Genomic DNA, 60,948 nt, shown 5'->3' on the forward strand with positions numbered 1-60,948 from the left:
ATGGTTCCCATCATTAGATCTCAAAGCACTTTCCAAAGGCTATCAGGAGCATAAGAGAACAAATATAAGGCAAAATGTTTCAACATTATCCAAGTGAAATGTTTCAACAGCATTATCAAAATGAAACAAGAAAGTTGAAACCATTCATTTTCACTATTTTCCTGTCAAAAATTTAGTCAAATTCAATGTGCTCTCACAACATGTTTCTATTTCAATGAAAATGTATTTTCCGACAGAAAACTGTTCCATCAAAAAAAATGTGACCGGCTCCATTGAAAATTAAATGTTCTTTAATATATGGTAGTATAATTAATACAATCCAATCATGGAAAATTACATTGCTGTTAGTACAGTAGTAGTAATAAAGTGGAGATTTTATCTAATGAAAGAAAAGAATTGAAAACGATCATTAAAAGTAGGTTCAGGTTTTTCGGAGGAAAAACAGCATAGTTGGCTTTAACCTAGAAATGGGAAGTGGCAGCTCATCAGCCCAGTCAAGTCAGGCCCAGACTAACCAAGAATTCCCCAAAACTACAAAATAAATTTTTCATGTTCTTTTTATTTAACCGATAAATATATACTGATTAAGATACAAATTGTGATTTGATTTACATGTCACGGCTCATTCTCTCCGGTAGGGAAATGCAACCCCAAAAAGTTTGAAAAATGTGCTGTGCGAGGCTCAAATCTTGATATAGCTAATAGTGCCTTGTTACCCTGGCAATTTACCACACCTTGTTACCCTCGCAATTTACCACACCCTGGAGTCAAATTATAAAGCTGTTGCTGTGGTAAGCACTGACTGGTGAGGCCACAGCAGTTAAGCCTAAACTGCAAAAGGTTTGCAGGGGGCAGGGATGGGCCTGCTCCCTGTGACTTCCCAGTCCCCTCCCACACAGGAGGAGCCCACACTGGTAGCCCCAGCTCTCAGGTCTGCCTGCTGCTTCTTCACTATAAATAACATGCTTTTAATAGCTATTACATTTCACACTGGGCAGTGGTGGAAATAACTATTTTGTGATTTGTGCCTCGCCTGTCAAAAAAGTCAACAGCCACCTGCACCATATGGGTAACGTTTTACTGGGTAAACCAAGAAATTGGACCAGCCCATGGTATTGTCTGTTTCTTACTGGCAGGAAACCGGAAACATTCTCAGAAAATAGGATAATAGGAATTTGTTTGGCAGCACTGAATGTAAAGATGCAAGATTAACAGCATAACAACCGATGCTCTAAGTGCCTTTCTTAGATAAGATTGAGATTCCAGGTTCCCTCTATTAATATGGAAAGAGTGTAAAGTGACTACACAAGAAAAATGCAAGTTGTAGAAAATTACTTCAGAAAAATCTTATAGATGGTAGTGGACTATGGAAAGATAATGTGTCCTCCACTTTGATTATTCAAATGGACTATGAACAAGAGAATCTGCCACCCTTACTCAAGTTTAGTATTGCTTAAATAAATGTTTTTAATAATAATAGTTGTTATAATAACAACTTATTATTATATAGTAATAATCAAGAACCTGACAGCCACTCATGTTTAGAGCTACTTTACTCCACTAACAGTCCCATTGACTATATGGTGCTATAGAGATGCTACAGATGCTGCCATCCCTACCTCCTCCAACTGCATTCTATGGTACTGCATTGGAAGGACTAGAATATGCCAGTTCCTTCTCTCCTCCCTATCCACGCACCTGCTGTTCTATCATGCTGCTGGAGAGAGAGGTGAAGAACAAGGCATGCCACAAAGGGAATTTGCTTGTTTAAAGAAATAAAGGAGAGGTCACTTAATAGATGGGGTTTAGCCCCATTTGCCCCTCAAATGCCTCTTGAAAGGAAAGATGGTCCAGAGGTTTGGTCATTAACATAGGACTTGAGAAACTTGGGTTCAATTTGCTGCTCTGCCACAGACTTCTTGTGTGACTACGGGGAAGTCACAGTCTCCCCGTGCCTCAGTTTCTCACATGTAAAATTGGAATAATCATAGTACTTCCCTATCTCATGGGATTTTTGTGAGGTAAAATTGACAATTGTGAGGTGATCATATGCTATTGTAATGGAAGGGCCATATACATATCTAAGATAGATAGTTCCTTCTCTTTGTGTATGGTCTTTGCTCAAGATACTATGTCTTGACACAGACAATCTGGCTAATTATTGACTAGTTTTGAAACTTCCCTTTTTGGATACAGTTATTGAGAAGGTTGTGGTTAGATAAATCTCACAATATCTAGACACCTGAGCTACAAATAGCAGAGGTGCTTGATCTGGAGGCCCCATGGTTTACTGGAGAATGAGCTTCTGACAGCTTTTGTCTCTTGCTTTTTAATTCATTCCCAATGTTGGTTCAAAGTTACCTGAATAAGTTCACTTTCAGGCCATGCTGAAAAGCTCAACTATTTTCTCTGGCATTTGTGGATGGTTAAGTGTTCCAAATTGTTTAGATGTTTTGGGAGGGATGTCCCTGTGAAGAGGATGAAATAGTCTTTGAGTTATTGGCTGGTTTATTGTTACAGGCCTGAGTTACTTGCTGAAGTCACATTTTCCTTGTATTTATTGATTGACTGGGCTTTTTAAGAGAATGTTGGTATGGAACTATATAAAGCAATAAATAATATTAATATATAAAGTACATTTAATAGCACTGCCATTACAGAGGCCATTTTACATACCTTTAACCAGAACCCTCTCTGTGGCTTCAAAAAAACTTAATTTCCTACTCATCCTGTCATAACTTCCTGCCATCTCTCAATCCTTATTATCCTGTAACTTCTCACTGGTGATGTGACTTGAAGAAGTCCTTCATTCCCCAGAATTTAAGTTTAAACATTTTGCTTTCTGATAAACAGCTGTGTCCACAGGATGACACTTAAACAGATTGATCAGAGAAGTAAATGCCACTGCATGTTTTTGTATTTTACATCTCACGGTAAGACTAGTTGGTCTTCGAAAACAAACTCAAGGCTGGATAATCTCAGAAATTAATATATGAACTCCTATGCTGAAGCACGTGCTGCTTTAGGTCTGCATTTATTTTTGAGGGTAGTTTGATGGAATTAAGTGATGTAATATCAATATCCACACGGGTAAATTTGTACTCTTTAAATCTACTGCTGTTTAGCATTAGTAAGGGGGAAAAAATTGGAATCAATGGAGTTACACCAGGAATGAATTTCTCACTGTATGTCTGTTGTGGTGATGGGAATCTTTGTTTAAATATTTCAGAATGATCAGTCTATAAATTAAAAGACAGTACAGTTGCTCCAATTCCAAAGATTAAAGGGACTGGATGTTGTTCAAAGTTGATTTTTATTACAAAGGCTCCACAGTTAAGATTCATTTGAGATTTGAAATTGAAGCAGGGACTAAATCTCTTTGCTGTGTCTGATAATATAGTATATCCACACCAAAATTACAGCACTTACTCTTTGAGTACTGAATGCATTTTTCTGAGAATTTACAAGTAAATCTGCTAATTAGTTATGAGTTATAAATATTTTAAAGGATCCCTTTTATGAAAGCATTTTAACATTTCTCACCTCTTTTCAGGCCTCGCCATAAAACAGATTCTTGATTACCAAGCAATGAAAATAGGCTACTTTTTCCTGTAGGTTAAGTCATCAATTGGAAGCTAACAGAGAAAATATTCTTCATCAGTAGGACTGCTTTACAGCTCAGGCATTGAAGTGGTACTATGTAACTATATGGCACTGTAGAACTACATAGCACTCTGAGGTTAATTGGGATTATACAGCTACGTGTCACTATGCATCTTCCACTACTTGATGTCAAGTCAAAATGTAAAGATCACAGCGTCATTCACCTAACTGAACTGACCTTATTACAATGAGGCAACACTGTGCTCCCTAAAGCTTCTCTTTCTCAATCTTTCTTTCTCTCTGCTTCATTGTAAAATTTCCACCTACCATCTTCCCCAGCCTTTTCCTGCCAGATGTCCTGTTATAGATATAAAGAAACAATATATCTGTTGTCACACGCAGCACTTTGAAATTTGACAGCACCACGCAACTATCGAGTGTCACGGGGGAAATGGCCCCTTTAAGGGGAATCAGGGCACCGTCTGCCCACAGCTGCCTTCTGAAGGCCCACCTGGAGGTAACTGACCAGGTGGCTGCTTAATGGTAAATTAGTAAATGAGCACCTGGAGCTAGTAAAAAGATTGGCCAAGATCCCTTAGAGAAGGCACTCACAAGGAGACAGGAAGCTCTGAAGGAGAGCTGACCAGAAAGAGCAGGGTGTTGGACTAGATGACCTCCTGAGGTCCCTTCCAACCCTGATATTCTATGATTCTATGATTCTATGAATAGGGAGCTTGGAAGGTATGCTCCTGGAACAGTGAGCCTAGAGCGTGTCCTTTAAGAGACAGGTAACCCTTCAGAAAGCCCACCAGAGCATGGAGTCTAGGAGTTTCTCCTAGAGAGAGGAGATTCCTAACAGGAAAGCTGAAGAAGCCAAGCATCCAGGAAGGCCTGGTCTCAGCAAAAGGATCTTCCGAACAGTGGCAGGAAGCCCAGCGTGTTAGGAATTTTGTACCACCCTGGGAATATGCTGCAGTTGACAGATCTCTTCAGAACCCTGGCTCCAAAGAAGTATTCTACTTCCAAATAGTGGAAAGAGACCTAACTCCAGGGGAAAGGACTTGAGTTGAGAAAAACATTGTTGGTAAAGGGCCTGGACAGAGACAAACAGTGGACTCAGGAGGGACAGATAAACTAAGACTGGCTCTGTCTCCCAGCTAAGATGCTGGGATGAAGGTTTCCATTATATTTTTTGTTGCCTTTTTTTTCTTTGGCACCTGAAGGTCTGTCTGGACTTGTTTATATGTGGGTGAGGGAAATCAAGGTAGCGCTCACGGGCAGTGCCACTCCTGACCAGAAAGTGATGTTCCAGGACAGCCTTCCCTATAACACATGGTTTATGCAACTACTGTCATAAGAGGTACAATTGGGGACATAATTCAAAACTTCTAATATCAAATACTTACATCAAATAATAAAAAGTTATATCCTAAAATGTGTGCATCATAGTGAAACTGGCATATCTCACAGTGCAATATGTAAATTACTAGCGCATGTGAGAACATATTGAATTTTTTCATTGAAATATGCTGTTCCATCGAAGCCAAAGTGTTTCATGGTAACACATTGATTTTCATGAAGTTTTCCCCTGTTTATCCTTAGTATTTGACTATGGCAAAGTCCATAATGTTGGCCAGATGTGTTTTCTTAAGCATTTACTAGGCAATAAGAAAAGGAGTACTTGTGGCACCTTAGAAACTAACAAATTTATTAGAGCATAAGCTTTCGTGAGCTACAGCTCACTTCATCGGATGCATTTGGTGTTTTTTTTCCACCAGATGCATCCGATGAAGTGAGCTGTAGCTCACGAAAGCTTATGCTCTAATAAATTTGTTAGTCTCTAAGGTTCCACAAGTACTCCTTTTCTTTTTGCGAAAACAGACTAACACGGCTGCTACTCTGAAACCTGGTACTAGGCAATGTTTTTATTCTGCTTGCACAGATATATCATGTAGGCAGCAGCTCTGTACCTATGAAATTATTCAATATGAGACTCAAAGCGGGGGCGGGGGGGGGGAAGGGAACGAAGTTTGTAATGCCACAGTATCTAAGAAAGGCACCACAACTAAAAGTAAACATGTATCTAAGATCTCACTGCTTATATGTTCAGTTAACTAGTCCTTATAGAGTGTCTGTAATATCAAAATGATCTGCTAATTCTCAAGAATATTAAACTAGGCTGAAATAAACCACTATCCACCCAAAAGACAAAGTTTTGACAAAATTATAACCATCAAAAAATTCCTTTTTAGAAATTAAACACCAGTGCTACCTTAAGTATTGACTCTGGCCATAATTTTTCTAAACATTCATTTCAAGAAAATGCCAGCATTTAAAGAGTTAACTAACTTATTTTCCTTTAGAAGACTGTGCCTTTCTACCCAAAACACATAGTTGCTCCTATACCAGATTCCCCCTCATCGGTTCATTCTAGATAATGAATATAGACTGGATATATGCTTGTGCAACAGATACTTTTCATAAGAGTGCTGAAGCAATGAACTGTGTCCTTTGACTTTAAGGCTCTGTAACAAAGTTTGATTTAAATAACTGATTTCTTTATCTGAAACACTGATCTGAGCTAGTAGTGGCTATCTGTCCTCTAGCAGAACTCAGTAGTAAAAATAATATGCTGGTATAAAGATAATGGGGCTCAGGAAAAGGAATGTGCAAACACAAGTTTGTAGTTTTATTGAGATTTCAGTGAGTAGAAGAGTATTTAGAAATCACAATCTGTTTTCAGTCATAAATGTCTTGTAAAAGTGGAACAAATGCATGTTAACCACATGCATATGCGGTTGATGATTCTCTGGTGGTGCTCTCTCCACGAAAGAATGGAAAACAAACCTGAAGAAGCTAAAATAAGAGATAGTGAAACATGTCACTGGGGGAAAAAATAGCACTACAGCATGGCTAGGCTTAATTTGTCAATTATGCCGAGCAGCTGCTTTTCAGTAGCTTTGTCTATCTGATTACATCTGAGAATTTTAAGGAGGATGGATATTTATTATGAAAACACATTTAAAAAAGTCTTCCTTGGGAATATAAAGCTTCATGTTACAAAAAATGTCTTCACTCTACTGTGTTTAAAATGTTGCTTTAACATGTGGGGTATCTTTTGAACTAAAAGTGCCCAGACCCCAAGAATGCTGATTACAGTATATATTGTACAGCCTTGTTAGCAACATTCTCATATGAGTAACTCTGGCCTAATGTGATATTTACTGCAAAGCAACATTTCATTTCTGCTGTCCATGCAGGAAATAAATAATAAGGTCCCTGATTCATACATGTGACACAAGGGGTAGAGAAAATGGAAGGACACCTTGGGCCTGATCCAGTGCCCACTGAAGTCTATGCGAACTTTTCCAGTAACAGTAGTGGATCAAGCTCCTTGAGGGCCCCATGCAAGGGAATGGTAGGGCCTGTGCCACACACCCTATGTGTACTGAGGAGCTTGGAGAGGGATTTTGTCATCTGGAAGCACAATCCATGCCCAAGCCTCCCCAAGAACTGTGCTACTCCACCACCTGCTCAGAGCTGTGGCTACATGACACAGTCTAGACCTAGTAATACAGGGCCAGAACTTCACCTGATATAAATCGACATGGCTTCACTGAAAACAATGGAACTATGTCAATCTCCATTAGCTGAGGATCTGACTCGTAATTTATTTTTATGACACAGAAAGTCTAGAGGGTTCTGAGCAGTAAAAAAGGGTTATGAACAAAATCAAAGAGATCTAAATCCAGAGAGCTGTCTGGAAAAAATATTTCAATAGCTGTTTAACCACTGATCTCAGTTTGTGTCTGTACAAAAAAAAATCTCCTGTCTTTCTGTCTACCCATCCATATAATCATGCATCAGCAGTTCTAAAGAAAACAACTGTACCTGAAATATCTAGACACTCAGCACTCCAGCTGAAGTTCAGTGGTGATAGTATAATGGCATTTTAATGAGCTCCTAAAATATTTGTAAAATATATAATTAAGCTAATTCATTTATGCATTTCTGTGCACATTCCTAGCACTTGGGGCTTGACCCTATGTTCACTGAAGCCAATTGCAAAGCTCCTATTAACTTTAAATGGTTCAGGATCTGGTGATCATGTTGCTAAGCAGACTAGGTCATATAGTACAAAGAGTGATTAGCAATCATTTTCACAATTGAATATGCAAGTTCTCAGGGCATTTCCTGAGGATTAAGTACTAGCTGGAAGGAGCTGATACCATAAACTGCAGCATATTCTTCATCCATTTACCTCAAGAGGTCATAATACCCAGGAAATGCCCCATGCTGGCATCATTATTGATAATATGAACTGAACACACATGTAAATACAGATACAAGTGTTTTGTTGATGTTGTTTATGTCATTGCTGTTGGTCTACAGAAGGATTTCGGGGGAGCAGGGAACACACTGTAGATATGCCAGCAAGTCTTCTTGGGTCATCTGGCAATAATTCATTTAGTTTCTATGTACAATATTACAACGGGGGGAGGGAGGAGTGGATAGCAGATTTTAGAGCAGCTCAGAAAGGAAAAGCCAGCAGCAGCCACGCCTTGGTACCCTAAGCAACACAAACAACAACAATTGATGAAACTAAGCTAAGCAGTATTTGGATTGTCCAGTGCACAGTCCTGATGTTATTTTTGCAAAACAGACTTAAATACACAAGCAGCAGAAAGGTACTCAAGCAGCATGGGGAAAAAGAGTAGTAACCACTGCTGGTAACCTAAGGGATAAAGAGAATTCCTCCTCCCAGGGTGAGGGCTTCAGCTCACCACACCCAACATCAAGTGTATTGAAACCAACAACAAAAGTCATAAACAACAAAAGAGAACAGTAATAATAAAATAAGAATAGTTTGGCAACTTTCACTTAGATTCTATACACCACATAACCATGTCAAGCAAACACAATTGTTAAAGTAACTGGTGACAAGAAGTGAGCAAATAACTCCCAATACAGCACTTACCTGATTAATGTAGCCCCTTTTTTCTGCTGGTGGCATTTCCAACAGAAGATCACAGCTTCACCATTTTTTTTTAACTGTTTGAATTGTTTCTATTTTTGTATTATATTATTCTAGGAATCAACATACTTGCAATCCAAGCCATGTTGTTCAGCCATCACTGGGCAGATCAGATACGTGGTATATTTCAGTTTCCTAACTGGACCGATACACAAGTACTTCCATTGCAGTTAATTGCACATGCAAATAATGTAAAGTTTGCCTGCCACGCATATTCACCCGTGCAACTTTGGAATATTCTTTTGTCAGTATTTGTGGCCATAAGAACCAGTTGCTTAGATATTCACAGCAAGCTATCACAAAAGAGATGCAAGGATTGATTGAAAAATTCAAGTGACTGTGGCCTCCGCTCAACAGAGTACTTAATTATGTCTTCAGCTTTAATCACATGCTTAAATATTTTGCTGAATAGGGATGGGACTACTCATATTCTTAAAGTCAAGGACATGACTATGTGCTGGCTGAATTGAAGCCTATTTTCAAGAACATATTTTGCATTATTCACCCACATCTACTTATTACAGTTACAATTTCTGTATACTCAGATTTTTATTTTATTTTATTTTATTTTTTGGTTTGGTGTAAAGTAAGTGACAGCCCATACAAGAGTTCTTTTGTTTAAAAAAGCTCTCAGCAGTTACTAGATTACAGTGTCCTGCCTTCATGATCAGGCAATGAGCATTTGTTCTGATGTGATGTGATGTTTGTGATTTCCTGTCCTGCTCTGGCACTTCAGTGAGAGAAGGAATATTTTGGAACTAAGATGAACTGGAATTTTGCCTCACGTACTCATGCAATTTCAGGTCCAGTGAGTTGATTTAATCTCTCACTCTTAATAAAAAACAGTTGGTATTTTCTGATTCTCCTTTGGATTTTTAGGCCACATCTACAGTGGTGTAACAACCAACTTTTAAAAGCTATGCTAAAATATAGTTGAAAGTCCATCAGGGACAAGTGGGTTTCTAATGTTGTTTGGCCTGCAAAACATAAAAATAATTTTGAAATCTTATTTCTTATCTATTCAAGGCCTTATGTATTATTTCAGCATACAACATACAACTACAAATATCTCACAATATAAATGCATTATTTACTGAATAATCAGTACATTATATTAGAGGAGAGTTAGAAATATGTAACAGATTGCTCTTTCAAAATAGCAAATGCTAACAAAACAAATTGGCAACCGGCAGCACTCTAGAGGGTCTGATTCTAGGGTGCCAGCTACAAAAGCCCCCTTTCAATATTAGCAAAACTTTTTTTTAATGAATACTGTAGTAAATTTTTAGTCACACCAGCTGAAGCAAAAAAGATCAAGAGAGAATAAAATTAGTAGCAGCAGGCTTAGTGCCTGCATCTAGACCAGACTGCATAAAATGGATGATGCAATGATGAAAGGCAAATCCTCATTCCATTTCTAAGCCTACAGGAGAAATGAGCAATGTCATCAATATCATCACTATATTCTCCCTCCACAACAGCTGCACTAGCACCGCTGCTAATCACTGGATTGTACCAGGCTGACTTAGGAGAGGTACACTATGAGAAAAGGGAGCCCTGTGGCTCTGAGCCTAGAGTCGCTTGCCAAAACTCAAGCTGTTAATGTAGGGTTTCAGTGCAATTACAAATACTTGTAATGCATTGTGGGGGCATATGATACTATTACTGCACCTGTCCCTGCATCAAATATTCTCTCTTTGGTATCTGTCCCTTTCTCACCTCCTTGGTGTGTTTATAGGCCGGTTTGTTCGTGGAATTTTTGCTTCTTTTGTTTGGTTTGTTTCTTCCCTAAACCTTGTAAACCTTATAAATGCTAAAAAGAAGAAGAAATAATGCTCTGAGACCAAGATGACTGTAGTCACGTTGAATAGTACCTCACACCACGAAAGCCCCAATGAGGTAAATGATTGTTGCGGAATAAGGCACTGTTCAACATGAGTAAGACAATCTGACTAGATAAAATAAAATTATTATTAATAATAATAATTAATATAAGATGTAGGTTGAATTTGTAAGTAATATGATCATTATCCAACCTAGATTTTGATGCACTAAACCCTCCCATGACACTACTCATGCCAGGACTGTCTGTGGAAATAAAATTACAGTATCAACCAACTGGCATTTTGTAAATCCCTGTTGTCACAGCTGACGGTTCTGGGAGGTTCCACTTGGCCCTTTACATCGGGATCCCTAGGCTTTTCCTGACCTTGTCTGTTACACCTTTACCCTCTCCTCTTTCAAATCTTTCCTAAAAACACATTTGTCTCCACCAGCCCTTTTAAACTTTTGCTCTCATCCCTTGACCAAATGTTGTTCATAATAGGAAGGAAATAGGGAAGAATACATCAATCTATCAAAAAATTGTGTATCTAACAGGACATACACTATTATGCATCACTGCTTTTTATTGTAGTCTGTCTTCTTTCTTTGTCTGCCTGTGTTTCATTCAGGCCATAGGTTCTACTGGGACCCTTTTTTCTTACTTCCTCTATAGCTCCTAGCAGGCTTTGGGCACTACATAAATAATAATAATTGTACTATTGTCATCATTATTATAACATTCCTATTATTGTACAGGACACTACTGCATGCAGGGGGTGACCTACTAGGTCTTTTGTTGCTAACGTTTACAGTTTGCCCAACAATAGTGAGCATCCTTCCTCTTTGTGCATCTCTGTAGAGCTATCCACATGGAAAGCAACCTAACATTCTACCTCTATTTTCAATAATCATATCAATAATCACAAATCAGGTGGTCAAATTCTCAACCAGTGGAACTCCACTGGCTTCAACAGAATGATGCTAAGTCGAGAATTTGGCCCAGTATATTTTGAAATGATATCTATAACTTAAGGATTGCAACAATGTGATAATAAATTCTGGGGTAACCCTGCAAATGTAACTAAAGGCAGCTAAAGATCCTAGTTTTAGTCTGTACATTTAAACTAGCTGTGTCTTTGATAACTGAATGATTTAAACATTTAAGTGAAACATCAATTTTATATTAATATTATGAACAATTGTTTGCCTGCTTGTGTTACTCAAATTCTGTCTAAGCAATGCTTTAAGCAATCTAAATCTGTTGTTAGAGACTTGGCACCAAATAAGCTTTACCAATGAATACAGCATTAATCATAAACTATACATATCAAATTGTTTCCATAGCATTTTACAAAACCCTCAGGAGTAATCACAGCATACAGTTCTAGTCAGCCTATAGGAGGAAAATCTTAAACACAAAGGTCCAGTAACAAGCAGCATACCTCCTTTTCATCCTTTTAATGAAGATTTAAAAGGCTTTTTATGTTATTGCTATAACAATTGCTAGAAAAACAATTTCAAGAACAGATGTACAGCTTTAACTTAACATATATCAATACTTCTGACCCTAATACAGGTCAATTTAAAGTTTCTTTCTTGAAAAAAAATTAAAAATGCATTGATGAGTATAAAGCATATGCAGACTAGTGCTTGTTATATGAGGTTATCTCACTAGGTGACTTTAATGTTGTTTTAGATGTACTGTGCATTAAAATATTATAAAGAAAAAGAATTATAATCAAATAATTCAGTGCAGCCATCTCATTTTGTTAAATTTATCATCCATGCCCCCTTTTTCCTTATGTCTCTCCTGCCAGTCTGCATGTCTTAAAAGTCCATTTGCTTCAGAACTTAACTGATAACAAAAAAGAATACTTATCTCTTAATTAGGTGTTGGAAATTCAGAACTACATATCCCTTGAGCCAGATACTGCCACCCATACTCAGGATCAGCATAACCTTATTCCAGGACTAGTATCACTGATTTCAATGGAACAACTTGTGGAGTAAGATATTATTCAACCCCAGTACAGGTGGCAGAGTCTGGCTTTTATATAGCTTCAGTATATAATATATATCACTTTTTCATATACACTTAGCTGCTAATGGAAAAGATTTTATCTTTCCCCCTATGGTTTGAAGGGCAGCCTAATATTTAAGTTTTTCATGAAAAAAACAATGAAATTGCAATTAAGGTCCTTTCTCCCTGAGCCTCAAGGTCAGCTTTACACTCTGAATAGTTAAATCATCCTTGGCAATAGGCTGAACTTGGCAGAGGTTCTATAATGAGAAATCCAGATTACTAGTATAATTTGTAATGTGAGTGCCCAGCACTTAATCTAGTACCGTTTGTTTTTGTATTGAATAGCAACGCCTTAAAAGCGGTCAGTAGGGATGCCTATGCTTTTAACTGCTTTGACACTAGATACTTTCCTAATCTTTAATTGCACCTTTTAATAATCTGTTCAGTTCAATAAACAAGCAATTACAGAGTCTTCCCACTTCAGTTCTGTTTGTTGTATTAATGGGAGGGATACAGTTAAACTGGCTTCTTATATTGGTCAGTAAAAATGCATCTGTTTTCCCTTAAGGCCTTAAAACACATTTCATTGAAGAAAACAGAAACACAAGAGCAAGGCCTCTCCCCTCTCGCTCTCATTCTCCTTTAGATTTGCAGTGGTTGCCTAATGCAGACATTCAAAAATACAAGTCAGATTCTGATATTCTTATTCTGGTTTAATAAAACCTTACTCTGCAAATAACTTTGGTGACCTCAATGGAACAAATTGTGGAGTAAGGTACTGATGAATGTAAGGGCATCAGAATTTGGCTCTACATCTTTGGGGCCAGATTCTGATTCCCTTACTTGCAGTTTTTTCCCTTACTCCACCTGTTGTCCCATTAAAATTAATGGACTCTAGCATGTTTTTCCACAAACTGTTTTTGTCCCAGCGCACAATAGATTCACAGATTCCAAGACCAGAAAGGACCATTGTGATCATCTAGTTTGACCTCCTATATAACACAGTCCAGAGAACTTTCCCCAAATCGTTCCTAGAGTATATCTTTTAGAAAAATACTCAAACTTGATTTAAAAATTGCCAGTGATGGAGAATCCACTGCAACTAATGGTAAATTGATCCAATGGTTAATTACCCTCACTGTAAAAAATATACACCTTATATCCAGGCTAAATTTGTTTAGCTGCAACTTCCAATCATTGAATACTTTTATACCTTTCTCTGCTAGATTGAAGAGCCTGTTATCAAATATTTGTTCCCCATCTGGGTACTTACAGACTGTAATCAAGTCACGCCTTAGCCTTCTCTTTGTTAAGCTAAATAGATGAAGCTCTTTATTTACCTCTGTATTTGGCACTGGTACAACCACTGGTGGAATACTGTGTCCTAGTCTGGTGCCCACAATTCAAGAAGGATGTTGATAACTTGGAGAGGGCTGAGAGAAGAGTCATGGGGGTAATTAAAGGATTAGAAAACATGTCTTCTAATCCTTTAATCAGCCCCAAGGCTCTTCTCGGAACCCTCTCCAAGTTATCAACATCCTTCTTGAATTGTGGGCACCAGACTAGGACACAGTATTACAGCAGTAGTGGTACCAGTGCCAAATACAGAGGTAAAATAACATCCCTACTCATACCTGAGATTGGCATTAGCCCTTTTGGCCACAGCATCACAGTGGGAGCTCATGTTCAGCTGATTATCCACAACAACCCCCACATCTTTTTCAGAGTCACTGCTTGCCAGGTTAGAGTATCCTATGCGATAAATGCCATATTAAAACATCTGTTGTTTGCTTGTGCCCAGCTTACCAAGTGACCCAAATTGCTCTGAATCAGTGATTGGCAGGGGTGAAAGTGGGCCGGTATGGTGTACTGGTAAGAAGCCTGTACGCAGAAACATGTTAAAGCGCCACCATGGCGCTTTAATGTTGCTGCCCCTTCCCCTACCCTACCGGCAAGGCCGCTGACAGGGGAGCCAACGCTTTAACATCATTGCCCCTTTTGCCGCCTTCCCTCCCAGGCCACTGACAGCGGAGGGCAAAAGGGGCAGCTGCCCAGGGGCTGCGATTTAAAAGGGCCATGGGCTCCCGGCCCCACCACCGATGCAGTGACCGGAGCCCCAGACCCTTTTAAATCGCCACTGGAGCCCCGGGCGGTGGGGGCCAGGCAGCACGGATGGGCTGGCTGGGGGAGGCTGACCCCCCCTGGCCCCACCTCTTTGTCTGAAGCCTGGCCCCCGTATCAGTAAGAATTTAATATTACTTTCACCCCTGGTGACTGGTCCTCTTCATTATTTACAAAAACCCCAGTTTCAAGTGCTAGGGGCTGTGTGTTGGAGCAGTCCAAGAGGAAGAAATATTCCAGTCTCCCTTCCAAGCCCCATACTACTCTGGGAAAGGCAAATGCTTTGCCAGGTCTATAACTGTCACACATGTCTTCTATGAGGAAGCATAATTACAACACCAGGAATGTTGTTGGGGGCAAAGCCTTGGCTCTACCCGTTCCCTGCTCTTCTTACCAACCTGTGTGTGGACACAACAAAGCGGCTTTGCCAAGCCTATATTACCTGTCATGCTGTGGTTAGCTGGTGCAGCGGTGTGCATAGGCATGAGAACTAGGGGTGCAGGTGGTGCTGAAGCTCTCCCGGCCCGTGACCGGGGCTCCGCTCCTGGCCCCACACCCAGGATCCTGGCTGCTGTCCTCGTGCGTGGGGCTCTGCTCCCAAACCTGTGCCCAGGTGTGGCCCCAGCCTCGCCCCCCTTCCTCTGTCCGTGTCCTCTCCTCCCAGAGCCACGGCTTTGGGGGGGGAGGGGAGACATGGACGGGGCAAGGGGGGAGGGCGCAAGTTTGGGGACCACTGCTTTACAGTTTCCTTAGCTGGCTTTCAGCACCCCCACTATAAAAAGTGTTCCATCGCCACTGGGGGTGTGTGGGGCTGCCTGCTCCCTCTTCCAACTCTGCATTACTGTGACACCTGGGCCAAAATTCATCCCAAGGGGGGACTAGTCATGTAAAATACTATTTAGCATGAGGAGGAGGAGGAGAGTCTGTTACTTTAGAAGTGCCACTCAGGTGAAATAACATAGAGCCAATCCTTGCAAATCCTTCCCACCTCCTGCAAATTACTGAGCAGCGGTACATCTTCCAGAATGGAGCCCTTAATCTAGACAAGTCTCTGCTCTGCACAGTACTTTCCCATTGCCATTTGCTGACAATGGGTGACATGTCTGTCTCATTAGATAGAAAACATCTTGAAAGACCTGATGCTGCATCACCATGTGCTGTGGTGTCTGTGATTCCCTTTTATATTAAATGTAAAAAATTGCTTTTAATGCTACATACTGTGGTTAGACAAGGGGAGGAAATGAAAAAGTGAAGGGTCACTTAGAACCATTAACTCACCTACATCACAGACAGATAATAGTTTGATGTATCTTGCTGTTATCTGTTTATCTTTATCTGGGTATCATGCACCACCGCCATATTGTTAGTGCTTAAAAGCTAAAATAATTATGTCTAATTAATATTTTGATAATAACAACAGACTGTTAACATATGTCTAAAATGTGTAGCAGATGCATTTCCCTCACATCTTTGTGCCTTGCACATTCTTAGCACACTACCAGAGCCTAACAAATGAATTCATGAGTAATGCACTGTTAAGTATTTGTCTCAAATGTGATGTCCCTGCAATGTGGATTCCCTAGGAATTGCATGTGCTTGTGGCTTAGTATAGAACCACTACAGTAGAATCCTCCCTCCTGTGTGGCCTTGGGCATGTCACATCATCTCTCTGGGCCTCAGTTTCCTATCTGTAAAATGCGGATAATACTTCCTGTCTCCCATTCCATGTGAGTCTTGTCTCTTTAGATTGTAAGCTTTTCCGAACACATACCACCTCTTAGAATGTGTCTGTAGAATGTCTAGCACAATGGGGTCCCAATCCCAGTTTGGGCCTCTAGATATAACACTTAATAAATAACTTAATGATGGAGAGATAGTGCCACTGCTAAAGCCCTTCAAGGACTCCAATGATTGTGGAGCAGAAAGTAATGTTCATGAGGACAGAATATAAGGTGGAACAGCCAATTCAGAGGACCCAGGGTGGTGGCCTTCAGACCCCACAGCTCATGCTGCTTACTGTACATTAAAGAAGAAATGGATCATGAGGACTATAAGCTAACAAGAGAGATAGAAAGGGCAGCATGCTCCCTGTATTTTAATGGTATGTCTACACTGCAACTAGACACCCCTGGCTAGCCAGTGCCAGCTGACTCAGGCTCACAGGGCTTGCACTAAGGGGCCATTTAGTTGTGGTATAGACATTCAGGCTCAGGCTTGAGCCTGAGTTCTGGGACCCTCTCCCCTTGCAGGGTCCCAAAGCCCTGGCTCCAACACAAGCACAAATGTCTATACTGCAGTTAAACAGCCCCACAGCCCAAGCACTGTGAGCCTGAGTTAGCTGGCACAGGCCAGCCCATGGATTTTTAATTGCAGTGTAGACATACCCTAAGACTCACTGCTGAATGACAGGGTGCATTAAGGTCACTGTGCCATCCATTCTAGGGAACAGTAAAAACACAAGAGAACTGAGAAGGACTCGGTAGTAACAACACCACAGAATGAGAAGCGGAAAAGGAAAACATTTAAGAATTCAAGACTAGTGCCGAGAGAAATTTTTTTGATGAAATTTCTTTTTGTTGAAAAAGGCAGATTCAGGTTGACTGAAACATTGAACAAATTTGTGTCAAATTCACCAAATTCTTTCCGTCAAAAAAAAATCCAGAAAAAAAGAAAATGTGTCATTTTGATATTTTCTAACATCTTGATGTTTTTTTATTCAAAATTATGTTTTGTTTCCAATTTTACTTCAATTTTATTTTTTAGACCAGGAAAAAGAATTCAACATGAAACGTTATACTGTATTTTGGGTTAAAGGAAATGTTTTGTTCAACCGAAAATGAAATTATAATTTTTTTGAGTTTTATTGGTTAGGGCACAAAACTGAATAATCAACTATTTGTACAGCTCTGCTCAAGCCATTAATGTTCTGCTCAACGTGGCAATGAAGACAGTGAGCTAGGTTCTCTCCTGTGTTAGATATGGAAGCATCAGAGACCTGATCCTAAGGGCTGATTTGTGTTAGTCCTGGTGATGCTTAGGACACTTGCTAGGCTGCTCTAAGTTGCACTCTTTCTGTAGTACTGGGCCATATGCCACTAACAAATTGGCATACATCTAGCTCCACTCCTCCACATCCCCCCAATTCTGCATGCTCCCTCCCTCCCCAGACACTACACACACCCCCTACACTGAGGTCAGGTGGGGTAGCAAGCAGCTAGAGCAGGACCCAGATCCAGCACATTTATACCAGCAAGGAGTTCCCCTATACCATGGGAATTTTCTGCTGGTCATCTGCAGCCAGCATCACAATAGAGAATCTGACCCACTGTTTGCTAGCCTGATCCCAAACAAGATGCATTGGAAGCCTATAGTAAAGACAATGTGGTTTTAGAAGTGATGACGCTATATATTCTTGATACCACAATTCTCTCCCTGAGACAGATGGTCCAAAAGTGCAGGGAGCATGTAAAAGATCTATACATGTGTTTTATGGACCCTAAGCACACATACAACTAAGCATAAAGAGATGGCATTGATGAGTTATTGACCTCTGTGGAGTAGCTAGAAAGGTAACCACACTGCAGATTTCAGAGTAGCAGCCGTGTTAGTCTGTATTGGCAAAAAGAAAAGGAGTACTTGTGGCACCTTAGAGACTAACAAATTTTGTTAGTCTCTAAGGTGCCACAAGTACTCCTTTTCTTTTCACGCTGCAGAAGCAGATGTTCTATGCATGCAAGCCCACATTCAGGCTTGCTGAACCATCACACTTCTCAAATTCTGTGACCACTTTCACTTTTTTCCTTAACTTGACTCTGCAGAAACATTTTATGGAAATATTACTGAGTTTGCGCAGCTCAGGTGTTAGGAAGCTTTTTCATCCTGTAACAAAAGGTCTTTTATTGCTTAGAAACAAACACAATCTCTTTAAGTGCTCTGGGTTTAAAGTTTCAAAGTTCAACTGGTTTTGAGGTATCCCTGCAAAAATATCCTGGGTAGAATATTTTTTACTATGAGAAAAAACTATTTTGTATTGTTTCATTCCATTGTAAATCTGAGATTGCTGAAAAGATTTTGTTCAAATATTTTTTTGAAAGATTTTACCTTTGGGTAGAGAGCCAGGCTTTGGTCCTGCTACCCTAGATCAGCCTTCTGACTATCGTCTGGTGTATGGGGCAGAGAAGGGTACAAGGCCATGGCCTCAGCCAGATGTATGACATACCCACTCTAGGGCAATGAGGACCAGAGCCCATCCCTTGAACTTCAGCAAATCAATCAGCCAAATTATAGCAGACTCCTCTGCAGAACAGTTTGAGGGAAAGGAGGTTCCTTTCACCCCTTGTCCTCCTTGCCCACTGTTTCTATATCAGCCACAAATTGACTGGATATATTTTCTGAAAACCAAGACTGAAACTGAGATCACACAGTAATGTAGTCACACTTACGTAGCCCCCTCCTAAAATGCTCCTGGTCACCCAGAGTGGTAGAGTCCACTAATTCCTCCCTCCAGGGCAACTCTGTGGCCCACCTTAAGACCAGTGGGTCCTGGGTTCTTTGTTCCTTGTCTCCTTGCCTCAGAGAACAACTGAGCAGTGGTATCTCTTCCTGCTACAGAAAGCCAACTCCCAGTCCCTGACATGGTGCCTCTCTGGGTTCAGGACACAAAAGTGGGCTGTCCCAGCCATGCGCAAGCTATCTTGGGCCTGTAAATTGTCTGGGCATGGCAGTCAGAATCCCATGGCAGTAACTCTTCCTTTACTTCCCTGGCTCAGCCCCCACAAACTGTCTGCATCTCATACACCCAGGTTACTAGATGAGTGGGGTCCTGGATGTCTGTCTTCTTTCTGGAACTTCCTGATAGGCTCCCTACTCAGTAGTAATATCTTGCTCTTAAATTATGAGTGTCGCAATACCTAAGTCCTTTTGTGGACCTAGCCCAGCATCTTTTGCTAGCCATTGGGATGGAACAAAACTCTAAAGTAAAATTTCATCTGAGAACGTTGAAATTAAATAGTACTAATGAAAATATTAAAGTAGTATTTTGGTATATCTTAAAACATTGTACAGATATTAATCTTGAAAAACATCTGTGGCTAAGCAGTTTAATGTTACCCCCCATTTTACGGAGAGGGGAACTGAGGCATAAGAGAATTGCCTAAAGGCACAATGTTAATCTGTGGGAGATCTAGGATTACGATTCAGGAACTCCTGGCTGCTCTTCTTCCCAGTCCACTGGGACAAACTTCTCCCTCTTGTTTTTGGTGGTATCAATCTTTTTTTTAGAGTTTTACAGCCAAAGTAGACAAAAATATTTTTTACTGAGCCATAAGTCTGAACTGAAGTTGCCATTACCGTCTTGTGAATTAAGAATGCTTATACCCTCACATTCAGTCATCATGAAGACTGTTTGTATACTAGTAGTGCCTAGGGATCAAGCAAGAATGGGACCAAGAATGTGCTAGTCACTGTATAAAAGCAGAGTAATTGTGTTCCCTGCTCCACACCAGACAGATAGATATAAGGAGTGGGGGGGAGGGCAGGGAAGGAATATAACACCACAAGAAGAGTGAATATGTAATGGCTGCAACCATTTTGTTCCATGACTTTGGGAATTATGTTTAGTTAGGTAAAAGTCTAAACTGAAAAACAAGGGAAGAGACAGGCCAGAAAGAAGAATGTGGAGAGAAAACAGCGTAAGGCATGACAGCAGGTGTGAGGTAAGGCTGAGGTGAAGAGTTTGAGGGAGGGGGCCAACAAGGGATTGGAGCAAACAGCCAATCAATTCCAGGCAGAGAATGCCTAGTTTAAACTGTAGAAAATGCTTTGATGTTAGTCCGTTGCCTGCTTAAACTGCTTCTGCATCTGCTCCTCCTTGTGTCGGTCTCTGTCTGGCTCCTCCCTCCGGTTTCTTTCCCAAAGGCCACATAGGTCCTAGTACCCCAGAGGAAGGCCTCTACAGGTGGGAGGGTTTCCCTAGCTGGGTGCCATTTTCTCCCCCTGCATCCTCAGTGAAGTAGTACCAGCTTCAGGTAAACATATGCTTTGCAGTAATCAGCAATCCTACTTTCTACAGGAGTAAAGACTGTTAATACTAATGTTCAAGCACAAGGACTCATTCTGCTACTTTGATACTTAATGTTTGTGCAGTGTTTTAAAGGCAAAAATCACAATGCAGGTGCTCAGTATGTTTGCAGCTTACCTGAGAGCATATTGATGCTGCAGCAGTTGGGATCTAACTGTTCGTAGTCCTCCTAATTCTCATTTGCATATTCTTACCATTGTAACTACTTGGGTTCCTCCATTAATCTCCAAAAATCTGTTTTGCTACATACCTATCTCTAGAACCCTAGGGTTCAGTAATCTCTCAGCTAACCTACCACAACTTCCTTTTCACCTCCATTCTTTCAGTCCTTTCTCAATGCTGCTGCTTAATTTTTCCTCTTGCCACTTTGACTAGGTTGATTCCCTTCACTGGCTTTCGCTCTCCCTTTGTCAGGCACCAGTTTCTCATGCTTGTCTCTGCACAGCTACACTCCTGCCTATTTCTCCCCTCTTATTTCTGTCTTCTACTTCTCCCAGTGCTTATGCTCCTCACAGACCAATAACTCTAGCACCTCTTCGGTGCCATTTTCCATACATTCTTTTCACCTACTGTGATAGGTGAGCCCACTCTCAGCATTTAGATCAAAAAACATTTTTTTTAAATGGATCCTCTCAATGCCAATGCACTGAAGAAATAAGTATAAAAGATCAGATAGTGCAAATGTGGTTTATTTGGAGACTTTATCCTCTCCTGGTCATCCAGTGGGTTTTTAACTGTATTTATTTAAACCACGATTTGAGGACTTCAATAGCTCAGACATAGGTGAGGTTTTTCGCAGGAGTGGGTGGGTGAGATTCTGTGGCCTGCATTGTGCAGGAGGTCAGACTAGATGATCAGAATGGTCCCTTTTGACCTTAGTATCTATGTATCTATGTATTGGCCCAACTGCTGTTGGTGAGAGAGGCACACTTTCGAGCTTACATAGACCTGAAGAAGAGCTTGGTGTAAGCTGGAATGCTTGTCTCTTTCATCAACAGAAGTTGGTCCGATAAAAGATACTAAGGTCACCCACCTCATCTCTCACTACTAACATGGGACTTGTCAGCAATTTTTGCTCCCTTCGGCTACCTGTGCAGAACTACTGATTGTAGCCCCTTGCCTTTTGAAATAAGCCTGAAAATTTGGACACCACTGCTCTAATGCATAGATACTGCTCAACACCAGAAGAAATGTCATAGTTTGAGACTTCCATTTGGCTTCTCACCCCTTGCTCATATTGTTAGTTTAATATGTCTCTAGCTACAAAGCGCCTAGTTTTTAACATCTTTCTTTCTGTGTGGCCAAGCTGAAAGCTTGTGGTAGTGCAGTGAAATGCTCACATTGCCCCTATTTCTATAGAATTGAAGAGTATTTTTTTTAAAGATTGAGATTATTTTGCCAACAAAATTTTCATTCTGGTCAAATCCTGACTGTAAGGCCTTTGGGACAGGAGTGTCATTTATAATGTGTGTGTTCAGCACCTCATACCCTGGGTCCCAACTTGGTTATGGCTTTTCTGCAAGATTCTAAAATGTTTAATAATAGCTCACTATCTGAATAACCTGACTCTGCACTGGGAATCTCTGTTAGGCTAAGTGGGGAAGGATCCTCCATTCTAAGCCACAGAGCTGTTTTGTTCCCACTACTCCTTTGGGGCAATTGCTACTGGATCTGCATCATTCCAGATCCACCAGTCATGTCCGTGCTCTGTCCAATTCCATGCCCCAAGGGATACGGGATGCCTCCACAGAGCACCAAGGCACACGGTGGTGCAGGGTGTCTCAGTATTCTGGCTCCTTTCTTCCCATGCAGTGGAACTGCCACTGCTGTCAAGGGCCTCTATGGCTGTAGAAGGTGGAGGATGTGATTTGTCTTGAAAAATTCCTTCTTGTTAATGTCAAAAATTAACAAATTTACTTAAACCAAGTATTTCTACTTCCCTAATGTACCCTACGTTGGGGAGGTGCCCCAAGGGCCTCCTTCACGGACTATCCAAATCCCTGGTCACATGATGGGGAGAGCAGGGCTGCTACTCCCTCCCACATAGACAGGCAGGCAGGTGTAAGGCAGGTGCAAAATCTCAACTTCATTTCCAACATGTCCCATCTGGCAGAGCGGAGTCAGTCTGGAGAAAGAAATAATGTGCTGCTGGCCAAGAACTTTAGCAGATTACTTCCCTGTGGAGTAAGGGGGAACCACCAAATTAACTGTGACTCTCAGAGTGACAATTCACTGCTCATGCTGCCCCTGTCAGACCTTATTGAAAAGTGATATGATTGTTTCTTCTGGACATGATCCCTTTTTTTTTTACCCAACTTCATCTACACGAGGAGGTCTTCATCTGTGAACTATGTCTTCAGAGAGATCTATCTCAAGGGCCACCTCCTGTCCCATTCCTGAATGTGTAGCCCACCTTCCCTCCACTTCATGATCATACAACAGCCCAATGTCAACTATAACTGTTTATGTGGAAAAAGTAATCATAAGGAAATATTTCATAGGTTTTTAGCCTTCTTTTACTATGAATTACCAGCTGGCAATGGGAAAACCAGCATCATGTGACCAACCAGTTCTGTGCAGATCACTTGTGGTCCATGGTCGTCAGCTGGGAATTGCTACTCTAAAATACCCTTAAGCTACCCCCAATACTACGCATTGTAATTTATGTCCTATGTTAGAGGGTCTCCCAGCATAACTGTAAAAATATTAATATAGGTTAAGGATACTAACAGAAATACTATTACACATATTTGGTGTGTCACGTCCAGTATGGTACTGATATATACTAGTCCTTAAGAAGCTCCCTAATGGGGATTTTTGAAACTATCTATATGTGTTAGAAATTCATAAACACCAAATAGGGGAGGAATTATTAAGGGTCTGAGAATGTAGTTATAACCAGGAGTGTGGGTACAAAATGGAACAAAGTAAAATGTAGGTTGGATATCAAGAAAAAATTTTAAACAGTAAGATCTACTAGAGCTGTGAACAGTCTCCCAAGGGGAGTAGTGGAAGCCCCATTGCCTAAGTCATTTAAAATTAGACTGGAGAAAACATTCGAGAATAATCCTGAATTGGCAGGGACCAATCCTACATTGGCAGGAAGGTGGAAAAGATGATCTAATAGGTCTTTTCCATCTCTAACTTCTATGATTCAACAAAGGTATGTTGCTGAGTATCATGTATCGGGGCAAGCCCAGGCCATTAACTTCAAGTTCCACTTCAAACAGCAACACTTGAAATTTCAGTTTGGCTGAGATTGACGTTGTCATTTTAACAGGCCATGGAGGTTTTATGTTCTGAGAGTATTAGCTGGTTTTTAAGGCCTATAAGATGAAACTGCAATGGATTAACAATGAATTTAGAAAATGTTTTTTAAATTACAAGATATTTTTCATGACTTTTGTTCCCTGCTATTTTGTCTTTTCCTATGTGGAGCTGCATGTGTTTAGCTCCATATACTGTGCCCATGACTGCAGCATCTGACCATCTGGAAGGCTATGTTCCCGACATTGCATTGTCTAGAATCTTAGTTAGTAGATCAGGCTTGAATCTTGCAATTGGATCAGTGTGGGTATGCATTGGAGTTCATGCCAAGCCACATTTACTTCAACTTAGACTACACCTACAGTCCTGCCAGTTTTATATACTCAGTGTATGTCTATACTACCCGCCGTATCAGTGGGCAGCCATCGATCCAGTGGCGGTCGATTTATCGCGTCTAGTGTAGATGCGATAAATCGACCCCTGAGCGCTCTCCCATCGACTCCTGTACTCCACCGGTGCGAGGGGCGCAGGCGGAGTCGACGGGGGAGTGTCAGCAGTCGACTCACCACAGTGAAGACACCATGGTGAGTAGATCTAATTACGTTGACTTCAGCTATGTTATTCATTCTATGTTATTATAACTTAGATCGATCCCCTCTCCCACCCCATAGTGTAGACCAGGCCTCAGTAAACCAGATCCTCAGCTAGTGTAAATCAGTGTAGTTCCACTGACTGAGCATCTGGCTCAACATGCTTACAGCATACTGTACTGCAAAACACATGGGCCTCTAGTCCGCTAAATCCACTTTGCACTGCTGCTATAGCTCAGCATGAATGTAAACTGGCCAGAATGGCCAGCAGAAATTTTCCCCTCTCTAGGGGAGCAGTCCACTGCAGAAAGTTGGAAGAGGCTCTATAGCTGCTTCCTGATGCCTCTGCTCCCTGACTCTCCAATGCATTTATGTGGGGAGGAGAATCTAGTTAATTCATATTGTTTAATCTACTATGAATATTATGAAAAATGAGCTATTTGAAATATTTTCATTAGACCATGGGCTAAGCCCAGTACCCTGGATTGGAAGGCCCCTGAACTTTAGGGGTGGGGAAAAACCATAAATGATACACTAATATTCTGCTAATAGAAACTTTTTGCAGAAATGTATCATTTTCATTTAAAATTTTGTTGGGAAAGAAAGAGAGAGACGCCCAGAATAGCCAACACCCAGCAATCACCTGGGAGATAGGACACTTAGTCTCAAGTCCCTTCTCTGCCTGATTTGGAGTGCCCCAACCATTGGGCTATAGAGTCAGTCTCTCTCTCGGACCAATGAGTATGTAGTTATTTATATAAAGTAGCACAATTCACACTCTCTCTCTCTCTCTCTCTCTCTCTCTCACTCTCTCTCTTACACACACATATATGTTTTTCATGAAGTATTTTAAAAGGTTTGATTTTTGTTCCAATGCAGAACGAAAACAAATGTCAAAACCTCAATTTTTTCACAAAACAGAATTCTTGTTTTCCAGCCAGACCTATTCAATGGCTGGAAGTTGAAGCTAGGCAAATCAAGACTAGAAATAGGGCACATATTTTTAATAATGAGGGGAATTCACCACAACCCTGGGTTAATTGTTCCAGTGGTTGATTCTTCCTCACTGGCAATTTTTAAATCAAGACTGGATGCATTTCTAAAAGACATGCCCTAGTTTAGACAGGAATTAAGCCAGGGAAGTCCAGTGGCCGATCTTATACAGAAGGTCAGACTGAAGGATCATATTGGTCCCTTCTGGCCTTAGAATCTTTATGAAAGAAATGGGGGTGAGAGTGGAGGAAGGGACATTTGGTTCCTCTATTTCCAAGTCTCTGGCTGCAAACCTGTTGTCCTGATGCTGGTCCCTTCAGCATAAACTATTGGTTTACATCAGTTTACATTTTCAAGGCCACCTTTGCAAACAAAAGGGATAAAACTTACTTTGTGTTAACATGAAAGCTAAGATTCTTCTTTGTATTTTTAATTCCAAGTCACGGGCACCAACTTCCTGGTCACAAAAGCTACCGCGGCTCTCTGTGAAACTGATTCTTTTCTGAGCCCCAATTTTCACAGGTTCCTAACTTTCAGAACCAGCACATTGCCTAGTTAATCAAGTTACTGGTAGGGATAGGTTCATTCCCCCACCCCGCACTTTCTACTATGCACATCACTGATTTTTGGAATAAGTTTATGTATTTGAGGCAACCTCCCACTATTTAATTCTGATCAAATAGAATTCTGTCATCCTCTAAATCAGTGGTTCTCAACCAGGGGTCTGAGGCCCCTTGGGTAGCCATGAGCAGGTTTCAGGGGGGCTGCCAAGCAGGGCCAACATTAGACTCACTGGGGCCCAGGGCAGAAAGCCGAAGCCCTGCCGCATGGGATTGAAGCCCGGGCCCTGAGGCCCACAGCCCAAGGCTGAAGCCAAAGCCTGATCAGTGTAGCTCTGTGGGGGCTCCTGTGGCAATGAGGCCCCAGGAAATTGCCCTGCTTGCTACCCCCTAATGTCGGCTCTGGCTTTTATATGCAAAAAACCCGTTATTGTGACACAGGTGGGCTGTGGAGTGTTTATAGCATGTTGGGGGGATAAGGGGGCAGGGCCGACTTCAGGCACCAGTGAACCAAGCAGGTGCCTGGGGTGGCAAATGTAAAGGGGAGACAGGACGTCGGGCTCTGGGGTGGCAATCCGCCCTCGGTGGCAGCGGGAATTCGACGGCGGCTCCGTCACAGCGCATTTCGCGCTCAGCGGCAATTCGGCAGCTCTTCTTTGGTCGCCAGCAGCAATTCGGCGGCTGCACCATCACTCCACCTCCGTGTTCGGCGGCAAGGTTTTTTGTTTGTTTGTTTTTTGCTGCTTGGGGCGGCAAAAATGCTGGAGCCGGCCCTTTAAGGGGGGACCTTGGAAAGAAAAAGGTTGAGAACCCCTGCTCTAAATCATGCAGCTCTTCAGATCCACGTCTTCCACATTTGTTAAATCACCTTATGAAACAGAGACATGGATTTGGCCAAAACTGGAAGGAGTTAGCACAATCCACAAACTGTCTGAAACAGGATTATCTGGATCAGATTTTTTTGAGTGAAATTTATTCCACAGTCCATACCCTTGCTAGAATAATAGTGCCCGTGAAGACAGATAGTAACTAAGCAGTTGTCTGGCTCTGGTAACATGCTTTTATAAAAGCTTTTCAAAAAGTATATTTCGTTGTCTGCAAAAACTTTTGAAGAACACAAAAAATTTTCATTATCATCAATTTTTCCACAGACATTTTTACATTTTCATCAACAACAAAAAAGAAAATCTGAATCTTTTAAATATTTTAATCCAAAACTAAAAATTGTTTCGGTTTTTGACAAACTTCAACAAAAACAGAAATTTTCTTACAAAAAATCCACTGAATCAAAAAGCCATTTTTCATCTCCCGAAAAAGTATTTTTTGGATAAAAAACTAATGACCAGTTCTTTCTGCTAAGTCAAAGTGCCAGTGCAAAGTGGGACATTCAGGATGATTTGTAGATGTATTGGACACTCTGAGTAGAACTCTGTGTCCATAAACTAATGAGTGGTCTCTAGCCACAGAAGTCATTGTTTTCACTTGTCAGATGTAAGATCCCATTTTTGTGGACCTGCGCCAGTCACCCCTGTACCCCATGTAGCAGTGGTTCCCAAAAGGGATTATAGACGTGCAAGAGCAGGCCTGGGAATGCCATGAAAGGCTAAATGAGATGTTTCATTTGAGATGGAGCGGGGGTTGGGCAGCTCAAAATACAGCACATTTCTGTCCATCCATAGTTGGGCGGCTGTTTACAAATTCATTAATGGCCTTTTATAGATCTTATTAATTTATTATTTATTAAGCATCAGCCACAGGCCCAGCATTGTACAAGGCACTGAATACAGACTATCCTTTACCTCCAAGAGCTAACAGTCTAAACAGTCTCTCTCCTGCTTGTTCTTGCAGAGTTCTGACATCTGGAATGTGACCCTGAGGTGGCTCCCAGGCCACAGAACCAACCCTGGGTCATTTAATTGTAAACACAGCGACTGACTGGGTTAATGTTCAATGTTAATAGTTTATTGTTCAAATGGTTGACTGCTAGTTAATGCTGCCGACATTTATTAGGAAGGTTTTATTTATTTATTTATCATTCCTGGTATATTCCAGTAGAGCATAGAGTAGCCAAGTGATGCTGCAGCGGCTGTGGGGACTGCTAGAACTTGGGGAAGAGAAATGGGTGCAGAGAAGTTATTCTCGGAACAGAAGTAAGTTATCACGTCATGCTTCTGGCAATAAAACTGCCTGGTACTAAGGTAGCCTACCACACTTTTTTCACATCTCTGGGCTGTGCATTAACACAGTCTGGGTCTGCAATCTTGAACGCACTTTTGTCAGGCTTAAATTTCTACCTGCATCCCAGCCTATTTTCAGTCTCTGCATGGCTGTTGAGAATAGGTATTACTCAGGGTGGCACAGAAAAAATATGCATTTTACAAGTGCATTGCATATGTGTAACTGTTTCTTTAAATTTGGCCCATAAGCAGGTAAACTGCTCTTCCTTTAGGAAGCAATCCAAATATAATTTAGTTTAAAATATTTTTTCAATTATTAGCAAATAATCAATATGAACAGTTTGCAGATAACCCACATGCTGAAAAATGTTAGTCTGGATTATTTGGTGAATATATACAAAGAATTAATATATTTGAAGAAATTCGGATTGCTTTGCAAACAATTCTCAAAAAACCGACAGGGCTAACGTCTGTGTGGGTGCGCCCATGCACATACATATATGCACACGCATGGCTGTCATCTGGGTCTCCATGTTCATGCTTTTTGCAAATATGGTCTTGAATATCTGCATATGTGCTCATATATGGATGGGTCTGCATATGGTTTATTCTGTTTGTCCAATCCAGAATTGGCTCCCTCATCATTTTGTTTCACTAAACATAACAAGCACCAATTTAGCAACCATGATGGACAAATACTACAGAAAAAATTAAGTAAATATCAACTGAAAGTTCAGCTTAGCCAACATATCTCTGATATGCCCAATTCTGCCCTCACCCCTGTGGAACCAATGGGTTCTGTGGGGTTGCATGGGTGTGATGACAAAACGTAGTGAGCTTTCTAACTTGGTCTCCCTTTGTATTTTCCCTGCCCTTCTGCTTACTGCTTAACCAGTAACCCAAGCCTCAATACTCCCTTTGTCTCCTAAGCGCAGAGATATCTCTGCACCTTCTTCCATGCTAACCTTATTCTGTGGAACATCCTCACTGAATCTATCTACAAAGCCAACTAACTCACTACATTTCATGGCCTCCTAACGTATTTCTGCTGCTATTTCATGTAAGAGAAGTCAGGGGAGGGAAGGTCAGACCATAAAAAAGAAAAAACAAAGTAACATAACCATCAATATATGGGAAAGCCTCACCCACTATCACATCCAGTTTTTCCTCCTTTCTATAAAACAAAAGCTCCCCAAAGTATAAAATATCACCCTTCTGCTAGGCCTGATGTTAGAAATTGTGGGTATCAATGTTAGAGTTCTAATTTATAGCTTCTGCATGCACTGGGATTAACACACTAGCACTTTGCCTGCAAACAACGCCGATTCTTCAGTGAACTGCATTCAGGGATGAAAGAACGCCTACATGTAAATGAAATAATGCCTACATTTGGTGGATGGGGAGGGAAAGTCAAGTGTGCATGCACATGACCTGCATCTTTCCAATAATACTGCAACACATTCCAGGCGGTCTGATTCTGATCTTGCACCATTGTAGCTCCATGGACTACAATATAGTCATTCCTGATTTACATTGGTGTAAATGAAATCAGAATCAGCCCCATAACATGCCTTCTGAAAAATGTTGACGGGAAGTCTTTGTTGCTCAGTGTGATTTTTATCTGAAGAATAAAATGATAAACGCACAGGGTTGGATCTCCTCATTTTTAATTGTGATGCTTCGTGTTAATTGAGAACTGAATGGTGGTTTTCATACCACTAATTTACAATGGTAGAACCTTTATTCAAATAAAAATAATTCATTGTTCAACAAGAATATAAAATAATTAATTGGCAACTTGGCAAACATTCAGTGTTTGTAGGATCTATTTTATAAAATATTTGATTGCTGAACATGTGTCTAAAGCCTTAGCAATGTGCTTGGCTTTGGTCTCTGGAAGCTGAGAAGCAAAAATCTTAAAGCCAGAAATGTCCCCAGAGCATGCAGAAAAGTACAAGTTTGCATCTATATTCCTGCTGTAGGTCTTTGGAGTTCTCCTTTTTCAGAGGAGTGGAAAAATGTTTCAGTGGCTGTTTTAGGATTCGTTGTGATTTGTATATGAGCAAATCTCACATTTCTACTGTCAGATATTCCCATGTTTTACCACATTTCACTTAAATGATTTTCAAGTTGCATTAACTCTTAGAGTGGACAAAAATAAATGTTATTACAATAAAGTTTTAACACTGAAATCATAGACATCACAGGCTATTACCTTTCTCTTGTGTTTACTAATGAGATGAAGGGGGAGGAGGAGGGTAAGTAATACTTAAAGTGCATTTTAGGCACAGTTTTTGGAGAATGTCTGAAGACGTGCATACACTGTACTGTGTGTACTAGACCTTTTGGCTCAAACTATAGCCTCAACATGGCTTCCCACTAGGTACAGTTCCCATACAGTTGTGTCTGTGAGGGGCCTACATTCCAGCTGTGTATAGGGCCCAGACTTTAAAAAGCAAGCAGGCTTCCAGTGGCTAAGAATGGCTGGTGAAAGTAAGGCAGTTGGGAGACGAAGGGGGTTAGCCAGCTGATGAGTATCTCTGGGGCACTTCTATCTTACTGATATTGATTAACTCTGGGGGCGGGCAAAAGAGGAGCACTGTCTGTGCTATGCTGTGCTGTACTGGGAATGTGACATTGAGTTTGGTAGGACTTTGGGCTGGCTGCTGTGGATTGGAGCAACAGTTAGGTTGTAGCTTTGTAGAAGGGACCCCTTTGAAATGAGACCTGTGCAGCTAGTGATTGGATAGGGCAGTAACTAGAGGGGTTGAGTCACCAACTCCAATGAGAATGTATTTATTTATTATGTAAACAGATCAATTGAGCTAACAAGGGGTGGAGGCAAACCTCACACTAACAAGACAACATGGCGTTTACACCCAGCAGGAGAAAGAAGCTAGGTCTGAGTTTTACTTTTCAAAGAATACATCGCAAAAGGTTTACTGATCTGTAAAGACAGAGGATGGAAGCTCAAGTGATAACCAATTGAATCAACTGATTATATACTACATTACTGAACTATCAAAGTATATAGAGCAGTGGTTCTCAGCTGATTACATGCGGCCCACAATGTGGCTGGGCCGCAGGGGCTGGGTGGCAGGAAAGCAGCAGCCTCAACACCTGTCGTCGCCACACAGGGCGGCTTCCCTGGACCCCAGAGCTCATGGGGCCTGGCGGCTGACCCATACCCCACAGAACCAGCCAGCTGCCCCGGATGCTGGAGCCCACGGGGCCCACCGGCAGCCCCGACCCCTGACCCTGTGGGGCCCATCAGCAGCCCCAACCCTGGACCCCTCCACGCCAGGCAGCTGGGAACCCGGGGGACCCCCAGCATGCAGCCTGGCCTTTAGCACATAGCTGAACTGGACTGTAGTTGTGTGCTAATTGGGCCACATGCAGGCCGCAGGTTGAGAACCACTGATATAGAGTGAGGTCTTTTCCGAAAGCTAATGACACAGTGGTGATTAATATCATTGTGAATTGTACATACTAACACTGTGTGAGGAAATATGGATACTTAATGATATTATGTTTAAGTCAAGACAGGATAGAAGGCAGCTATTAATGTGTCTCCTCTATAAATTAAGCCTGGTGGAATCAAAGCAATGGAAACACCATTTACATACAGGGGGATGGGAATCTCACAGGAAGGTAAGAACAGCATGAAACAAAGTCATTAAGCTTTAGAAGATATAAACAAAGAGAGAAATACAAAAGAATAGCACAAGCATGTAGGAACAAAATCAGAAAGGCACGAAATGAATTACACATAGCAAGGGGCATAAAAGGCACAAGAGGTTCTTTAAATACATTAGGAGCAAGAGAAAGATAAAGGAAAGTGTAAGTCCTCTACTTAGTGGAGAAGGAAAACTAATAATTGATGACAAGAAAGCTTAGGTGTTTAATGCCTATTTTCCGTAAGCCTTCACTAAAAAGGTTAATGGCAACAAAATATGCAACACAATATTAACAGCAAGGGGGAAGGAATGGAAGCCAAAATAGGAAAAGAACAGGTTAAAGAATATTTAGGTAAGTTAGATGTATGCAAGTTAGCTGGCCCTGATGAAATTCATCCTAAGGTACTTAAGGAACTAGCTGAGACAATCTCAGAACTGTTAGCAATTTTCTTTGAGAACTCCAAGAGGATGGGTGAGGTCCAGAAGACTGGAGAAGGGCAAACATACACCTATATTTAAAAGGGGGAACAAAGAGGACCCTGGATATTATAGACCAGTCAGACTAACTTTGGTACCTGAAAAGATACAAGAAACATTTATTCCATGATCAATTTTCAAGTACTTGGAGGATAATAGGGTTATAAGGAATAGTCCTCAAGGATCTGTCAAGAACAAATCATGCCAAACCAACCTAATTTCCTTCTTTGACAGGGTTACTGGCCTAGTCGATGGGGGGAAGAAATAGATCTGATATAGCTTGATTTTAGTAAGGTTTTGATACAGTTCCATGTAACAGTCTCATAAGTGAAGTAGGGCAATGTGGTCTAGCTAAAATTACTATAAGGTGAGTGCACAAGCATTTGAAAGACTATTCAAAGAGTTATTATCAAAGGTTTGCTGTCAAACTGGGAGGATGTATCTTGTGGGGGTCTCGCGGGGTCCTCAAAGAGCTTGGTTTGTTTAGCCTAACCAAAAGAAGGCTGAGGGGAGATATGATTGCTCACTATAAATATATCAGAGGGATAAAAACCATGGAAAGGAAAGAATTATTTAAGCTCAGTACCAATGTGGACACAAGAACAAATGGATATAAACTGGCCATCAGGAAGTTTAGACTTGAAATTAGACAAAGGTTTCTAACCACCAGAGGAGTGAAGTTCTGGAACAGCCTTCCAAGGGAAGCGGGGGCAAAAGACATATCTGGCTTCAAGACTACGCTTGATAAGTTTATATAAGGGACAGTATGTTAAGGGCTGTCAGAAAAAGGACAGTGATCAATTGCTCTCGGTGTCCATTGAAGGTAGGACAAGAAGTAATGGATTTAATCTGCAGCAAGGAAGATTTAGGTTAGATATTAGGGGAAAAATTCAAATTATGAGTAGTTAAACTCTGGAATAGACTTTCAAGGGAGATTACGGAATCCCCCATCACTTGAAGTTTTAAAAACAGGTTGTACAAATACCTGTCAGGGATAGTCTAGGTTCACTTGGTCCTGCCACAGCCTGCGGGGTTGAACTTGATGAATTCTTAAGTTCCCTTCCAGCCCTACATTTCTATGATTCTATGAGATAATGTTTATTAGACTCAAGCTTCAGAAACACAGTGGAGGTACCAATGATTGGTATGAAGATTTGCTGGAACTATTTATTTTTAACTTACTGTGTCCAAATAACTCAGCTTCTAAAATGAAACCAAGATATGCTCATATCTTAATTTTAATATTGGTACCTAGCACTTTCTTAGGTGCTGTTAAACAATATAATAGCAATGCATAATATTTAATGCACATGCAGTCCCTACGGTGGTCTCATGTTAAAAATTTCTTCCCTTAGAAAGATCCCAGTGGTTTGAGACATCTTACACTGGGGAACATCTGTAGAACTGGTAAAAATCTTCATCTTAAACAAAATGTTTCAAGTACAACCCCTGTTTTAGAAAGTCAAGATAGAGACATAGGGCTCAAGGTTCTGGAGTGGCAGCATATTCTAGTGGGTAGTACGCTGGAAGCCAGGAGACATATTGTTTATTATTTGTATTGCTGTAGTGCTGAGGAAACCCAGTAATGGATCAAGATCTCATTGTGCTAGGTGCTATATAAACAAGACCTGGTTCTATTCCAAGCTTTGTCTCTGCCCCATTGTGTTATGTTGGGCAGGTCACTTCACCTCTGTTTCCCCTTCCACCATTTGTCTACCTAATCTATTTAGACTGTAGGTTTGGTGTGAGAAGGACTGTCTCTCATTATACAGAGCCTAACATAATGGGGTCCCAGTGTCAGTGGGTGATTCTAGCTGCTACTATAATACAAGTAACTAAAGCTGATCAAAAAATTTTGTTGAAAAATTTTTGATAAAAAGATGGGACCAAAATTAAAATGTGATATTGTAAAATTTTTCCATTTTTCAAATAAAAACCAAATATATTTCAATACATTTAGGTTTCAATTTTGTTTTCAGTTTCAGATTTTTTGAATGCTTGGAGGTAGCCATATTGCTTACATTCATAGATTCCAAAACCAGCAGGGACTATTATGATCATTTAATCTGACCTTCTGTATAACACAGGTCATACAATTTCCCCAAAATAATTCCTAGAGAATATCCAAGGGGTATTCCTGTAAACTTGCAATTTGTAATCTCATCAGAAAAAGTTCATTTGACAGATTCTATTTTCCATAAACCCACATTGATTGGCATTAATGATTTCAGGATCTCCTTTAATCTCTCTCGTGCCCACACCAAACAACCACACCAGGGTAACAAAGGTGTGATGGCGTCCTCCCTGAGAGGAGATGTTAATGAAGCCTCTATAATTAACAAACAAACGTCTAGCTAATAACATATGTGCCTATCATCACTCTTAGCGCTCTACTTCTGTGTTTCATCCTTTTCCCTTTCTACTTTTTTCAGTCTCTCTTGTGCAGGATGGCAAGCTATCTGGGACAAGGTCTCTGTCTTCCTCTGTGCTTAGAAAGGACATAGCACATTTTGGGAACTCCCATAATATAAATAATTAATCACTCTTTTCAGACGCGCCTTGGATTTATGGACCACAAGTAGAGAAGTAGCAGATTTTGCGTGCTGGGGTTGTTGGTATCCCACAACAGATGTTCCTGCAGCAGCTGAGAAGAAACAAGTAACAAAACAAAGAGACATTATAGTTTTGCACCACTCGTTCTCAGACAATAGAGGCCGGAGGCTTCACGTCTCCAGATACTGACATGCATTTAAGCAAAACATTCCAAAGGATGCATTACATACAACTGCATGTCAGGCAGGATGATGATACTCAGCAGAAAACTTTCCTTCCCTCAAAGCTGAAATAATTAGCTCTCTGTTGTTCATGACAATGAAACTCTTGAGGTGTGAAATGGCAGGTGGGTGGGTATCACCATTTCACATTTCACACTCACAATGCATTAGAACTCTACTTGGATTAGAAAAAAAGATCCTAGAAAAAAAACTTGGGTCTGTGCTAATGTCTTCTGCGCAGGCTTATGGCTATCACTTGCAATAATGGATTATGTGTGATACCAGATGCCCCTTTCTCTTCCTGCGGTAGCTAGGGCATAGGTTTCCCAATGGTGGAGTTTGAGTGGGCACAAGTTGTCCTTTATTTGTGCTACAAATAGAAAACCAAGTAGAGGAGATTCCCTTTACAGCCTGTTGAAGATACTCCGATGAAGTTCCTGAATAGCTCATGAAGTACATTGCATGGAGAAAGCACTCTTTACACTCTCTCGGACGGGGATTGTCTCTTTACTACATGTTTGTACAGCATCTAGCACAATGAGGCTTTGGCCCCGATTGGGATCCCTATGTACTACAATAATTTAGACCTGCCTGCAGAGCTGGTATTGACTGACAGTAGTTTCTTAAGGTTTTGGATCTAACAGAGTTAGAAAATCTTCTGTCCTCTTCCTTGGAATGTTGCAAATTCCAGGATAGGGCCCTTGACCTTACAAGGCCCATGAAAATGTAGAAAGTACCAGGACAAGCCTAGATCCCCTAGAAGCAGATTATTCAACCAGTTCTTTATTCAAGCAGTTCTTTATTCAAGCAGTTCTGCTGCCCCATGGCAATAAAGCATAGACTCATTTTCAGCAATTTACTTGTCAAGTAAATTGCTGAAAATGAGTCTATGCTTTATTGTCATGGGACAGCAGAATCAGAAGCTGGAACAGTGGAAGATAGAGCAGCAAAGGGACTGGCAATATGGCACCCCAAAGAAGCAGGAGTGGACTTCATTGGAGTCAAACATATGTCATTGTCAGGTGTGATTTCACGCTTCATAGAATCATAGAATCTTAGAATATCAGAGTTGGAAGGGACCTCAGGAGGTCATTTAGTCCAATCCCCTGCTCAAGCAGGACCAATCCCCAACTAAATCATCCCAGCCAGGGTTTTGTCAAGCCTAACCTTAAAAACCTCTAAGGAAGGAGATTCTACCACCTCCCTAGCTTGGAGTCTATGTACCTGCAAACAACTGCAAAACACCATCAGACTTTTCTCTGTTTTTTCCAAATCCGCTACCAAGAAACACTCCCTGCCGGATGGGAAAAGTAAATCCTAGGCTGAGATAGGAGAGTTGTGTTAGCTTCCACTAGCTTGAGTAACTCCTTCCATATCTGAGGTCCCTTCACTCAGTTACCCTGTTGATAGGGACACATAAAGAAGATAATGAAGCAAATGAACAAATAAATACTCACTGTATATGGCCTCGGTCTGGGAGGTAGTTATGCATTTGATAGCAAGGGTGATGCACTAGCAGAAGAGGTTACTACAGGGCACTGATGACTGTGCATTCTGTTGTTTCCTGTAAGGGCAAGGACAACCTTTGCAGCTGTTTGTCATGCTAGTGAACTGCCCCTAATTTTTGTCTGGAAAAATGGCCAAAGAGATATATCCTATGTCCCCTTGGCACGCTTCAGACCAATATAGAATAAAGTTAGGCTAGCTGGATGTAAGCCCTATGACCCAAAGTCTGTAAGTGCCTGTGATCTTAGCAAAGGCAGGCATATGCTCAAATCCTGCATTTCTCATTAAGGCTGGTCTCCTTTTCTGATGCTATCAGGCAACAGCCTCCGAGCAAACTCTCTCCTCTTGTGTCCTTTTTCTCTCAGAATGTGATCAGTTTCACCAATCTTACATCATCACTGTGGGATTTCTCATAAATACCTACAGTGCACTCATGGGCAAAGGAGTGGATTGTAGTTCTGCAGAAGGCAGAGTGGTATTGACAAAGTCTGGAAATTCTGTGCTTTGGACCAGTGCTGTTGCTTCCTGAATGAGAATTTGGCTCTGTAGGAGCCCAGCTGTGGAAGTCGGCATCCGTGCAGAGCCTCTTGCAAATCACAGGAATCTGATTATATTATGAGCGGGTCACTGACACAACAGTAGCCCTATCCTTTTTAAACACAAAATCATAAAATCAGGCTGCCAGCCATTCCCCAAAAAGGACATTTTGTTAAGAAAAGAACCCCCTGTAATATAAATCATATATAAAGGCACATACTGGGTCATATCTCATTTAATACTTCTTTACAAATACTGCTAATATAATTAAATATATTTTTACTACATCCATGCATCTAAGAGTCCAGTTTGCTTTAAGGAAGATGAAGCATAAATCCCTTTTAAGAGAAGGAAGAGCTTCCCTGACAGTAAAACTTTGAGCTGATTAGATACCCCCATGATTATGAACTTGAAAAATTAACAGACAGATTGAGTTCTGAAGGAAATCTTACCCAGGCTCATGGCTGGAATGATGGTTACTATCACATTATGGCTTCAAGCTGTAGGAGGGGGAGAAGTTAAAACAGAGGAAATGAGAAGATCCTCTCTGTCAAAACGGTGAAGAATACCCACTAGCCCCAGAGGAAAATAGTATTTAAATAGTTAAACATTTCTGGTTAAGTTAAGAAAGCATTCTGTCTTTCTTGCGTCATGCATATTTCAGTAATCATGAATCATAATATTGTGGAACTATAAATCTGGCATTCCTTCTCTAGGTACCGAGTGCCCGTATATGTGTGTTTACATGGCACTCCCAACTTGTCAAAGGTTCTCAAATGTTTTCCTACACTTCAGCTCAGTGACAGCACAATTGGTGAATTAAAAAGCAGACCATAACTAGCAATGGCATGTGTAATATTTTTTTATGATTGCCCGCTATTAAAATAGAATCTTAAGAAAGCACGACAACACTAACAATCATAATTACCAATTTGGTTAGACACACTACAAATGTTGGACTGGAAAGAGAGATCATTTCCAGGTGCAAAAGGGAATTGCTTGTCTCACTTCATCGGATTGTCAGGCAACTCGGGTGAAGAAAATTGAGATTACACGTGCTTCAAAAATGCTGCAACCAAAACGAGAGGCCAGGAGAGGATTTCTAAAATAATATTAAGTCCAAATGTCCCTGCAAATCTACATTTTCTAACTGTTGTGAGAAGATGGCAATGGCAAGCACTCATGGCTATGTTGAGTCTTTTGCTCTTTACACAACCAGAGTAACAGGAAGGAACCACGGGGGCACAATGGGGTCTAAATACCATGGTTACTAACATGCAAGGGCCAGCGACATATACACGCTGCTGTTCTGGCAGGGCTAATATGGCTTCTGAAACACAACACAGTGAGGGCCACTAGAGGGCTCACAAACTATTTAAAGGGATACTACTCAACTTGGATACTCTGTAGGCTATTACAAGACTTGTGCATGGGATTATTATTTTACCATGGCAGGTCCTCGGGAAAGAGTGGAGATGGTGAAAAATACAAAAGCCAGGGGAATATAAAAACATAATTAAAGAGACACAAGGATGTAGTAATAGAGTGAAAGTTCTCAATATTATTATTAATATTATTATTCATAATACCATTTTATTTATTTAGATTTATAGAATAATACAAATGTATGTAAGTGCCTATAACAACTCGCACTGTCCTAATGCTCTCTCAGATTCAAGATACCTCATAATTCTAGTAAGTAGAATTTTCCTCCCAGTTGCTTTAAATTAATTTCTTACCATGATTAGGTGCTGTGTAGTGATTCCTTCACAGTTGTTTAGGGACATGTTTGCCTAAACAAAAGAGGTAGCATGGTCTATTGGGTAGGGCTCTGGACTAGGTGTCAGGAGATCTGGATTCTATTCACTGTCTCACTGGGCACGTCATTTCTTTTCTTTGTGCCTCTGGTTCCTCTGCTACCCTTTGTCTTGTCTCTTTCGAATGTATACTCTTTGGGACAAGGAATGTCTCATGTTATGTGTTTGTACAGTTCCAAGTTCAATGGGATCCCTTGGCACTACTATGATTAGGGCCCCCACCAAATTCACACTGTGAAAAACATGTCACGAAATCTAAATAGTGGAGGGAAACGGGGGCATCCCAACCAGGGGATCCTACCATACACCAGGCTCCAGTCCAGGATGGGACTTCCTCTTCCCCTGAATGGCCATTCTCAAGGGAGCGATCAGACCCACCTCCAGATACCTCCCCCTGCTACAGGAAGCTCCGCCATAAGCGCTGACTCTGTGGATGTTCCAGGGCTGGGGCACTTACAGAGAAAAATTAGCAGGTGCTTAGCACCCACCGGCAACTGAACTCACTCCTCTTCCCCCACCCCTCCCAGATCCTCTCCCCTGCTGGGGGCCCTGCTGATCACTCCTCCCCCTCCATCCCAGCACCTCCTGCCCGCTCCGAACAGGTGTTTTGCAGCATGCATTTTGGCTCCAGGAGGAAGGAGAGGAGTGGAGACAGGGTGAGATCGAGTGAAGGAGTGGAAAGAAGTGGGGAAGAGGTGGGGCAGGGGTTTGGGGGAAGAGGTGGAGTGGGGGTGGGGTGGGAGCGGAGCAGGGGTGGGAAGAGGTGGGGTTGGGTGTGGGGAAGGGGTGGAGTAGGAGTGGGGGTGACCTATATTGTTGCAAGCACCCCCCCGGGTAGAGAGGAAGTCAGCGCCTATGAGCTCTGCAGCTGCTGCTTTCAGAGCCCAGCTCTGAAGGCAGCACAGATGTGAGGGTGGCAATCCCTCGACCACCATAGAACAGCTTTGCGACTCCTCATGACCCCCTTTTGGGCCGGGACCCCCACAGTTACAACACCATGACATTTCAGATGTAAACCTCTGAAACCATGACATTCACTAATTAAAAAACTCTAGGGCCATGAAATTGACCAAAATGGACCATGAATTTGGTAGGACCCTAACCATAATACAAGCAAAAAAATTATAATAAAACTGTGGGGCTCATAGCTCCCTCTAAAAGTAGAAAGAGATTAGCTTAGCCTGAACTAGAGAATCACATCTAATAATCATCGCCCACTCACTGACCTCCTGTGATTGTCACAAGTTGAAACAGAGTTCCATCAACTAAAGATTTCTTATTAAGCTTAGCAGATGTAGTCAGGAGTCAGCCATTGAGATAACTGGGACTTTACCTATTCAGGGCTTTGTAGATGAGGAAGAAGACTCTTGAAATGGATCCTGACTTCAGCTGGCAGACAATGTAGAGTGTGGAACCCACTTGTAAGTGCTGAGTTCCTGCAACTCGGCTCTGCGTAGCTTCTTATTTTAAGGCAAAGTTGATCCATGTCTGTGTATTTTATACATTAATACAATACAAAAACAACCTGTGGCATGTTCCAGTACCTCAAACAGCTGAAAGATTATCATGCTGTCAGATAATTGGATGATTATCATTTTATTACTTAAGGCATCATGGTTTATGCAATGCAGTAAATCATATACAAACAAGATAAGTAAAATTAGACATCCACTGACAAACATACTTGGCACCAATTTCATTTTTAACTTATGGTGTTAGCTTTAATTTACAGTCATAAAGCCTAGGTTTCTTAGCCAGTATTTATACTTTGTCCAAAGTAAGTTACTTACTCTGTTGACAGAATAGATGGATATGCAAAAATATTCAGGGCAGACTACAGAATTTGTACCCTATATTGTTGCAAGAATGTCTTAATCCCCTTTCAACCCCTATTTCTTTAAACATCTGTCATACAAGAATCCCAAGCCAAAATTCCACATAATGTTGGAAATTCTTTGCTTGAAACACACTCAAAAATATGCCAGTTCCAGCTAAAAATCATTCTAGACTTAGGAGCTTTTAAGTGAATTTGCCTACATGTAATCAGTGACTGGCCTAAGTCTATTTCTAATGAAAATAAGTTGTGATATGAAGATTAGCTGACTTTTAGAAACCCCTTTCAATGAAGAAACCTCTTTCTAATGAAGAACCTACAGTGGAGTTTTATGTTCAGAAAACTGTGTCCTGGATCCAAATTAAATCCATTATCTTCAAACTCCTTGTAAAGATTCTCTGAATATGTATGGAAATATACATATGTATACATATACAAATATACATATGTATGGATGTATTTTCATCAGAAGTCATCATAATATTGTAATGAGATGAGTGGTGTGTTTGTGCACCATTTTTCTCTACTGCATACAATTAGAATGGCTCCCCTTTGTGTCATAAGACCCATACTGCTAACAGCAAATGGAGACTTTCCTTCAATTCCAGAACTAGAGGCCTTAGTTTTTGGAGCAGGATAATCTGAATTCTTTTCCATGTGTAGCTGTGAAGTTGTTATGGTGGATAGCACAATGGCCACTATGAAATTCCTGGGTACTCAGCAAGGACACTGTACCCTTACTCTTATGAAAAGAGTCATGATATTCTTAATCACCTTTACTGATCAGGATCTAGGTTTTACATCTCATCCCCAGCACCTCTCACAGTATAGTGGCCCCTAATGGCATGCTGGCACTCATTCAACATTGACTCAGAGAGACAAGTGCCACTTCATGAATCACCAACCAACAACTTCCTGTAGTACCTCCCTATAGGTCTCTCAGCCAAGTACTGAACCACCATGATCCACCTTTGGTAACTAGCAACTATGGCTGAAAGACACATTATTCTGAACACTGTAGTTGCTACCAGCTTATTTTACGTAAAACAGCTGTCATTCATCTACTGCTTTTGAATATGGTCTTTTAACACCTTAAATAATTTAATGACATGTAGAATAATACGAGGCAATCGGCTTTTATAACAAAATGTATATACGACCCAATTAGTAGGAAAAGTATGTAATTATTATTTTATTAACCACTGAGCTACTTAACCATTTTAAAAACTACTTTATAACTCATCAAGAAAGGGTTAATAGTGCAAAGCAATTCTTTATTAAATGTTATTTGGCTATTTTCCCCCTCATCTTTAGCTAGAATGCCAATCCCTTCAATTGTCTGGCAGATTCTAGACATAGGTCTCTGTGTATATTGTTTTGCACTCTTTAAATATTATAAATTAGCTGTTATGTGCTTAGGCCTTGCAAAAGAATCTATTTGAAAGACAGCCTGGCAACATGAAATGTGATTTGTGAAAAAAAGTTATGAATATTATGATTTTAAACCAGAGACTTCTGGCTTTTCTTTAAAGTCAGATAATCATAACTGACCTGATTGGAAGGATAAATACCATTTGCACTGTTAGTTTGTATGCAACATGCCACCCACTGAAATCAAAGAATGCTATTATACAATTTATAAGCACAAATCTGAAGTTACATTACAGATTTAGGGTCCAATCTTTAAACTGTTATTTATGTGCAATCTATGCTTGTCTGAGTAGCCCCATTGGCTTAAATAGGACCAGTTGCATGAGTAAGTGTTGTTGGACAAGACCCGAATAAAACAGCCAAAGCATAGCAGTCTTGGACTGTTGTGAATATTGAGCAATCTTCTCTTTACTGATTTCTGAGTGTTGTTCATGGACAATATACTATAACAACATATTATGTTGTGCCTTTCATACGCATCTTAGGGCAGACTGATTGTGCCATCATATTGGAGGATCTCAAAGCCCATAACAAACTTTATGCGTATGTACAGATCACATCACCCACCACTGAAATGCAATTGGAAATAGAGATGGTTAAAAAATGGGATGAAAATTTGCCGTGGGATCTTGTAATAATCACAAAAGGTCAAGATCTTAATTTTACATCTGATCCAAGAGATACATTTCCCCTTTTTATGCCATTTTATTGCATGCTTTCAATATACTCTTTCTGTGGGCATGTTATAGGAGATGAAGTGCTTATTGTATGATTCATGAAACAAAGTGATTTGTGAGTACACAAAGCGGAGAGGAGATGGTGTCCTAAAGTCTGGAACTCTGGTGAATGAAAGAAAAATGGAATCCCCCTCTACCTACCGTATGGATTCCTGCAGTTCCCTCAAGCTGTCCCACTGGCTAACGATTAAAGATAACACGGAGGCTGTCTTTACAGAGCTCATCTCAAATGTTGTTTACCTCTGGCTGCCAGAGATATAGCCATATCAGACATGGAGACAACAGTGTCCAGTTCACTGGCGCCCACAGAATTTAATATAATTCAGAGGTGTATACCTCTGCATATCATTCTTTGTCTTGGAGGCACTGTGTGGCCTGTGAAGGCAGCAGAGAGTGTGCATATATCTCTATATTTTTACAACATTATTACCAAAAACAAAACTGTTTCTAGACAGTGTAAAAAGTTTCACTTGAAAACCAAAAGTCACTGAATCTAGGCTTTTGGGCTACAGTTCCAAACACAAGGTGAAAAGGCTCCACTGTTGCTCATGCATTTTAACTAATGATGAGACAACCTCCACAGGGTCAGTGTTCAAATCAGATGGGATAAAAGCTGCAAAGTTCACATGCTTATACCAACTTTATCCAACAGATTTACCGATATATGCTTGATTTGCAAAACTGGGGTGGAAATCTCATAAGAACAGTGTTTCTTTTAGGATTTCTGGTACTTCCCAATAGCTGCAAAATAAACTTCTAATTGTATTTTGGTACTTCTTCATTTAGGGAAAGATTTGACTTTGATGGTGGCAGGATCAGGCCCTTCAGTAATCATTGAGTTGCACAAAATGAAAAATAATTTCAGAAAAATTATTCACTCAACTTTTTTTGAACCACAAATCATTTCAAGGTAGGGGTAAGACTTGAGCATATTAGCATGATGGGCAAATTACCTTTCTTGTCTTCCATAACATCTTCATTCCAAGGCAGGCTATAATCCCCCAGTACATGAGCAGGTTGGTTTTCATTTTATGAATATGAGTTCACCCATCCCTAATTTTAACTTCCTTTCACATTAGAAGGAAGACACTTTTTGCCAGCACTGTGTGTCATATGGGAGAACAGAGCAGTATTAGACATAAACCAGGGCCAATGGTGGCTTTAATTCTGGTAGTTCCAGAAGGAGCCTATGGGAGAGCAGGGCTAGGTAAATGAGGCTCCTTCACCTTAACCCCGGTTATAGAAACTGAACGTCAGCCTTGCGGAGGGTGAAGATCAAACCACTACTAACTATGTATTTTATGAATAAGGAACCAATCTCTTTGGTATATAAACATCATTGTTGTCTTCCCAACTCAAAGGTACTCTGATTATGAGCACTTCTCTTCTCCTCAATTGTGCTGTTCTTGCAGTGTATGGTCAGCCATCTCCGCAGCACACCTGTAAAACATTTTCAATCACCAGATTTTATAGCTCCCTGACATCCTTTGACTGGGCCAAGCATGAAGAGTCATTCCCCCAAACGACGAGCGATTGCGCTACTCATATTGACTAACCATTATCTGCCTTGCTACTATCCTGAGATGGTTTTTACAGTGACCAAGTCACTACAAACCGCCAGCTGTCATCCTGCTTTTCTTCATCCCTTCTGCTGGCTGCCAGATAGTAAGAGTGATCCATCAACAACCAGTTCAAATAATCACTTTAGTTTAGTTCCAGCACAGCTAGCTGCTTCCCCAAGTGGCTCTTAGGTTTCTTCACTTGAAGAGCAAGCCCAAAGCCAAACCAGTCTTTCTCGCTCACTGTGATGAGAGATACACCGTATGAGGGAGTGAGAAAGGAGAAAATAGATTCTCCTCATGGAGACAGGCTTTTTGTATTGCTTCACAGTTCTCTTGCCAAGTGGGGAACAGTTCTGTAGTACTGGTTCAGCTTTCTCCTGAGGCACAGATCTCTCCAGGTGCTTCCCCAGGGCTCAGAACAAATCCCATGCAGGGACCTATGCAAATGCCACAAGCTAGCTCTTTGTTGGCCAAGTGACTGCTTTCCTCAGGTCACAGTTCTCTTAATGATTAGATCAAAATCAGCCACAGGGTAAGGGATATGATACTGGGGGGTGGGGTGGGGGGGTGCTACATACGTTCATTAAAATATATACAAATACATTAATTAAGCTGAAGAATAGTGAACATTATAGTGATTCAGGGAGCAGCAGGGGCCCAGATTTTCAATAATTTGTAGAAATACATTTGTGTGTATGCACATACATGTTTGTTTAGGTGGTGCACTAACAAGCATGAATGATGTGAGCATGGATGTGCATGTGTGCAAATCCCAGTTTCTGCATATGCCCATAGATATATAGACAGACATATAACTACTCATATTAGCATGCAAATAAGTGCCTTACCTCTCAGGATATGTCTACACAGCAGCTGGGAGGGTGCTTCTCAGGGCAGGTAGACAGACATGGGCTCAAGTTACCACACTAAAAATAGCAGTGTGACTATAGCAGCAAGGATAGCAGCTCAGACTAGCTCTCCAGGTTGGATGTGTTTGTACTTGAGTGGCTAGCCTGGGCCACTGCCCATGCTGCCCCAGCCATGTGGCTATTTTTAGTTCACTATCTTCAGCAGAGCTGGCTCTTGTGTGTCTAGATGGGCTGGGAAGCACCCTCCCAGCTGCTGTGTAGACATATCCCGAGACATAAGGCATGTATTAGACAGACACAAGCATGCAAGCTATGGGCATATGCACAAACTGGGATTTGCACACAAGCACATCTGGCACATTAAATCCTTGCCTTAAATCTTACTGAAAGCCAATCCTTTAATGAACAGATAAACATGCTGTACTTGCAAGACAGGGCCTATTAATAGTTTGTGAGGTATTAAATAAGGGGAATAATGGGTTAGTAACAGACCAGCCTCTAGATTTTTAAAGATGTACTGTATGATCATTATGAAATTTTAGCCACAACTATTTTCTTTTTGGATACCAACAGAGAGCTAGTGACTGAGCTACATTTATTCTCTGTTTGTCAGTTCATATAACCGAGCAAACGGGAAAACATCAATGCTCCTTTCACTCTGGTTCTAAACAAAGATGAATTGCAACTGTTTGTGTGTCCTGACTGAGACAACTTGGTGCAATGTAATACCTCGAAGGAGATATCTGATACTATCTCTGTATCCAAATAATGTTCTATACTGCAAGGAACTGAACGCTCCTGGGAAGTGCTGAGTGTCCTAAGTTACCCCTGACATTAGTGGCAGTTGACGGTATGCAGAGCCTCATAGGTAAAGCTGCGAGTCTTTCACAGAGGTCATGGAAGTCACGGATTCCCGGACTTTCCGGGACCTCCGTGACTTCTGCAGGGGCTGGTGCAGCTGACCGCTCAAGCAGCTGGGGCGGCCTCAGGGCCAGCCACACCAGCCGCTGCTCGGGTAGCCCCAGGCAGCTGGTCCCGGCGCAGTCTGGGAGCAGCAGCAGCAGCACCCGAGGCCGTACCCCACTCCGGCAGTGGTGGCAGGGCCCCGAGCCACTACCCCCTGCCCAGAGCAGCAGCAGCAGGGCCCAGAGTGCTCAATCCCCCTCCCGCCCCAGGATCAGTAGCATCCCTGGAAGCCCCATCCCAACCCACCCCCGAGCACCTAAGATTTAGTCACGAGTATTTTTAGTAAAAGTCATGGACAGGTCACCAGCCCCTGACTTTTTGGTTATTGCCTGTGACCTGTCCATGACTTTTACTAAAAATACCCGTGACTAAATCATAGCCTTAATTATAGGATACTGTACATATAAAGCTGATGAGGGGGAGGTTGTAATATAATATGTGGTTAAAGGTTCATGGAAATTCCAGTGTTTGTATAGTAGGAACAGACCAAACCTTTCTATATGTTATCTTTTTCTAAGCTTTTTGGCTAGGATTAGAGGTGGTAGAGGCTAAGAGTAGATATGTCCTCCCTCCTGCACTTCCTTAAGTCCTACTAGATTTTTCCATCTCTGACCCTATAATCCTATAGAGGAAACGGCATTGGAGTTAAGGTTGAAATGAGAATGTTTGTCAGGTTAGTAATGAAGAGTGGACAAGCCAGGCACTAGTAGTCACGTCAGCCTCTTACTCTTCTGTCTCCTAGTAAAATCTATCTTATTTGAAAAGGAAATAAGTTTGATACTGCAGTCAGGGTAGTTTCTCTTTGGAAACAGCCAGGGGGGAAAATCAGCAAGACTGGCTCTGTAGTGAAACCCATATGTATTGCTAAGTCTCCTTCTGTTCCCTGCTCCTCTCTTCCCAGAGCAGATGAGTGGTAGAAGACACATTTACCTCTTCATGCCTAGACCCATGATCTGGGTGCTCTTAAAAGTGGTGTGGAAGTGGAGTTCCTACTTTCTTTTAGTCCATTGTGTAGTCATGTAGGCAGAGGGTAGGTCTATGCTTCAGTTAAAAAGCTGCAGCTGGACTGTGCCAATTGACATGGGGTAAGGGCGGGGTTAAATGCAACGTAGATGTTCAGGCTCAGCCTGGAGCCTAGGGTCTGGGACCCTGTGAGGTGGGAGGGTCCCAGAGGTAGGCTGCAGTCTGAGCTTGTGGACACCACAATTAAACAGCCCTTTACCCTGATGCCCACAAGCCCGAGCCAGTTGGCGTAGGCCAGCAACGGGTGTCTAAGTGCAGTGTAGACATCCCCGGAATCGTAATCTAGCCCTACGAGTTGCTTTATGTGAAAACTGAAGATTAAAAAATAAATACATTCAAATAAATTCTGCAAAAGTACAGTTATTCCCCTTGGTGTGAATGTGATTCCCTGTGTTGCTGGACAAACAAAAAAACCAAATTCCAAAACATAAATATAAGCAAAAACTACTCCACATGATCTTGCACACAGAAAAATCCAAACCTCTCAATAATCCAACATGCAAGCAAATCCAGATAAACAGAACTGGGAGCTAGGATTCCATCATCCATGAGCATTAAACCCAAAGCACTTGATTCTTTCCTGCTGAGCTCTGTGATGAGATAACTGACATCATATTTTTGTGTCTTCACAGTTGTTGTAACCTCATTATTCTTTGAATTATCTTGGCTGTTAGTCATTTTTTAGGTTTAGTTGGTGCCATCTTGTCTGTAAAGCTCTGCCGTCAACATTACAATGCAGAGAAAAGTTTCAGCACAAAAAATAAGTCAGTCTCCATCTTCTAGCACTAGTAGAACTCCTTTTGTTTCCTGAATTATTCATTATTTCTTCTTGTTTTCAGTTCTTGGTAATTGTCTGATATCATCCTGCTCATGCAACTCAGCAATAATATTCTATGAATGATAGAAAAGTTTATTTTCTTCTCCTTTCATGCCAATTGCTTTTACCAGTTCCATTGGAATTCTATAATTGGGGTGAGATAACATGCCAGCACAGTAAAAAACAGCTAATCTCTGCAAGCATAATACCCAAGCAGCCTAGTATCATATGGTTTATTGCTAGAAGTCAATATTCAGCACAAAACTGTGTCAGAAGATTTAACTAAGTGATCTCCCTCTTCCTCTCGTCCCTTAGAAAAGAAATGCCTGGTTGATACAAAAATAATGTTAATAAAACAATTTGTGCTGCGTTGTTTAAAAGGGTGTGCTTGTTCTTCTGAAATAATTGTGCTTTCTCCTGCCTGGACTCTCACTGTTCTGTTTGATGTACTCTAGAAGTTAGCCAAAAATATAGGATTGTATTTGTCAAAATGCAGATGCTAAAATTACACAAATGCTCAGTCTCTAACAGGCCCTAAAGCTACTGTGAAAGTTAGGAAGTCGTTATAATCTTCTCATAACAAAAGGTTTCCAATGACAGGAATCATTTCCATATTTACGCTGCTCGGCATTAAATGTCATCATTTGCTGGCAATAATTGTACAGTGGTATGAGAGTAATCGCAGCTTCCCACTCTATTTAGAATAAAAAATAGTGACACCGACGTCATAAATATCAACAACTACTGACCACTGCATGACCATCTAGGGCTACATTGCACCTTCGCTCGGTGTCCTTTGGAATAGGCTGTGTGTAGCTGCACGGCTACTGGATGAGTCCACGGAAAGAACTGTGTCTCGGAAAGGCAATTCCAGCCTTGCTATCCCTTTGTTTCCAAATTTTGCTCCTTTGTTAGATAGAAATAATAATACCCATCTCTCAGGGGTGGTAATTCATTAATATTTGTGACGTGTTTTCAGACCATCAGGTGGAAGGAACTATAAAAGTGTAAAGTAAGTGACTGACTGAGGGTGAGATTCAGGAAAGCACATATGCATGTGCTTGGATTTAAGCATATGCTTAAAGCTAATTGATTTTAATGGGGCTCATGCTTAAGCACTCTTTCTGAATAGAGATGTGTGAGAGAGAGTGCTGAGAGCCAGTAGCTGACCCAGCACTCTGATCACTTAAGCATTAATTTGTTCTCCCAGAAAAGGCCTGATGGAGAAGTGGAGTATTTAATTACCTAATCGGAGTAGAGGAGGGGAGCTGATGAGCTAAGGCCAGGTCTAGCCAGACTTATATTGGTATAACTACATCATTCAGGGGTGTGAAAAATCCACACCCAGAGCAATGGAGTTATTCCGACCTAACCCCCAGTGTAGACAGCACTATGCCGATGGGAGAACGTATAGACCTGCCCGAATTATTCCATTTGCTGAGAGTGTAACTAAAAAGCACTGGAAGGAAGTGCAAGGGGGAAGGCTAGCAGGCTAGAGGAAATAAGAGCTCAGGATGGTGAGATCTCTCCCTGGAGAAAAGGCTGAGGACTAGGGATGGGATTGCAATGCTGCATGGGATTGTGACGGTGGTCTGGGGAGGTAACATAAATAAAACTCACAAAGGTGCTAACTAACAAAAAGCATCCAAGACTGTTTATGTGGGATCTCAGGACAGGAGAGGAGCCTGCCCTGTTACAGGATGGTTTCCTGAATTGAGGCCTTAACTGCTCATCTTGCAGAATAGAATTTAATTGATATAGTGTAGTCTAAACCATTTTACATACCTGGTAGAGCTCTTTTTGAACAGATTACTTGAATTCCCTTTTGTATCTACTGCTCTGGATTATATTTAATCTTTTTTCATAGGTTCTGTGGTCAAGTTTAGCCCCGGAGTAAATGGGTGCAACTCTGCTGACTTCAAGGCAATTCTGAAATTGACCATTTTTTCCAGCACGTAAGTTACCATATTTCCTGTTATTTTATGACACTGATATTTCACTGACACATTTTCTCCTGTGCCCATAACATTTTCCATCTGGGGTACTTTTCTAATCTTTTTGTGAGCCCCTGGATTTAAATGTCAATCTGCAGTGCTCATTCTTGGAGACATAAGATCTTAAGTTTACATCTTGGTAAAGAAACCTATGGTATATGACTTGCTAGAAAACCACATACATCATTGTAGGATGGGGAGGGTTCTACTGCTAAAGTTACCTTCTTATGAAATCATAATCAAATCACTGAACTCCTTGAAAATTAAGATAGTGATTTTTCCATGTAAAAGAAGAAAGAGCAGCTATCACTGGGGCGCTCTTTTGGGGTTAAGAACAGGAATCAGATACGCCCTGTTAAGGGGAAGGAGGGAAACCAGTGTAGACATATTTTTTAACAGCTGAAAAAGTACAAAGCTTAATGTTTTTTGTCTCTTCTCCCAAAGGAACCGTGAAGTCTATCCAGCCAGAGTCCATGAAAGAACAACAAAGACCAAGGCATCATATGGATAAAGTTACAGACTGATTATAATTCATGTGATGATATTTTATTACTGATGGAACAAAATGAGAATAATTTCTTTGTGTGGACATTATTTCCTGTGGCTTTATGATACTGGGGTTATTTTCCCCTGAAACAACATGGTAGTTTAATTTGCTTCAATAGGAATCTCTATTTGCAATGTCCTTTAAAATAAGTTATTTATCCTTCTGGATTAATTTTCTTCTTTTTCTTCTCAGTTAGAATATTCCAGTTATTTTGCCATTAAGCTGCAGGACTTTTATGTCATCCCAGGAAAGTTTATTTGGAAAAATATCTTAGGGGTGGTAGATTTATTAGCCAGATATGTTTTAGGGAATTCAGCTAAAGATGAGCCAAGCCAGTTCTTTCTCAAGGATTCAGGTCCTTCTGATTGAGTGAGGCAGTGGAGGGTGAAGGCAGAGAGGCCTAAGGTTAGGGAGGATGTTTTGTGCTTGAAAGTACAACTTACTACCACTGTGTAATGCCCTGTTATCCCAAAAAGCTGCAGTGTTGGGAACACCTACTGCCACTGTAGTCATATAAATAACAATATGCTGTACTTACATGGAGCCTTTCACCCTGAAAGATTCCTCTACACATTCTGGAAACTCTGGGCCTGATTCTCCTCAGATCAGATTCTGCCTGAGATTCTGCACACCAGTTTTACAATACTAACTCCATTGCCCTCAGTAAATTAATTCCTAATATACACCAATGAACAAGAGAGGAGAATAGGTCCCCAGCCTGCACCTCGCTCTCTACCTCTGTCATAGCCAACACTAAGGGACATCTTAAGGCCCCAGTTCAGTAAAGCACTTACCCATATGCTTTATGGCATTTGACCCCCAGAATGTAACTTCTATCCTTCAACTGCTTTGAAGTAACCATATGATATCCAGTGCAATTATGTTCAACCTGGAACTAAGAGTATGTCTATTGGGTAACCAGGTTTCTCTAGTCACTTGGGTAATCACTTAATATGTGCAGACAGATGTTCACACTGAGGAATCACGTCCTGCACTACTGAGATGATACCACCTCTGGGGGTAGAAGTCAGCAGCTGTCATTTACAGTGACTAAACCAACACTTTCTGGTTCCATACCAGAATGGGCAAATCTTTCATTGAAGCCAGTTGAGTTGTGCCCATTTACACCAGCAGATAATTTGTCCCACTGAGTGCCTATTTGTAGCCAAGGGAATTTGTTCTCCAAAGGGAATGGAGCCTTACAAGGTGTGTGGCAACCCTATAAATTTGCTTAACTTTACAAATCTCATATTACCACAAAGTCTCAGATATTGCTGACTCAGCAGGAATGGTGGTGTGGCTGGAGAGGGGGCATGGGGAATAAAAGGAGAGTCAGAGGTCTAGGAACAGGATGGATATTTTGCAATTTAAAGTGATACTCAAAGACAGTATGAGGTATCTCATTTTTCTGAGCAGTCCTTAAAGTAGCTATTTGGGGCAGGGTTTAGCTCTTTTTAATGTTCGTACAGTGCCTAGCACATTGGGTGCTGTCAGAAACAAATAATAATCATTGTTACTTTTCTCTTAAAACTATTAGCAATGGTCACAGAGCCAGTTCAGATGAGAAATTAAAAGGCCTCCTGAAGCTGCAGCAAGAATTCTAAATTCAGGAAATTTTCCCAAATTCTGTCTTTTATTGCAGGACAGTAGAAATATATATTTTTTTCCTCTGAGACTTTAAATTGTCTCCTGAAGAATATTGCTAACAGAAGGAAAGCATCTGGTGAATGACTTACAGTAAAGCAGTATAATTTGGCTTGTACAGTACACTAAAAGATTTTCTGAGTTTTTCAATGGAGTGGGAATAGAAATATATTAAAATTGTAATAATGATTTATAAATTAGCAAAAACTGTCATCACACTTTTTTTCTAGCTAATCTAAATGGCAGCCACAGTGGAGTCTATTTGTCTCATGTTCTCCCTCTCAGTAAAATCAGGCACAGACACTTTGTTGGATATCCAGGGTACTTTTATCTATGCCTACGGAGACCCCCAAGGAATGAAAACATGTGGAAAGGGGATTTGTATCCCTGGCCTTTTGGAAGGACCTGACTTTGGAGCGCTCCCTTCAAGCATGGCATTTTAGCCGGTTCTTTTTTCTGTTTAATAGGACATCAGAGTAGGAAAAAAGCTTTAATGTGGCCCAAATCCTGACCCCAAAAAGAAGCAGAATGATTTTTATATCTCTCCTAGCCAGGGTCAGAGATGGATTTTTCTAACCATAAATGAAGGATGGGAGTCCAAGAATGGATCTCTGCCATGATTATCTTCAATTGGTTAAAAAAAAGTTAAAGATTAGAAAGGACAAACCTCAATATACACAAGTGAATGGACAGGAATGGCAACAAATGTTTGTAGAATCAAGCACTAAATCACTACTATAGCCACTTCCTCAGACTTGCTGTCCAAAATGCTTGTGATGACATCTGGGGTGAAGAAGATGTTGCGGGGGGGAGGTGTCATCAAAAGTCCAGGCCTAATGAGTGGATGCTTTTAAAAATGTAGGCCTAGCCTTTTGCCAAGTGGTGGGCAACCTGCAGCCCGCTGACATTGACCGTCTGCAGGCATGGCCCCCCACTGCTCCCAGTGGCTGAGGTTCGCTGTTCCCAGCCAATGGGAGCTGCAGGAAACAGTGGCCACTGATTCACATAGTTTGAGCATCTGTATGAATGTGCTCACACTTTGAGATTCAGTTGAGATATATTGGCAGTTTGACAGGAATCCAAAGACTGCATTCAAGTTTGCATAACATAGTCATAATGATATATAAGACTTATGCAGTGCTTTTCATCTGGCCCGTCACCTCCCGCAGCTCCCAATGGCCACAGTTTGCTGTTCTGGGGCAATGGGAGCTGCGGAAGGCCATGCCTGCATACGGTCAATGTCAGCAAAATGTCTCACGGCCCACAATCAGATTACCCTGATGGGCCGCATGCCCACGGGCCACAGGTTGCCCACCACTGCTTTTGCCCCTCCACAGTGACTGTGCTATTATGGTATCTACTTAGATTGCAAGCTGTTTGAGGCAGGGACTGTCCTTTTGTTCTGTGTTTGTACAGCACCCGGCATAGTGGGGTCCTGGTCCATGACTAGGCTGCAAGGCATGATGGTAATACAAATGATGAATAATAATGTTCTGAGGTGATTCTGCAGGTACATGGAGCTCATAAATATTGAGTTTTTAAATGGGGATCACTATAAGTTGTTATATCTTGAACAAACAAGTGTGTTTTCTGAGCCCAAGTCCCCCTTTTACATTACTTACATCTTACTTATATTACTTAATTACATCTCCTCATTTTGGGAAGAGTCAGATTGAAATCCACAGGATAAAACAGGCAGATCAAAGGGATGGATAGGATGAGCATATATGCACCCATCTGTTGTGCTCATGAGAGCAAGCAACTCCAGAAGGCTGGTTGACTTGGGTTTGTTTTCAGCAGTTCACTCAGCGAAGGAGCAAAGCTTCATTTTTGGAAGAAAGATGCCAGATTTCACCCCCACCGTCCCGTAAATCAATGAGATTCAAAACACTGTCATCTTCAGATAGAAGTGAGGACCTATTAGCATTGTCAGTATCTCTTTCAGTCAAGATACGCCCAGTGGTTGCAGTGTGGTTGTAGGCATGTTGGTCGCAGGGTATTAGAGACAAGGTAGGTAAGGTAATATTTTTTATTGGACCAAAATCCTGGTGGTGGAAGACAAACTTTTGAGCTTGCACAGGAGATTGGTCCAATAAAAGATATTACTTCTCCCATCTTGTGTCTTTAAGATAAGCCAAAGGCATTTTTAAATGTATGCCTAGCTATACCATATTAACAAACATGTCTTGAAATATCATAGAAAGAAAGACACCACATTGTTTCATCTTACCCCTAGTAGGAGCTACAGCTCTTGGAATCAGCTATTTTCTATGCCATGATCTTACTATGACACAACTGAAGATGGTTAAAGTGTCCCACAGATCTGTACTTTGTCCATACCCTCTTCCCATATTGTAACAATTTGTTATAGGAGTGTAAATCTGATACTGCTGGCTTGCAAACAAAGTGTTAGAAAATCTGCAAACATAAGCTCATCACTCCAGGCAAGGTGAAAAGGGTCTCTGATGTGGTATCCTCATTGCTGGCCCCGAGATATGAGTCGAAACCCCAGAAGGAAACCAGTTTTTACTGTGGTGTCTGTTTTCATTTCGTTATCCTTTGTTCCATCTCTGACTCTTTCACACTTTGATATCTAGCCACTCTTTCTTTCTTTTTTTTTTTTTGGTTATGATTCAGTCTTCAAGCATTTATTGTTAAACAGCTGTGTCTCACAACAATGCTGTCCCTGTGCTAAATTTCTTATGGGAGTAATTTCATTCTCTTATTCCCCAAACACCATCTCCACCTTCTTTAGCCCTGGTAGTTTTGCTGTAAAAGATTAAAACAAAACAAACAAACAAACAAACAAAACAGCCTACCACACCGACCCACAAACAAAATAAACCCATTTTTATGGCTGCTGTGAACAGATAAATGAGGACAGATTAGAGCACATGCAGGCCCTCCTGTCCAGTGCTCCTGTGCAGAAGACAGCTATGTCTTGGCTGTTTGCCCTTTCAGGAAGTAGGGGAAAAGAAGGGTGACCTCTTCTGAACACCCCAAAAGCATGTGTCTGGACAGGCTGGGAGAAGCTACCCCTGGAGTACAGCACTGGTGGAGGTGTGGTAATGGTTCTAGCCACTCTAGTGGTAGGTAGTTTACCTATTGCTTGGTAGGCATAATGCTGCAAGCCACCAAGCAAGTGGCATCCCTACACTTCCCTTCTTAGCAGGTTTCAGGCTCCTTGAGTCGTAAAGGAGCCCTCAGTATTCTAACTAAACAGTCTAACTAAACTGAAAACATCATTTGATATCATACTTTTGCACCATGTATTTTAGCCTAGAATGCTATCAATAACCACGACGTCCCTCTGTCATTGTAGGAATAGACCAACTATCTCCCATAAGTGAACAAACTCACTAGGAGCTGTGCAAATCTTGTGGATTCTGTTAATGAGGCTTCTTGCAAACCTTTGGCCCAATTTTGCTCTCGACCCTTGCTTTGTATTTCAGATAATGCAAGGTGAAATGCAGCCCAAACCTCTGTTGTATTCATCCAAAACTGTAAATCCATCCATTTTTCCTCAAAACTCAGCACAGATGGGGGAGAGATACACAAAATCTCAGTGATTCCCAAGGTGGGTTTGGGGTTTCTAATGAAACCCCCAATCTAGAAGCAAGCAAGCAAGCACACACACAAAAACAACTTAATCTCACTTGGGTTTCGATCTCAAAAATTTCAATAAGCTCTAGAATTGACCTGAGCATTCAAGCAAAATTTGAACTGAACTTCAGTTGAGATTTGAAAATAAACATTTGTTTTAAATCTAAACTAGTTGAAGTCCTTTTCCTTTGCCTTTGCAATTCCTGGTTCCAGACTCATCTGGAAACAGAGGCACCAAAATATTGCAAGAAAGTTTGTTCTCGCAGTATTTCCAGCACAGATAGAAGGATAGTTATCTGGCTATCTGAAGATTGGTTACATTCACTGGGGATTACACTGGATCTTCTTCACTGCAACAAAGGTTTGCCAAGTCTAGAGTGCAGCCACAGCCGCCTGGAGGTAGGGAAGCCAGCTGGCAAGATAGCTGCTTCACTGTGCTCCAGGTTCTTCATACTCACAGTGGACCATCACCACGATGGCAAGCTGCAATAGAGGAGCACACCAGTGTCATTGAAGTTCAGCTCCTGCAATGAATGACACAGGGAGCTCGGGTTATCTGCATTTTAACTTGTCTGAATTTTAGCAAGGTTTCAAATGTCCCGCACCTTTGGATAATCAGAGTTGCATGGTGCCAGAAATACTACAAGAAATACATTGTAAGGATGAGATCTTCAGGCTAGTTGTTAGAGCCAAAAGACTTGGATAGCAGACCTACAGTGATCACCATCATAAAGTCACCATTTATCAACAGTTAGAACACAGTGGTATTTTATATGCAAACACTGATTCCCTATACTTGGAATATGAAAGAGCTATGGTAACTCTATGGTACCTGTTGACTTTTGAAGGGTGCTGCAACATTAGTAAGTGACATTGCAACAGGGTGGTCTGCCCCCTGAAGGGCAGTGAGACCCCAGAGTCAGTCAAACCCGGATCATTCCTTCTTGGAAGAATAAGTGGGTCAAGGTGGGATGGGGGGAGGAGTCAGGTACCTGAGCCCTGTGACTAGCTGCTGAGGATTATAAAGGAGTGCTCTTAGCTCAGTCAAGGGGGAGCCTTGAATCAGGAGAGACCTGCAGGGTGGGACTCGTGGGGCAGAACAAGGATAACAGTGGGCTGAGGCAGTCTGCCAGGGCTGGAGCAAAGCCCCCCAAAAAAGGCTCTGGAGACCCTGCCCCAAGGGAAGAAGGAATTTGAGCCCCGGACCAGGCTAGGAAGAGACCAGGTCTCACCAGAGAGACTGGACAGAGACCAGCAAAGGGGTAGCTGAGAGAGAAATGGAACCCAAAGCTCTGAAACAAGGATTAATTGGAAGCCCTGAGAAAAGAAGGGTTTGACCCTGGAAAGGCTAGATGAATTGTATTTGTTTGTGAGAACTTAATAAATTAGACCCCAAGAGAGGAAATGTTATTTCAAAACTCCTGTGATGTATGAACAGATTTGGGAATGAAGTAGAAGTGTCTACGGTTCCATGCCATGGGGTGGTGTGTTTTGGGATGCCACTCTGCAACAGCCATTGAACAAACACAATTTGAACAAAATTATTCCGATAATAAGAAATTTCTAGTATTTCCACTAGCAAATAAAACAACATTAACTAAAGTGTCAGGGCAGTTCACAGTTTTTTTGTCTTGCAGTCCACTTGCCTCAAACAAAAACCAATTTTTACAACCCACCACATATCCAAGTGAATCACCTCAGCTGTGACTTTCACACTTGCTGTCTCCTTGACTGAAAACTTAATCCTTATGCCCTTGGGAAGTGTCTTATTTTATATCAGTACTTCTTATGCTTTCAATTCCCTACCTTGGGCTGTTTTTCACATTTCAGTCTGTCATCTTTCAAGCCCTCTTTAGTGCCTGACATTGTATACCTCCTCCTCCAGTCACTTTTTTTTAGATCTGGTCTCATGTAGCATCTGAACATAAACATATATAAACACTTGTTGTGTCTTTAGTCTATATGGTACTTCTTGTTTAATTTAGTTCAATTTCAACCAAAATTTGATCTAAAATTTTAGGAAACATTTTTCTACCTCGTTTGCCATCTCATTTCAGACCTGAGTGGTGATGCTTATTAATGTGGTGCCTTTTTATAGCACAAATATTTTTTCAGTGTATCATTCAAAACAAAGTCAAGAATAACTTCCAGGGCTGGCCTGGTTGCAGAGGAACAGGACAGTATGTCTGTCAGTCATGTTAGGGATCCAAGCTCTGGTTCACAGGGACTTCTTTGCTCACCAGAGGCCCAATCCTATAAGGCAATTGTTCTCAACCAGGGGTATGTGTAGTCATGGGGGTATGCAGAGTTCTTCCAGGGGGCACATCAGCTCATCTCGATATTTGCCTAGTTTTTCAACAGGCTACATAAAAAGCACTAGTGCAGTCAGCACAAACAAAAAGTTCATACAGACAATGACTTGTTTATCCTCCTCTATATACGATACACTTAAATATAAGTGTAATATTAAATTCCAATTAATTTATTTTATAATGACACAGTAAAAATGAGAAAGTAAGCAATGTTTCAGTAATAGTGTGCTGTGACACTTTTGTATTTTTATGTCTGATTTTGCAAGCAAGTAGTTTTTACATGAGATGAAACTTGGGATCCTCAAGACAGATTCCAGAAAGGGATACAGTAGTCTGGAAAGGTTGAGAGCCACTGCTATAAGGGACTAAACGGGAGCTGGGGGTGCTAGGCAGCACATCATAGGTTCAGGATTCAGGTTCAGGATTATTACAGGTCTAGGAGTACTACAAAGGCAGCATACTCAGCCCCTGATGGTATCTTATTGGTCTCAGTTCAGATCACAGTAGAGAAGTGACCCCATCACAAAAACCAAAACTTTGCAACTATGGCAGCCCAGCAGCTAAGCAATGAATAGGCCTTGAAGTGAACAACTCTCTGACCCCTGAGGTGTGTACTCAGGTTTCAGCACATTGGTAGGTCAGTGTAAAGTAGTTTGCTGTGTGTGTTTGATAGAAAAAAGAGAGAGGAGAGACAGCTCTAGAGCTCTAAGTTCACACACAAAAGATTTTTCAAAATGATATAAACAGAAATACTTTTCATTTGTTTAAACATCTCATTTTTCTTTTTAACAGCCTCTTAGGGGATTTGTGAAAATGTTTAGATGAAATATTGGGCGACAATTACTAGGTGGAGTAACCATCAAGTAGGAACAGGCAGCGGCTATTACAGCATCTCTCTGCAACCCTAACTCATGTTGAATAATACTTACTCTCATGAGAGTCAGTCTCTTTGAAGCCAATGTGAATCCAAAGTACACTGAATATACTGAGGCCAAAATGATGTGTTGTGTATAAACATTGTGGAATTGGCACCCAGCACATACACTCAAATGTACCTTCAATTTAAAGCCCAAAACAAATATAATTGGTTCACTTTAAACATCATTTGTGAGCATCTAGTTTGCAGACTTTATTTGCCCATCCTTTCTTAATGCACAGAAATTTTAAGCATTTTCATAGCTTTCAGGGGTGCTAATTAAAGCATTTAGCAGCTTTACTGTTTGGGCTGTGTAAATCTGATGTAAAAAAAAATTAGAGCATTCACATACACAGATGCATGCTTGTTCATTGTAGCTATAAAATATAGCTGCAGGGACTGGCAAAAGCACCAGCCTTTTACTCTTCAATACAAGCTATTCAGCAAAAAAAATTAGACAACGAATTCTAGTTTGGAAGGCTTTTTAATGGGGTTCTTTTGTTTTCTCCTTCCAACACCACATTCAGCTACCTTTTCCCTGGTTTGTGATACTGATCATTCAAAGGAGCTGCTGAAATGGATTAAAAGCTGATTTGAAACAAAATCTTTTTTTCAGTCTCCCTGGGTCACAGTCCACACACACTGCCTTTTTTTTTCCCCCTCCTATATCAGCACCTGTTGTGTGGTGAGCCAGGGTCTCTCTGTTTCAGAATGAATCCATTTAAATATCAGTGACAAGGCTGTGGCCTGAAAGGAGATGGCATGTGGGGATATTTTATTTTCCAGCGTGGGCTGGTGTTCCAGTCTGGGATTTTAAAGAATACATAGTGGCTTATTATTTTTATTCCAGAGAAAGGAGCTTTTTGATCAGGGGAAGCTGAGTCACCCCTTGTTTAGTTTTATCATTTTGCTGGCAGTGAATGTTGACGCTTGATCTTTTGCTGGCCTCTTATTTTGAGTTTCTATCGAGCCCCATCCCAATGTATTTCCTTTAATCATGTCTCTTTGATATGCAGGGGAACTGAATACTTCTTCATTTGGCTTTACATGACGTCATAGGCAAAAAGCAATACAAATCCCACGAGGTTCCCCTCCATTTGAAGTGGTTCACTTAGAGGATGAGAGTCAGTCCTAGAGCTTTTTCCAGATTCTGAGTTAATTTTCAGGGTTTTTTTTCCCACAGCCATCATAAGACAAATAGACCATGGGGTCAGGTAATGTAAGCAGCAGACGACAAAACTGTTGCCAAAAAAATGTAACCACCCAATAGGCTCGAAAGGAAAAAATTCATTAAAGTGACACATGTTAATAGTATTGAATTCAAAACACTTGTTTTGACATCCAGATGTTGGAAAGCGCCATATCCTGATTAACAAAAATATTCTCTGGTCTTTCAGTTCTTCCTTCCTTATTTTGATTACAAGTCAAGTTTTGGAGAAATTCTTTCCCACTACTGTCCACTGATCACATTCCCAAAGTATTTCAAAATTTTAACTTGGTTCCTATAAGGAAAAAATGGAAAGCAGAACCACAAATATTTATGTTAATGTCACTGTTTATTATTGGAAGCTTAGTTCAGTGCTACAGCAGCATACCAGCAGATATGCAATCCAACTCCTCAAGGCATTCAACA

General features: G+C 41.1%; 1 long non-coding RNA gene across 1 annotated transcript; it reads left to right on the forward strand.

Moving 5' to 3' along the window:
• Window positions 1-7,850: 7,850 nt before the first annotated feature.
• On the forward strand, window positions 7,851-51,623 carry LOC122459502. The gene is made up of 3 exons (XR_006280240.1): window positions 7,851-7,936; window positions 50,167-50,254; window positions 50,738-51,623. It is a non-coding gene; the product is annotated as an uncharacterized LOC122459502 (long non-coding RNA).
• The last annotated feature ends 9,325 nt before the right edge of the window (window positions 51,624-60,948 follow it).

Source organism: Dermochelys coriacea, chromosome 3 (assembly GCF_009764565.3).
Source record: "Dermochelys coriacea isolate rDerCor1 chromosome 3, rDerCor1.pri.v4, whole genome shotgun sequence".
NCBI classification, from domain to species: Eukaryota; Metazoa; Chordata; order Testudines; family Dermochelyidae; genus Dermochelys; species Dermochelys coriacea.